This window comes from Rhodamnia argentea, chromosome 1 (assembly GCF_020921035.1).
Source record: "Rhodamnia argentea isolate NSW1041297 chromosome 1, ASM2092103v1, whole genome shotgun sequence".
NCBI lineage: Eukaryota > Viridiplantae > Streptophyta > Magnoliopsida > Myrtales > Myrtaceae > Rhodamnia > Rhodamnia argentea.
In genome coordinates this window covers 11,238,697-11,293,823 of record NC_063150.1, presented here as the reverse complement: position 1 = coordinate 11,293,823, position 55,127 = coordinate 11,238,697, and the positions used below count along the sequence as shown (strand labels likewise).

At 40.5% G+C, this 55,127-nt stretch overlaps 5 protein-coding genes across 8 annotated transcripts in view; 3 read left to right on the top strand and 2 right to left on the bottom strand.

The window, feature by feature from the left end:
- The first annotated feature begins 15,174 nt into the window (after positions 1-15,174).
- Positions 15,175-17,299, top strand: LOC115747029 (scarecrow-like protein 32). Its single transcript, XM_030683061.2, has 2 exons — positions 15,175-15,332; positions 15,448-17,299. Exon 2 carries the CDS (start codon positions 15,690-15,692, stop codon positions 17,106-17,108), a length of 1,419 nt encoding a protein of 472 aa, XP_030538921.1. The 5' UTR covers positions 15,175-15,332; positions 15,448-15,689; the 3' UTR covers positions 17,109-17,299.
- A 7,767-nt stretch (positions 17,300-25,066) lies between these two features.
- On the top strand, positions 25,067-26,800 carry LOC115747031 (uncharacterized protein PHLOEM PROTEIN 2-LIKE A4-like). 3 transcript variants are annotated; one of them, XM_048273245.1, is made up of 4 exons: positions 25,067-25,121; positions 25,167-25,443; positions 25,579-25,697; positions 26,237-26,800. In XM_048273245.1, exons 2-4 carry the CDS (start codon positions 25,276-25,278, stop codon positions 26,610-26,612), a joined length of 663 nt encoding a protein of 220 aa, XP_048129202.1. In that variant the 5' UTR covers positions 25,067-25,121; positions 25,167-25,275; the 3' UTR covers positions 26,613-26,800. The 3 variants fall into 3 exon arrangements, with proteins under 3 accessions (XP_048129202.1, XP_030538922.1, XP_048129209.1); XM_030683062.2 differs by having other exon boundaries at positions 25,576-25,697; XM_048273252.1 differs by lacking the exon at positions 25,067-25,121 and having other exon boundaries at positions 25,281-25,443; positions 26,188-26,800.
- A 2,480-nt stretch (positions 26,801-29,280) lies between these two features.
- On the bottom strand, positions 29,281-32,060 carry LOC115747043. Of its 2 annotated transcripts, none has more exons than XM_030683077.2 (2): positions 31,928-32,060; positions 29,281-31,546 (listed from the first exon to the last, which is right to left on the bottom strand). In XM_030683077.2, the coding sequence occupies exons 1-2, from the start codon at positions 31,944-31,946 to the stop codon at positions 29,301-29,303; spliced, it is 2,265 nt and encodes a 754-aa protein (XP_030538937.1). In that variant the 5' UTR covers positions 31,947-32,060; the 3' UTR covers positions 29,281-29,300. The 2 variants fall into 2 exon arrangements, with proteins under 2 accessions (XP_030538937.1, XP_048129142.1); XM_048273185.1 differs by having other exon boundaries at positions 31,728-32,041.
- A 3,379-nt stretch (positions 32,061-35,439) lies between these two features.
- Positions 35,440-38,804, bottom strand: LOC115747044 (putative disease resistance RPP13-like protein 2). The gene has a single exon (XM_048273124.1). The coding sequence runs from the start codon at positions 38,712-38,714 to the stop codon at positions 35,760-35,762; it is 2,955 nt and encodes a 984-aa protein (XP_048129081.1). The 5' UTR covers positions 38,715-38,804; the 3' UTR covers positions 35,440-35,759.
- Positions 38,805-52,101: 13,297 nt separating this feature from the next.
- LOC125313572 (uncharacterized protein PHLOEM PROTEIN 2-LIKE A4-like) overlaps positions 52,102-55,127 on the top strand; it is a 9,532-nt gene continuing 6,506 nt past the window's right edge. Inside the window, exon 1 of the transcript XR_007197242.1 lies at positions 52,102-52,124. The gene's annotated coding sequence lies outside the window, so the exon portion shown is untranslated. The remainder of the gene's footprint in view (positions 52,125-55,127) is intronic.

The following is a 55,127-nucleotide window of genomic DNA, read 5'->3' as shown; positions in this document are numbered from 1 at the left end:
CTCTATTTTAATGCACCCACCATCCATATTTAATGTCATTCCTACCTTATGATATACCCTACTACCCACCCCCCCAAAAAAAATACAGAATAACTTGCAATTCTTGTCTCATGGCTGTGGAGATTAAAGAAGGGGCAGAGAGCAAAAGCCGAGTCGTCGTCTACTTTGTGAAGCTTTTTCTTGGCTGTTCTTGTTAGGGTTTTTGTATGGTGCTACGGCTAGAATATGCAAATTGGCCAGGTCGTTGGTGGAGATTAAACATTGGTTTTTGTTGGATAGGCATGAATGCGTAGATTCCTTCAGCTAGTTGCTTTTGGATTAGATGAATATTCCACTGAGACTTTATCGGCTGTCACAAGACAATTGCAGCTTTATATTTAGCTTCTTTCAATGGCAATTTTGGGAAAATAAGGGCACGCACGGTAATACTTCTACTCTAGAAATTAACTTCTAGCTAGAAATTAATTTTTCTACTTTTGTTTCTGAGCGGAAGTTAATTTTTCTACTTCTGGAGAGAAATAATTTTTTTTACTCCTTCAAGTAGCTCCAAAACTACTCATGAAGCAAAAAAATGCTCCGTAAGTAGAAAAATGACGATGCGTAATCAAACGAACTTCTGCTCCAGAACTACTTCTAGAGCAGAACATAATTTCTACTCTAGAAGTGTTGTCTTGCGCGCTCAAGAGGTCATGAAATTCTAGGTTATACAGTTATTAGTGCGGCCAAGATACAACATATGGATGTAATGTAGAAATATGGGTTAATAATGTCTTTGAATTAAACTGCATCGTGGAAAACTGAGATCTGGAGACATTAGGATTGGAGTGAAGCGTCCAGATTTATTTCTCTCCTTACATTTCTTAAAAAAGCCAAATCTTGAGGTCAATATAAGCAACGTAGGAGTATTTGTGCTCTCTCTTTCTAAGGCAGAAGAATACCGTAAGGGTCAAAGTTTATATACGACGCTCACTTTAGTATCAAAGTTTTTCGCCGACTCACCGAAGTGCCAAATCGGATTAAAAAAGTATCACTTAAGTGCCGAAGGTAAGAAATTCCGACCAACTTATTACGTGTTATTTATTTTTTATTTTTTAATATTACGTGGAAACTTTTTTTTTAAAATCAGTCCATGAGGCGTCTACGTGGACTTTTAAATTTAAAAATAAGCTAAAAAATAAAAAAAAAAATTACAAAAGACTTTGGGTTGTTTGTAGTGGCAAGGGCTTGCACATCTCTCATTGTCGCCGAGCCTCGACCAATGTTGGCGACACCCGTCGATCACAAGCGAGGGATTGACCACGTAAATCTGGGCAAGGTCGACCTCGCCCAATAACGGCGGGGTCGGCGAAGCTTGGCCATCGCCGGGCTAGGTCGAACTTCGTCGGCCACGGCCAAGCCCCTTTGACCCTAGCGAGGCTTTGCCTGCGGTCGCGGGGGAGGGAGGGGGGGGAAGGGGGAGGGGTGCTGGCCCGGGCTCGGCAACCCCTGCCAGCCATCCCCCACCCTCCCCGGCCGTTACCGGTGATGATGGGGCAGTAGCAACGAGGGCTGTGCAAGTCCTTGCTGCTACAATCCTTCTATTATCTTGTTTTTCATTTTTTTTCATTTTTCTATTTTTTAAATTTTTAAATTTTCTTTGGTTGACTAGTATCTTCCGGCGAGCCATATAGATGCCATGTAAGATTTCCGACAAAGCTCACCAAAGTTGGCACTCATACAATCATTTTAAAAAACTTGGCATTTAAGTTATCAAAAAAAAAATTTGACACCAAATTTTGGCACTTTTGGTGTCCTTCCGCCCCCTTTCTCACTTTAAGGGGGAAAAATACATTAAAAGTGTCATAACTTTTATACGGCGTACACTTAAGTGCCATAACTTTCAAAACGTTCACTTAAATGCCATAACTTTCAAAAATCATTCACTTGAGTGCCATGTTGACATGAACGCCGGAAAAGCCAACATGGCAACCGAAAAGATGATGTGGCTCGCCGGAAAGATGACATGGCATGCCGGAAAGCTGACGTGGCACGCCGGAAAAGTTACTGTAGCACTTAAGTGAACGATTTTGCTCTGACGTGGCACTCAAGTGAACGATTTTTAAAATTTATGGCACCTAAGTGAACGTTTTGAAAGTTATGACACTCAAGTGAATGCCGTATACAAATTATGGCACTCATGGTGTACTTATCCCCACTTTAAGGAAAATGTATCATTTGAAAAGATATTTCTAAATATAATCATTGGCATCGCTTACGAAAATGAACAAACACAAAAAATTTCCTCGTCCGTGACAATATTTATACATAAGTTGTTGTCCTTGATGAAGCGTCTTTCATTGAATAGTTATTTGAAGTTATATAAGCGATTATTTGTAGAAAAGTATTTTTTAGATCATTTATTTTTTGCGAAACAAACGGAGTCTACGTTGAACTCTATATTTTTTTTTTGCCAATTGTTTTGATTCAGTTGTATATTTTTTTTTATTAATCGAGTCCTAAATCTTTTGTATTTGTGGTAATTTAGTCCATTCGGCCAACTGTGATTGGCCGTAGCCGACATGACAATTTTTAATTGAATTTTAATAATTGTAAAATTATTTATTTATTTTTCTTTTTATTATTTCTCCTTCTCCTTCCTTCTACAACTGGCCGCCGATCCGGCGACCGACTAGAGATGAGGGCCGGCACAATCGATATTTACATCACGCCGACGGCTAAAATTGATCGGATGAACTGAATTGGCACAAATGTAAATGGTTTAAGATTTAATTTGCAAAAAAAAAAAATTTTAAGACCAAGGCGGCATAATTATAATAGATTTAACATTTTTTTGGTAGATTTCTCAAAAATCATGTGTCTGAAAACTTCAATTAACCGAAGGAATGCTAGTTACCATTTCCAATAGTTGGGTCCATTAGCAACATGACAAAGCTTACCAACTGTACAACCCCCGGTCATGTTAGTCAAAATCACTTGAAAAGCCTTTGAATTCCTCAATGTAAGCGCAAACACCCCTCTTGAATTCCTTCATCCAAAAACTCGCACATCGTTTTTTTTTTTTTTTTCACTCATTCTTGAACGTACGAAATATTCACAGTATATAATTAGTGACACATAGATTCGCAATTAAAATTTTTCCATAATTGTCGAAAATCAGAGAAACATGCGCAATTCCAATGAAAAAGTAAATCGAACCAATTGATTCGCGATATCATGCAAAACAAATAAACAACAACCGTCTCGCTTTCGAGCGGAGATCGGATCTCCAGTAGCCGACAAGTGGAGGCGAGACTCGAAAACTCGATAGGGCCAAGGGATTAATAAACTTTTTTTTTTTCATGGATAAGTTGCAGAGCAAGTGGGCAACTCTTGGGTCTACCTGGAAGTGGATTCAGCTGACGTTTGAGTGGAATTCAAGTTCTCTTTTATTTGTACATCCTTTTGATTCCGATATTGGCTTTTAGAGATTCGGGATTGCTGGGAAACGATTGATCAGTTGTCATTCAAATGGCGATTCATTCCTTTTTGCTTTAAGTATGCAAACCGACCCTCGTTTCGAAAGGGGGTACGGCTTGGCTTCACAAGGAGACGTCTGGCCCTTGGCCGGATTTTAAAGTTGCTCCACTTTCTAACATATTGTTATGGAAATTTCCCAATTTTTCCAAATTGGAAAAGCTTTCCCCAGGTCCAGGATTCCCAACATTCCAGATCATCCATGCATGCCCAAGAGTTTTTTTTTGCTTCATCCGATCTATCACTTGAAAAATTTCCAACAATTTGAAATACTTCTTGATATGTTTCACATTTCGATTCCGAAAGTGTCCGAAAAAATTATGCAAAAAGTCTTAAATCTTTTGACGATTGTCAATTTAGTTTTAAACCTTTTGACGATTTGCCAATTTAATTCTAAACGTGACGATCTGTTAATTTAATCCTACACCTTTTAAGAATTTGTCATTATAAGCCCTTTTGGCCTATTTTTCAAATAATAGGTATATGACTAAATTGACAAAATATCAAAAGATTTATGACTAAATTGACATAATTGAAATGTTTAAGACTAAATTGGCATAATTACCGCAAAAGTGGCCAAACCAGGTTGATGGTAGCTGATAAGAATCTTTCACTTTGCTTTTACGAGCCTAATGTGAGATCCTCGTACATGGCACCAAAGAACGGGACAAAAATCTCATTTAATCAATCGTTTATTTAACTCGCGTTTTTGCCTAGCTGCTTCCGCGCAGCATGAGATTGCATTATGTGTGTGAGCAAAATGATAATACACTTTCGTGTCAGTTTTAGGGATTTGCACGACATGGGTTTCAAGTAAACCATGTTTTTTCTCGCGACCGGACTAAATTCAACCTATTTAATCTGATCGAAGGCGAAATCAAGAGATTCGTATAGAACTATTCTGTCGTCGGCATGGCTCGAGATCTTAATCATTTTACCACTCAGATCATCGATCGAGTTGGTTCGAATGCACCATGTATTCCCGAGTTCATTCAAAAGCCGGGTTTCCGCGCGGCTTAGTGCATATCGTCATAACATCCACATCATGTCTGTTTCTCGCTGATTCTCTCCCAGATTCGTTTCCAAGCTGGTCTTCGAACGATCAAGATCTACCTCCTCATGGTCTGGATCTGCAGGGACCACTTCAATAAACGAGGGGGAAAAAATTGGAGAAGTTTCCAGGCCAACGTAGCTCATGAGCTTCCATTTTCGGATGCATGTGACGATGGACCCCGAGGATCGATAATGGTCGCCAGCGACGCCCCGCCATCAGATACATTGCTGGGTTGGGAGCGTAATGCTTTCATGGTGATCGATTCTTCTGTCGAGGACGAGATCTGATGCAAAGTCTCATGAGCTCCAAGGATTTTGTGGCTTTGGGTACAAACGTTGCCGGGTCGTGGACAGAAATAGATGGTTAAACTTCAGGAGATAAAAGATGTCTGAACCGAGTTGAGGTGATCATAGACATTTAGATGGAAAGGTGGAATAATAAAGGGATAAGTGCATAGTAGCAATAAGTCCTAAATTTTATTACAAAAGGTGTAACAAATTCCTAAAACTTGTCATAAGTTAGAAAGTTTTAGGACTCAATTGCACTTTCGTGATAAGTTTTAAAACTTGATTGCACCTTTTGTGATAAATTTTATGACTCAATTACACTTTCGTGACAAGTTTTAAGACTTACGGTTACATTGCATTTATCGCAATAATAAATGACTGGATAATGCGCAAATTGATTCATCTAAGAAGTAAGTTAACCATTTGACTTGTTCCTTAGCCGTCATGGTTTAGTGCTAATATCAATCCGACGAGAATCGTGAGTACAAAGATCACTCGCTTATGCGATAAATCTGTCTATGGCCTCTATCATTTTACAATCTGAAACTCACGCTAAATGCTAACATGGAGTGCTTATTTGTCGAGTTTTATCTTTTCAAAAATTTTCTAAAAAATGATCGCGTTTATCTCTTATAAATACAAATAAACCGAAAATATTTTCATCATCCATGAATCTCTAGAGATAAATTATTGTCGGTAATAAAAATATTTTTTGCCAATTGATTATTTCAAGCGACACAAGCTAATATTTTTAGGAAAACGTTCTTCACGTTGTTCATTTTCTGATAAATAAACGGAGCCTTCCGACCCTAAAAAAAAAAAAAACAGAGCCCGACTGTTTTTTTCTTTTATAAGCAGCATAATGTTTTAGAATTGAGGAAAACAGAGAACGGAGAGAGAGAGAGAGAGAGAGAGAGAGGGAGGGAGGGAGAGAGTGGATCAAGGGTAAATTTTCAACCTCGTCGGGCATGTCTATCTTCAATTGAGGTGGGCCGACATGACGTGGGGAAGAGCACGGCGGATTCACGTGAAGAGTCAGGGCCAGAATCTCCGCGCCTGATATTGTTGACTTTGACCCCCTCTTGTCCCGCCCGACACGACGGTGCATCCATCGTGCGCGTAACTCGCGTCTTTGGTTCGATGACCCAGCATCCCCCATGGCGGCCACTCTGCGATCCGACCAAGTACTAGGATTCTGTGTCGAGCTAGCGGCGCAGCTCCATTCTCCCGTCTTTTGCGACTAATTTTTCGGCACTTTGGACGATATCGGAGCTGAAATTAGTGATTACGGAATGGAGATGCGGTGCGTGGATTGGGCGCCCGGTGGAGGTTTGATTTTGCACCTCGCAAAAGTAGCGTCGGCCATTTCTATCTTTTGGGCTACTTGTTCGGAAGTTCTGACCCGCGCGTTGCCCTAGACTAGTTAGGTATTTCATGCAACGGAGATCTACCGACTTAGTATTAAAATTGCTGAGCCCGTGTTGCGCACAAAAACCACTCCCCGAATCTCTCGGCTAAGCGCGCACCGGATTTGGCAACTCAAATCATCTCCTTTTCTACTAGGATTTGGTCCTCTTTTTTTTTTTTTTTTTTTTGCCCAAAAGAAGTTTCCCAAGGTGGCTAATGGGTTCGTTTCGCGTTCTTATAGAATACCCGCATGGGGAGGTACATGGAAACGAGTTGGGCTGACAACAACCCCTCATTTCCAAGCCCACCTACAGGGCCGGGTTGATTGGGCCTCAAGACGGTTCTTCAGCCCGACCCAAGGTTCGAAACACTGGGGCTAGTTTGGTCATCATTTAATATATTAGGTGGGAAAAATGAGTTTAGTCTTACTTTTCAGACTTTCCAAAACTACCCAAGGATGAATTAACATGAAAAATACTTTGTCAGCCTGAATGCTGCGTAGGATAGATGAAAGCTGATCAGCCTTGGAAATAAATAAAAAAACATTCTTGCAGCCCACTTGGATATGTCCATTTTCTTGGGGACTGGTAAGATCATGCAACAAGGAATTGAGGATGAGAATCTAGGGGATCACGTCTTTTTTTTTAGCTTCCACTAAGTTTTCCAGTCTTACGTTTGTTTTCTTTTAGTGACAAGAAGATGCTCGCTACATGGAGAAGATAGAAGTCGTACCATTTGCCTGTAGAAATCGACCTGCCATTTGCGTCTTTTGACCATTTACGGATCACGAGCAAATTCCAAACTTTTGCACAAAGTCAAGCGAAAGAAAGCTTAGGATTAGGCACGTGACCATTTAGTGCAAGGACAGGACGTGCCTAAGATTCCCCATTTTCAATGACTCCTATTCAGTTTAGTACATATGCTACACCCATGTAATAATTTCTCTACACGAGTATGAGTGACCATACAATGCACCCTCTCTCTCTCTCTCTCTCTCTCTCTCTCTCTCTCTCTCTCTCTCGATCTCGAAAAAATATTCAGTAGTTAGCAACCACCACGTCATCAGCCTACATGGTGTGCGTGCTCCACTTAAAATGCGACACTTGGCTTCTAACATATCCGGCTGGAAAATAAAAAAGGGAAACAAGCTTTCTTTTCTCTCTCCATTGACAGCGGACTGAAAAAGGAGCATGCTCACGTTGAATAACTTAGTAACGTGGTCCTCCCGGTTAATAATAACGTGCATATATTTATGGTTAAAATCTTTGGTTAACTTGAGATTCATATATTTCACATTTTTTAAGCTTTACATACATTTGATATGTTTAACAGTCGGACCCATTTCACGCGAACCAAGTCTTCAAGTGAATCATCCGGATGGCGACTATTTATGATACGCATCAATTTTAGAATCTCTTTCATCTAATGTTGGGTTTGGGAGGTTACAGTCTTTATACTTTGAGTATTGGCTTTCTCCTAAGTGGTGGTCGACATCGAAACCTAGAATCAGACTAGATATGCAGGACTCTCAACATGTAGCAATTTATGCCAAATAGACTCAATAGGCGTATTCGCTTGGCGTGTCGCCGCTCTCGCGTGGAACTTAATCCTAAGACTTTTGGTTGGCGATTCATTGTACGTGTCCTTTGAAAAGTCCAAACCTATTCTACGTAGACAAGCTCCTAAAAGGAGTAATTAGGTGGTGGCCCTTTGAGACTAGTCTTCTGATAAATTATTTCACAAGCTCTATCGACGTCCAATACTTGGCTTCAGATCTTAAATTAAGATAAGTAAGGACATCATTGAAATGCTACGACTCCCATGTCCTCATCCACCTAGCAGCAAGCTAAGCCCATGGGCCTCTTTATTACTATCAAGCCCATGGGCCTTTCCACCGGTCTTAGGTTGGCCTAAGTTGCATTTTGTAGCTGTTCATTATGTCTCACGAAGTGAGTAGATCCAGAGAATAAGTCAGTGCATTTTAGTCAAGTAGGGATGAAATTCTTTTGTAATGCAACCGAAATCGCATCCATGGGGTGGCTAGCGAGGGAGAATCAATACTCAAAGTTTAGCCACGGCCACAGCCACCGCCACCGCCACCGCCACCGCCACCGCCCACGGGGCTAAAAAAAGACCTTAGTAAAGCAAGGTAGACTGAATATAAAAAGAATCGACTAACACTTCACAAAAACGCCTTTCCGTGACCTGTGTGGATATTCAATTTGCTGTGCTCATGTGGCGTACACTCTTTATAAATACTCTCACTTATGTTCTTGTTCATCAGTCTTTAATTAGGAGTAGGTAGTGCAGTAGAGTCTTGTGTGAGGGAATTAAGTTCATTTTGTAACGACATCGAGATATTAAAGTACTTAAACCAATTACTCAGCACTTCTCTTTCCCCCCTGAAGTTTGTGCATCTTTTCTTGGTCATGGTCTCGTATCGTTTGCATAGTCAAGGCGTCATAATGAATGTTGATTTTCTCTACAGCGATATGATCCGGATCCAGCAACTAAGGCAGCTGCTGCAACTGTCCTGGCATCGAAATTGGGTGGCTTAAGGTTTTTGTAGGAGACGAATCTCAGTATGTTGCTTCAACGGGGAAGAGCAATGACGTTGAGCTCGTGCAGTCCAGTGGGCAACAGAATAGAAAAGAGTTGCACAATAGATGGAGGAACACCCCCTTCAGCAGCTGAGCATGAGCAATTGGTCGTTGACCACTACCATCCGGATGGATCGTCGATGCAGAACAATGGACGGATGGCTCGACTTGCAGCATTGCTTGTGGGCGAGGATCCGACGCAGTCTTAGGCGCTCATTTGTGGTGACTGTCACATGCACAATTGGGGTGGTTGGGGGGGGGGGGGGACAAGCTAAGGCGGAGGCGGAGGCGGCGGCGACAGTGGGCGGGCGTACGGCAGCGGACAGGCGGGGGTGGTGGCAGAGAAGGGCAGGAGGTGACAATATGGGTTGGGTTGAGTATTAGTTGGGTGTGGGTCGGATTAGGTATAGGTCATTGAATTTTTATTGCATGAATATGGGTCAAAAAGGGTTATATGGGTCAATATGGTTCGGACCATATTCAACCCGACCCAAATCCACCCATTTGACACCTCTAGTCTAGCGAGGTAGTGACATTAATTTAGCACTCAATATAGTTGACCTCGACTCACCTCAATTCAATTACCAAAATGAACTAAAATTTGACAATCCATGACATGCATGCCGAGTGTAAACAGGGACGTTCAAAGTAAAAGGCAAAATAAGGTTTAGTTAATGACGAAATTATGCAATAGAAGCCATTATTCTAGGTGAGCACGAGGACATCAATTGACGTGTATCTAGTATGAACGAGCCTGTGCGATGATACCCGAGTATATCAAAACCAAACTCCAACATGAGGAACAACAATTTTAAGAATTTTTGGACAATTTTTCCGCTACTAACTGGATGAGCATAGTTGTCATATGTGCTAAGCTTTGTCTCTTTAACTCCTGATATCTCATACTCTCCTATTTGCAGGATCACTCAACTCAACTTTGCAACCATCAATCATAACTAATGACTTCGACCAATTAAATCAAAGCATGACTTAGACCCCAAAAAAAAAAAATCATAACTAATGACACGTGAGCGTGAACAGACGTATTAAAATGCAGAAAAGTCAGTGCTTGGCCAAAGAAAAACCACTCATCAGTGCTGTCACCATCTCTCATCAATCCCATCTACACGTCTACAAGCTGTGTTCGACAGATCATTAAGTGCTAGCGCCAAAAAATGAAACCCTAATGTTCATGTGACTTAGCAACTATACGAGCTGTTTATCTTATTTTGAAAGTCCGCCACTCGTGGAGGAGAGAAGAGAGGTCCTAGTAATGATTGAGTTGGCGTTTTGGCCTAAAAAGCACAAACTCATCACGCATCCTTACGATGCATTCACAAATAAAAACTTGTCGTTTTGCTCTTAGCTGAACATCAATCAGAGTCCTTGTCCGTATATGTTTGGCTTCCATATGTTCTGGGCATAATCGTTCTTCTTCCCCAAATAAACAACAATTCAATGCCAGTGTGCTCATCAAGCATAATCCGTAAAGTACAAGACCTATGTTTTTGTATTAAAATGGGGGGGGTATCCGAGCCACATGGGTTTACATTCCTTGCTTTCCTGGTTGCACCTTTTTGTTCCATTTGCTGTCTTAATGGGAGAAATGCCAAAAGACCATGGATGCAAGAGAATTCCCTTTTCGAACGATTCCAATGCATGTTGTGTGAACTCTTTCGCTCTAGCCAATGTGTCATCTAGCTCTCTGGAATCATTTCCCCTCCTGAAAAGCTCTCAAAAGTTTACTCTTTTTATACCTTTTCGATGCCCTACTTTTTTCTTGTTCTTTTTTTTTATTAACTTATGTAGTTCTCCTTATATGCTGCCCACGGATTCTTCTCATGCTCTTCTGAAAAAAACGTTTTTTTGAAAAGATTGACGTTCATTTTGGGGGGTTCGAAAGGGAGGGAAGTAATAGTTTTATGGGTTGGGGAAGAGTGAAGCAGCTTTTCTACGTCAGCGGTCTAATTTTGACTCGATAAAGAAAGATTTGTAACGTGAAACGACCTGCGGCCAAAAACAGCGTGGTGCAGCTTTTAGCGTCTGTTTGGGTGCTTTGCTCTGCGGGAGGTGACTAGTTGGATGCCTGACCTGTAAAATTATCGGAGAGATTTTTTTTTTCCCCCTAAGTTCACTCTAACAAGGGCTGTGTCGAACTCTTTGAGTACTACTCTGCTTATCCCTAAAAGTTGTGGTAATCCTTGCATTATGATCATGGTCAGTAACATCATCGGAGCCCTATTCGTCCACACTCGTCCATGCTCGTGGGGTGGCTTTAAAATATTGCACTAGTAAGGTGATTGGAAGGCAAACACACTTGCTATTGACCAACCTCATAGGGTTTTAGGCAAACAAATTTTGCAAACCTGCATTTTTCTAATTCCTAAGTTAGTCCTAAGTGGTGTTTCATAGTACAAGGAGGTAAATTGATAAATCAATCTACCCTAGAAGAAGCATATCCTCTATGTATGCACACGGGAGATGTGTATTTGTCATGGACTCTTTCTTCCCTTGCTCTTCTCCGGGTCCAAGGAACTAACTTGTTCTAGTTTGAGGAAGAAAATGAATCCTAATTGAGAAACTTTAGGATAATGGAATGTAATGACATTTCGCAGTTGTTGTGAACATTTTACTCCTTTAGAACTCTCATGTCGGGGGGTCATCAAGACACGACAAGCCTTTACAATACTACTTTTGTGATTTTCTTGATGGTTATCTCGAATATGAATTATTTTTCGGGTGTAATTAAATTCTGCAATAAATCTAGTGCTTGGATGGTTGAGGCCAAACAATTGAGATGAAAGGAACATAATATTGACCCCATGAAATAGGTGGCGTGGTCGAGTAGTCAATTTTGCTGGGCGGGTAGGGTACGCTATTTTGTGGGGGAGAGGGAAGCAGAGTCGAGTCCTTTTTGGTGAGGGAACAAAAGGAGTGTCATCACGTGTTTGCCTGACAACATTCTCATCTTCACTCACGTACTAAGATGGAAAATTCGACATCAGGAATATCGAGAGAGACTCCTCATCGGATAAGGTCCTATGTTTTATGGATGTGAACAATTCAATTTTCCTCATTCTCACACACAGAGAGAGAATGAGAAAATTGCTCATGTGGTGGGATGCTCTCTTAAAATCGCTTGGAGAGATGGATCGATTTAAATGCACGAAAGCTGTCTCGGACACGACCTAACCGCTTTACAAATAAAAGGGTCATGCCTTTCTTGATCCCTTATTGGAGGAAACTTCCTCCAATTGTGCCTCTGATTGGTACGTTGCGAGTCATTGACGTCGCCTAATTAGGAACACAATTAAATTTAAGTATGGATGACGTTCGTGCTTGTAACTCACCAATCAGATGGAGAGAGGGTTTCCTCTAATAAGAGATGGAGGAAAACGTCGCCCATGTAAAAGTGCCAAGAAATATCTCAAAGAAAATTATATTTTACAAGCTTATAGAGAAGCTCAATTTCGCGTAATCTACCTCAATTTCAAACCATCGATCTATGTTTTGTGGGTGCTTGAAAAATCGTATTTTTTAAAGCAGCACTCATGTTAGGTGTTTTGTTTCTCCGGCGAATTTGTTTCGCCAAAAACAAATGATTTGAAAAATGTTTTACGAAGAATGATCGTTTATGCCACTTACAAAAATGAATTATTATTGTCGATAATGAATATAGTTTGCATTAACTAATATTCAAGCGGAACAAACAATTATTTTATGAGAAAATATTTTTCAAATCATTCATTTCCAAAAAAAAAAAAAAAAAAAAAAAAAAACACGTAACAAACTTTTCTTCTTCATTAGTTCATCGACTCTAGTATAGTCGCCATAAAATAGACAACTATGAAACGAAGTGCTGTTTCTAGTCAAAGGCATATTGCGTAAGCGGATCTTTCTACACGTGTGGATAATTTAACCATAATCTTTCCCAAAATTCTTAATCTTTTCTCCTATAGTTTTTATACATGCAATCATTGAGATGTCCTTAAACAAAGTTGCAATAGTTTATGAACGTCTGAATGTGATAGCTCCTTTACGTAACTAAAACTTGGGACCGGCTTCCATTTTCTAGTGGATGTCGAAAAATGATATAAAGAATACCCGGAAACACATTTACAAACACTGCGAATAGGAAAAATGCAATTGAAGATCTTCTCTTCCATTCGCAGATTATCAAACAGAATATGACCATATGGATAAGCTTTTTCCCGATTTTCTCTAATCTATCTGTGGATGACATAAGTATATACTAAGAAGCGATTCATTTGGTTTACGAAATTGAACAGAATAAGAATAAAATAATGGTACGAATAGGTACTTCATTAGAAATAGTTCTATAGTCGGTAAAAAAAATTTAAGTTGTTCTACATGATTCATCACTATTTATTCAAAAATGTATTTTTTCTTTTTGTAAACATAAGGTACAAACCAAGTAAATTACAATCTAAAGTCTACAGTTCCAACTTTATCACTAAACAAAACATGGGACAGTTCCCTAGGAGGCCGCAAGTAGAATTTAGTATCCAATCGCTTCAATATGTCAATATCGACAAATTAGATACTAGCTCTTGTTTTGCAATTCTTTTTCTCTTAGCGAGTTATTAATGGATTAGTCCATCGATTCATTGTAAGTGCAAGACATTGCATGACTTGGGTCGTTGATGGGGGAATTTTTTTTTGTAGAAAGGGGACATATGGAGTGAACATATATGCTTAAGAAGCAGAAATAATTGCTTAATTGGGAACAAAACGAGGCATATGTCGACTTGCACAATCTCCTCTTATTGAAAAGAGAGAGAGAGAGAGAGAGAGAGAGAGAGAGAGAGAGAGAGAAGCTCAAATATCCTCGTTGGCTTGGAAAATGACTAATCCCGTTGTCCTTTTGGAGTGATGTGGAGATTTTGGCTGCAGCGAGATGGTGAAGGGTTTGGCACGAAACGAGGCATGCGCATCATGTTCTTCTGGCCAATTGGAAGGAAATAGGGCAGATATGGCCATTTGCCCCCTATTCAACTTCTCAATGATGAAGTTGTAGAGAATTGATAAGAGGGCTTGTGTTTTGTGGAGTAGTAATGTTGAGAAATTCTACGGATTTGTAGTGAATTTTTCTCGCTAAATACGTGGTTTGGCAAGATTAAATTGAATGAACAAACAAGTGGGACTCATACTAAAAAATCACAGCTCATTAGAGCTCAAAGTTTCGGAAAAAGTTAACTATTTTTAGCATCGACCACTGTTTTGTCCATTGTTGATGGAAAATTAATTTCCATCGGCTGCTCTAATGTGCGTTATCATGCAATAATCCGTGGAGAACTTTTTTTTTTGGTCGGTTTGAGAGCCTTCAAATGCGTGCATAACCTACATTGCTTACGAAATTTGATGTTACTTTCATGCAATACATATAGAGTTTAGAATGCTTTCATTGTTTTGTATGTTCATAGACAATTATGTGTACTAAATATCCTCGTATCTCCACATATTTCCTTTAGATCTCGACGTTGTAGATACCATTTAAGCTAAAACACACATACATACTATGGTTGACCTTTAAATTAAAGGCTAGTTGTTATAACCAGTTAAACTGTGTACCGTTCATTTGTCCGGCTTGGTGTGTGCTACGATTTTCAAAACATTGCCCGGGAGAGGAGATAAATACGGCGATGGAGATTTGGCGGTTGAACGGTGAGAAGGTAATGGCAAGTTGCCAGCAACAATGGCAACTACGGCAGCGACGTGGTGGTTGGTCATGTAGGACAGATAGGGTCTTGTGAAAAGTGTGTAATTTTGTGATGCATAAAAAGATGGGATACAACTCTACTACTCAGTATTTTCTAATAGAGGAGCCACCTAAAGTTGAGTAAACTCAGACTTATTCAATTTTTCGCAACCGAATACGATTCATATGCCATCCGTCACATCATTTAATATACCGACTTTGCATACCATCATCAGTATACTTATCAGTGCTCACTAAAAACATGCACATTTGAAAAGGTATCATGGCATGCTGGGCTAGAATTGTCCCCACAAATGAAAGTGAGAACCTGCTGAAAGGAGGACTGGAAAATCAAAGAATAGATGAGGGAACTGCCATTAAAATGATTTGTTCATGATATGGTATGGTGGCCCGAGAGTGAGCCAAAGCTTAACTCCCTCCCAATCGGTCCCCGCTACGTGCCAAGACCAGACCCTCCCCAGCTCCTGCATGGAGACAACTCCTTGGCCGGCTACTTCACATGCCACCAAAAAAATCCAACTCTCTTCTTAGCCCCCCCCTTCTCTCTCTCTCTCTCTCTCTCTCGTCTATGAACTTCATTACCTGATTATACACAGCAACAGAAAAAGGAGTATAAGAACAGGGTTTTACAGTTACTATTAGGAGGAGCCTTCTTCTTTTGTGAAGGTCTGTTGAATTCCCGCTGGCGCTGCTGCTGCTGCTTCTCTGGCCTTGTTTTAATGGTGTACCAGGTATTAGCATCGTTTCTTTTTGCCCCTTCAGGGAAGTGTCTCTTTTGCCTATTCTTGACTGGCGACCAAGTTTTCTCTCCTTGATTCTTGACCCTTTTTCCTCCTGACCGATCAGTCCTTTTTTCACCCCCTTTCTGCAAGAATCAAAACTACCCAGAAAGAAAAGTTGAACTGTCCATTTCTCAGCAGATTCAAATCCGAGCGTTTTTTAATTTCCTTTACTCTTTTCCATATTCTGGGTCGCTTCCCAATGTCAGGGTACCACTATTAGTCTAGTCTCTTTCTCTCTTTCTGCTCCCCTCTTCCAGAAAATTTCTTATATTCAATCTCTCCCTCTCACCGTGTGACCACCAACCCATGATGCAATTCACTGAAACACCACCTCCACCACCACCACCTCAACCCCCATCCTTCCACCAATCACCACCACCGTTGTTTTCTAGCGTCTCCATGAACAAGAACCAAGTGCACCACCGAACCCGCCCTTGGCCTGGCTTCCCGACGCCCAAGTCCTTGGGGAGCTTCGGCGACTCGAACTGCATGGAGCAGTTGCTGGTGCACTGCGCGAATGCCATCGAGACCAACGACGCGACCCTCGCCCAGCAGATCCTCTGGGTCCTCAACAACATCGCCCCGGCCGATGGCGACTCAAATCAGCGGCTGACGTGTGGCTTCCTCCGTGCCCTCGTCGCTCGGGCTGCCAACAACGGCACGTGCAAGATGCTGGCGGCGGTGGCAGCGAATGCCCAGAACTACGACAACCTGCGCAATGAGACGCGTAAGTTCTCCATCATTGAGCTCGCGAATTTCGTGGACCTGACCCCGTGGCATCGGTTCGGATTCACTGCAGCGAATGCTGCCATAATCGAAGCAGTCGAAGGGTACTCAGTGGTTCACATAGTCGACTTGAGCACGACGCATTGCATGCAGATTCCTACTCTTATTGATGCGATTGCCAATCGTCTTGAAAGGCCCCCATTGGTGAAGCTCACGATTGCCGGTGCCGTGGAGGATGCCCCGCCCATGCTTGATCTTTCATATGAAGAGTTGGGATCCAAGTTGGTGAGTTTTGCAAGGTCTCGAAACATACACATGGAATTTCGGGTCATTTCTTCAAGTCACACCGACGGATTCACGTCCTTGATTGAACAACTCAGGATGCAGAAACTAATGTACTCGGGAGGAATTGGAGAACCAGAAGCACTTGTTATAAATTGTCACATGAAACTTCACTTTGTGCCGGACGAGACCGTACCGTTAATATCGGATTCCGAAGCAAACCCTAATTACTCTTTTGAGTCTTCTTCGGTATATTCTCCTCGGTCAACGCTTCTCAAGGCGCTTCGGTGCTTAGACCCGAATGTTGTCATCTTAGTAGATGAGGACGCAGACTTCACATCGAGCGATGTTGCCTCAAGATTGTGGTCGGCGTTCAATTATCTTTGGATTCCTTACGACACGGTTGACACTTTCCTCCCGAGGGGAAGCAAGCAGAGGCAGTGGTACGAGTCTTACATATATTGGAAGATACAGAACGTCATCGCGCAAGAGGGTCTTCGGAGAATCGAGAGGCTCGAGCCAAAGAGTCGGTGGGTGCAGCGGATGAGGAACGCGGACTTTCGGGCTGTCCCGTTCGGGGAGGATGCGGCCTCTGAAGTCAAGGCCATGCTCGACGAGCATGCAGCTGGGTGGGGATTGAAGAAGGAAGACGATGATCTTGTATTGACATGGAAGGGACATAATGTGGTTTTTGCTACTGCATGGTTGCCTGCTTGATTACCATTTTGTTTTTTTGGGATTTAGGCTTTAGTGCTATTTCGCAGTTTATTAAGTAGTTCATTAGTCATAAATTTATTCAAGTCTATGTTAACTAGCTAGTACTTTGAACTTCTTCCAGAATCGGAAGAACGAGAGACCTGAGGGCTCATTCAGCTGATACTCAGTTTGCTCGATCATATATATATTGACCATCTCTCTCTCTCTCTCTCTCTCTCTCTCTCTCTCTCTCTCTCTCCTTGTTTACATGTTTGTGACTAGACGACGATTGCATTAAATGCTTGTGGACAAAACCTAATGCTTGGTGCGCTTTTTCTTTGACGAAGAGAAACCAGGATGTTAGGGTGGTTTAGGTTCTAGGTGAAACCTGAAATCTACTTTTCAGAAATGAATTTTGAAAATCTGATATCTACTTGCATACTCTGAAATCTGAAACCCACTTGTCACAGGTTTTAGGGTCTACTCAAGTTTCGTCCGTATTCTTAATTGAATGATTGTAATGAACCCTCACCTCTAATGATCACCATTTGTTATTATAATTCACTGATTACAATTCATATTTTTAGACACAAGGAGAATATGAATCATTAACAAAGTAAAAGTCTAAGTTATGGATCACTGAAAATTGAAGCTCGGACTAGTGATTCTACATTATAGACTCATCAACGAACGCCATGAAATACTGCGGGATCGTACAAAAACATATTAAAAAAAATACAAAAGACTTGTTCCACGTGTAACCTGGAACCTGCCCTGGGAACTGGTTCCCTAATTTTTGAAACGTGTAACATACCCTGCATATACTAGAACCTTAATTGAAATCGGACTGGTTGTCATCGGTCCGATTTTCAATTCTATCCAGAAATCATGCTCACCTCTACTTCCAATCAATGCATGACAATTTGTAAATCGAGTAAATCTTGATATTCATTGTCGTGGAGGCACATCTCCAATATAGAAGTGTCATCTCCGATGTACACATGCTAAGCTTGAATTTTGACTTCGGATCGCTACTTCTAAAGATGTTTGGCAGTAAATATCAAAAACTAATGAATGTCTTAATCAGTTTACAGTTGCTTGAATCTTATATATCCATTTCATATATAGTTGATGCTGAATTGTTTTAGTCTAAAAGCTCACCTTTCCTTGGCTGAAATCTACGTCGACAAGCATGTGATTAGTATGAAGTTTATCTGCTCTTATAGTTCTTGATTGAAATGACTAAGGGTAAGTTTGGTTCGATTTCAGAAATGCGCTTCGAGCAAATGTAAATGTCTTTAGCCAAAGTGGCTTTGGGAAAATGTAAATAGTGTTTGGTAAAAAATCCTTTGAAATGCAACTTTAGGTTAAGTAGTGTTGGCACAAAAAAAAATTGCAAAGGGGTTTTGGTTGCATAATTCCTTTTTTTAAAAAAAAAAATCAAAACCTTTCGCCGGCCCAATGAAGGGCGTTGGAAGCCAACAAATCGGATCCGGGTGGTCATCGGCCGAGGCCACCTGGGGTCGCATGTGTTAGAGTAATTAAATATAAAACCATGCATTCATCTAATAAGTTAAGCTTTTAAAATAGTTGGCAATTGTCTCACCGAATCTCACATGGTATCGTAGCCGGTTATCAATACTAAGCAAAAAAAGACCAAACTAAGCGTGAGGGAGATGTTAGAGTAATTAGATATAAAACTACACATTCATCTAGCAGTTTAAACTTTTTGAACAGTTGGTAATGATCCCATGAACGTGGAAACTAGGCGGCGGCGGGGAGGGCTACAAAGCCCTCAGCCACTTGGTTCCCCATTTCTGTGTTTTTTTATTATTTTAAATTTAGCTTGTTTTAAATTTAATTTAAAAAAGTTTGTATAAAAATTCAAATTTGAATCAAAACGACTCGTTTTAGCCATGGCATCGCCACGTAGTAAAGAGAAAATGTTAAAAGAAAAAGCCACGTAAGCATTTTTCATCAACTAAGTTAGAAGGAGTTAACGGAATGACTTGATTGCGTCAATTTCTCATCTCGCGAGCGTCAACAATTTCAAGCACTCGATTAGAAAAACAGGGGAGAAGAGAGGCACGGCCAATGAGATTTGGAAGTAACGGACGAAGTCAATCAAACGGTGGCGTGATTTGCGTGTATACTCTATTGTGCTCTGTTTTAGCTACAATGAGAACGAGATGGCCGACGAAGGAGATTTTTTTTTTTTTTTTGGTCAAAGGCGAAGGAGATTTGACGGTGGCTGACGGCAATAGGAGATGGTGGCTGATGGAAATTGTATACACTATTCTTCGATGAACATGCCTGCTCCATCCTTTTTGGCTCAAGATAGGATCAATCTTTTCACATCGTCTTCTTCGCAAACCAATTCCCCTAGTTTCACAGTGGACCATATTTCCTTAGTAAATTCGTTCTCCTCTGCTTCAATTCCATAAAAAGAACTCACACCCAGAGAAATCCATGGATCCAGATAGGAACTATCCGCTTCTTGCCTTCGCTCTCTACCAAATCGACCCCAACTCTTGCCCTTGCCCCACGCCTGACGACGCCAGCAACCTGTTCAGCCAAATGCCTCACTTGACCAACCTAAAGGTTGCGTCTTCTCTCGCCCAGTCCGTCCCCGCCAACGTCCTCTAGTCCCCGAACCCTCCTCCATGCCCTCGAGCGTAATGAGAGGACCTCAAGTAATTGGTGACTTTTGAGAATTAGGGTTTACATTTGGAGAAATTGGGAAATGTTTGATTGTCCAATTTATGATTTATATTTTGGGGCAAAATGTTGTAAACTACGTCATTTAGGGCTCAGTACGTTGACTGGGGAAATTAATCAGATTTCCGGCGATTCGGATCGGAGTAGACAATTAAGTGATCATTTTTTTAAAATAGTGTCACCTAAGTGATCTGAAAATTATTTTTGACACTAAAGTGAACATCGTACAATACTTTTGGCCCTTTTAGTGTCTTTTTATCTAACAATGTAAAGATTTCTATTAATGTAGATCTTGATAAAATGATGAGTATGTGCACTATTTGTAACATTAGACGAGGATCGAGAGACAGTCTATCCTTTTATGCTCTGGAAGATGTCTAGGACTTACCTTGGATGAGTGTTTGCTTGTCCATGGTTGTCGTCGGCATTGTTCAGGTATGCTATTGACCTCCTTGTTAAAAGACACCTCACTCATATTCGTACGCAATAGAGCTATTTGCATATCCATCTTTCCTATCCATCATGGATGAAGGAGGGATTCTTTCAAAAGATCTCGTGATCATTCCATTATTATCATTTTCGATTGTGTTGCAATTGGCCAAGACGGGCGGCCCACAAGGGACGCTGGCGCTAATCCAAGGTTGTCGTCGTTTTGCCAGTTATGGTCGGCTTGGACAACGCTAGCGACTCCACCGGTGGCGATGATTGGGGAGGCGCAGAGGTCAGGCTCAAGTGAACTTTTGGCGAATGATGTGGTCGAGACCTCGTGCAAGTGAGGGAGAGGGCTGGAGGCAAAAAAGTGAGAGGGGGCTAAAGGCGGAGGGAGATTAAAAAGAAAAAAAATCTGACAAGTAGGGCTCATTATGAACATGTGGCGAGCAATGAGTGGAGTTGATGGACGGCTTACGTGGCATGGCAGGACTCTTCGATATTGTCTCATTGGACAAGGGCCGAGAGACAGTCTATCCTTTTCTGCTTCGGGAAGATCTCTAGTCTAGGTCCTACCTTGGATCCAATCCGGCCCAACCATTTGGGCCTAGAAGTACCACAAGGCTCAAGCCGTGAATCGTGGGCCTATTCGAAAATGTACAAATCAGGTTGATGATCGCATCTGGTTCCAATTACGGCAAGCCACACACACCCAATGTAATTTTGATTAAATAAGTAAAGCATATGAGAAATCGCCAGGAGCAAAATCCTAAGATCCAGATTTGCGGAGCCCACTGGTAGAAGCTTCTTATCTTAATGCGTTTTCAACCGATTGATCAAGAAAACAGGAAAAAAAAAAATCAAGGCAAAAGCTGTCAAAGTACGTGGGTGTGTGTGAATGATACTCGACAGCCTGGAGTCTGCGGTCAAAGTCGAACCTTAGCCTAACCGTTAGTTATTATCCGCTACAGAAAAAAATTAAATCCATTTAATAATGTTTTTAACTATGATATTTTGTTTCGTCATTAATTAATTATGGTTATGTTTGGTGTTTCGGTTTCGTTGACTTCCAGCCTGGTGCCGGTTTGAAGCTACTGTGTGGGGGAAGTTTCTCAAGAGGGATTGTACGACACGCGCGCGCGTGGAGCGTGTCGCGCACTCGCCGCACCTTTCACCGAAGGACAAACCGTGTGTGACCGGATGAGGCGGTTTTGGTCGTACTCGGGATGGGTGGGCGGGGGCATGGGTTACGGGCAGGTGTCGGTGGGAGGTCGGGGAGGAAAAGGGCCGTTGCGTTACGGTGGCAGGTGTACAGGCTGGACCTGACAGGGAGGCATTTCCACTTCGCCCTCCGAATCGGCGACCACTCTTGTCGTTTTCCGCCAGCTCAGCAGTTCTGTGCTGCCGTTGACTTCTCATTTTTTTATTATATTTTATCTTTTCCTTTTCGAAATCGCATTTAAGTTGGGTTTCGGACAAGAAGGAAAAAAAATTCACACGACAACAGCGGGACAGCGATGATGCTCGACAGCCTGGAGTCTCCGGTCAAAGTCGAACCTTAGCCTAACCGTTAGTTATTATCCGCTGCAGGAAAAAAATAAAATCCATTTAATAATGTTTTTAATTATGATATTTTGTTTCGTCATTAATTAATTATGGTTATGTTAGGTGTTTCGGTTTCGTTAACTTCCAGCCCGGTGTCTGTATTGGTTGTCAAAATTCCTGGTGTTTCGGTTTCGTTAACTTCCGGCCCTTTGCTTTACGACAAATAATGATATGAAATTTTATATCTAAACATTTTTGTATAGGAATAAGTGATTTCAAAGTTAATTCAGGTTCTACTTAAAACTTAAAAAATACCCGTTAAAATCAGTTCTTTAATTTTTAGAATATGAAATCTACCATCATACCTTGAAGTCTATAACCTATCATGCCTACTCGGGTTCCACCTAAATTTTTTATTGAAAGGTTGCAATGAATCATCACCTCTAGTGACTAATATTTACTGCTAGAATCCACTGACCATAACTCATATTTAGACACATAAAGAATATGAAACATTAGCAAAGTAAAAATCTTAGTCATAGATATCGTTGGAAACCGAAGTTCAGAGTAGTGATTATAGATTACACACTTATCATCGAACGCCATGAAATACCGCAGGATCGCGCGAAGATATAAATAAAAAAAATAAAAAGAACAAAAAGTCACGAGCGCTTAATTATAAGCTGTAGTATGCTAATCGCATTACTAAAAATCGTTTGTTAACTATAGTGTCTTGAGATGCGCATGTTAAGCGACCTCTTAAGCAACAATTCGGTGGGTTTCGACGCGTGGCGCGACGGTTATGCTCTTTCCAACGATATCTATGACTAAGATTTTTATAAAAAGCATTGAAAAGCTTCTCGCATTTTGTCTTATCATCGACTCCATCACCGGAGATCTTGCCTCCAACTGTCCTTCCTATGGGGGAGATAATTAAGAGTGTGAATGATAATCATTTTCGAAGAAAAATAAAATTACGATTAGATGGATTTCTTCGAAAATAGATTTAGAAGAGAAATAGAGAAATATAACGGTGATTATGCCCGCCCTAAGAGCCACAATCGAAAGTGTCTTGAAAAGATGCTCAATCAAAAAATAAAAAGGACAAAAAGTCACGAGTTTCTGCTTTAGTTCTGAACTCTGTTTTACCATTTATAAAAAAGAAGAATTTTGATCGCTTATTCGCATGTATCCGGAGTAACATTCAAGTAACGCCACTTGATTTCACCTCTTTCAGTCCGTGTTTCTTTGGCACACAATATTTGCATTTTCAAAAGTCTGGAAAAATCTCTTTTTATCGAGAAGAAAATAAAGAAAGAGAGAATGAGAAAAAAAAAATGATATGTGGAGCACACAGTGTGACGTGAGAGGAACTTCGTAGTCTTGACCGGACCAATCCTTATAGAGAGCCTAAATTATCAATTTATTTCTTTATTTAATTTAGTTGATTTGGTGCTGTCTATGGTAGGAGTATATGTTTTCACTACAATTCCTTATTTAGAGTTGTTTTCCTATGTGTCTTATTGGGGTTAGCTTTTAAATATGATATAAATGCATCAAAAGTCTTAAAATTTGCCACGAAAGTGCAATTGACCCATAACAAATTCAAGAAGTGTAGTCAAGTTTTGAAAACTTGTCGGATTAGTGCAATTCAGTCACAAAATGTTGATATGATATTTAGAATTGTCGGGGTTAACAATACCATATAGGGAGGGGTGAACAGGTTGTGTTGGAACAATGAAGAACTTTTGCATAATATAACAAGTTAAATTGCAAACAGCAGCAGAAACTGATTGTAGAAATCAGGTGGACGTGCTGCTGATGAACATATAGTGATGATGAGGAACAAGTAATGCCAATAGTGATGAGATAGAAGATTTTGCAAATAAATATATAGTGGTTCATTTTCATCCACAAGCCTATTCTACTCTCAACACTCACAGTACTAGCAAGGCGGAATTCACTAATATTTTTTAAGAACAATCAAAGCCCCGGACTCGTTTTATTCATTTTTACCCAACCCAACACAGATGATTGTTCCCAATTGAAACCCTCAAGTAGCCATTTGTTCTAGTGTTGCCAGCAACAGAACATCATCGAAAATCGTCAGAATGGCTCTTGGACACCGGCAACGTTTATCTGCCGGTGGCGATTTCCTAAAACAGTGTCAGTGTTCTTTTGTCAGGGTCTGTCTCTTACTCATTAATGCCAAAATTGCTCCTGATTTACTCTGGTACCCTTTTTCGAATTCGAAGACCTAAAGATGACTGTTCGACACCAAATTGAGGTTGGAAAAAGGTTGTCTACATTCTGCACAGGCATCAGGATTTTACATAACTCATTCCCGCATGCGTTCCCTCAAGTAAAACTTCATGACGATGGAACTGATGGAACCTTTTATCCATCAAGAATTAATTTTCATTTGTTTAGTGGTGTGCCGAAAAAGAGTGATTGAAAAAGTTTTCGGGCTTGAATGAAAAATTAATGTTCATATATGCATTTTTTCAACATATGTTAGTGTCTTTCAACAGTGATGGTGATGAGGACGATGAACTCGGACACACACTGCAAGTCCTTGCAATGCAATGAGAAATATTGGCATGTGCTCATCACCGAATTCGGTGATTGACCGCCAAAATTTTACAATGAAAAATTTGTTCTTGAGTGATGAAAGTGTGTTTCTAACTGACTGTGCTTTGTTATTTCCTTTTTGGTTTTGCTTTGTTATGCAGTTATTTGGAATTTACTAGACTTTGAGGATGTAACTCTCGAGTATTATTCTAATATATTAATGAATGGCGTCTTTATTTCGACCATGTTTTTTTAAAGTGTTTGGATTCATTTGGAATAATGGGTGTTGAATTAGGTGTGTTATGCTTGTGAAAATGACATTTGTTTGTTTCGTGAAAAGTAAGTGATTTGGAAAATATTTTTGAAAAAATAATCTCTCATATTGCCTACAAAAAATGAATGAACACAAAATATTTCCATCATCTACACAAATATTTAGACAAAATTTGTTGTCGGTAATGAAAATATTTTTTATTGATTAATATTTCAAGCGATACATGTGATTAATCGTTTTCCTCGGAACAAATGAAGCCTTTCATTTTCAACAAACCAAAATAAAAAGGTTTTCCTAATTTCGGAAATGGGAAAATGATTTCTAATTTTAAGCGAGGGTCTTTTTTTCATATTGTACATGTTTTTCGGTTAGCTAATTATTTTCATCAAACCAAATACATGTGAAAGTCCAGAAAATGAATTCGCGGAAAGTTCTTTCATTGAAACAACGGCACTCAAGTTTAAAAATAAATACCCTCTGAATATTAGTCAAGACCGAAAAATCAACTACCACAAGAAAAGACCGAAAAGTCTACTATCGACAAGCATCCTTTCTCTTCCCATTCTTTATCACAAAGTGTGGAGACATCTTCTTGAATTGAAACAGGTTTAGTCGGTTGCGAGAAAACAAAGGGAGGAAGTCCCAGATTCAATGGAGCCAGATGAAGAAAACACCCAAGTAGAGAAAACAAGAGAGAGAAGACCTCCTCTCCTCGCCCTGACGTTTGTTAGAAAAGCTACGAATGCGGATTCCTCGACCAGTGTCAAAAAGCTGTGCGATCGGATCTACGGTGGAGTGCTCATGAATGATAACAAACTGGTAATTCAACTCGATGAATGATTTATTTTATCAGGAAAAAAAAAAAAGATTGTAGAAACTATGTTGCTCTTGTAATTATTTAGTTTAGACATGAGAAATGAGCGGCGAACTTGTTATGGTGTGCAACTGTAGAAGTTCTGGGTCGACGAAGTTCACGACAAGAATTGCTTCTTGTTGCTTGCTAAAGAGTTGTCCATCATTTGGATCGATACTGCGAAGTATTGGGGTTGGAAAAATGACGAGAAGGAGAAATGGTAACTATTACTCACTCTTCAATTTTGAACACAGGAACATTTCCATGGTAGAAAATGTGTGGGTGCTTGTTTGATTTTTACTGTATCTGTCGTGGAAAAATGAAACGCGTGTTTGTCTAGCGTGAGTACCGCAAGAAAAAAATGACCGATGTCACTTCATAGCTGCTTGATATACTCGGAATTTACCGACTTGTTTTAAGGTTTTCGATTGATATGGAAGTTTTTGACCAAAAAGACGAAGATGTAATATGGATGATCAATGAACTATACTCTCCAGTTAAAGGTAAATAACAGTATCAACTTTGTCTTTAAAGTCTGGGATAGACTTGATCTATGTAGATAGAACTTGCAGAAAACATTACTTCTTGTAGAACGTAATCATGAACTAAATTGGATCCAGATTTAGAAATCCTACTTGCACTCCATCCACTATGACTGATTTTTGTCTCAGACTTTTTCTGAGAATAAAAGGGAAAAAATTTGTCTACAGATTTCATCTCGTCATTAACTAGCAAATTGTTTCGAATGTGGACTCTCAGTTACGGCGGCGAAGTAGTTGTACCCATGGCGGAGCTGAGGGAAGTAAGCTGGCTACAAATTTCGGGAAAGTTTAAGACGATCCAACTCTCTCCGAAGACCACGTATGAGGTTGCATTTGTGGTGAAGAGGATTGCAAATAGCAGAGGGTGGTACCTTCCGGTGAACTTAAACCTCACTCTGCCAGATAAAACCACGCAGGGACGCATGGAAAATTTGGAGAAGACGCCGGAGGGAGAATGGAAACACATCCTTGTCGGCACATTCGTGACGACTCCGGAGAACGTTGGCGAGATAAGCTTTTCCTTCTCCGAAACAGGTGGTCATTGGAAGTCCGGACTCCTCATCAAAGGTGTTGCCCTTCGACCAAAAGATTAAGCATCAAGTCTGTTAAAAAAAGTTTGAATATGCAACATCAGTTGGAAAAAAAGATGAAGCGAAAGGTGTTGTCCAGTGAATTGATTAACAGTTAATATGTTTCTGTTGTTCGATCAAGGTGAAAGTGATTGGCAGATGTGATTTATCTGATGAATGAATTTGCTGGTTTGTCTTATCTAGATTGTTGACAATATGTCTCGAGTTTGACCCCGAAAAAGAAAGTTTTCTAATTCAAATAGATTTCCTATTTTAAATAGTTTTCCTAGTTGTTAGTTTCCTAATTCATGAATGTTTCCTGGTTTGGATCCAATTCTTGTCTATGTATACAAGACGTGGATGTTTTTGGTGAAGAATATCAAAGAGATTTCCTCGTGAATTACACCCCGAGAGTTTTAAGTGTTGAAGCACATTATATCTTGCGTTTAAGATTTACTAATTCCTTCATGAGATTGAAAAATTATTTCGTGAGGAATTACGGGGCTAAACACTTATGGGTTAATAAATGTAATAGGGGTTGTGAAATACTGAGAGTATTTGCATGACTCGGGTGTGGTTTACAATCTGCATTGTATCGCTTGATCTATAGTGGAATTCTTTTATGTCTACCACCACCACAACATGGTGTTGTTCGCACCAACATTACACCGTAGGTCGTGGGACGAGCGTCCATCGTTGTCCTTGTAGTCGTCAGACGATCCACGTCCAGGAGAGGAACCCTAACTTGGGTTGTGGGTTCTCTCGAAGGTTGATCTAACGACTGAGGAAGACTAAAGTACACTGCGAAGACATAAACTACAAAAATGATTGATTGGAATTGGGAGAGAACAGATATTTTTTTAATGACTTGCATCCGTGAAAGTCCACCAATTTGTCTAGACTATAATACATCTAAAGGGTGAAGTTTAAAGAAATATAGAAACAGTGTTTTAAACAAAAAATCTTGGCATCAAATTAGATAATGTTCTCGTTCTATTAAGTAAGCTCTTTTTTGTTTTTTTTCCTTTTTCAGAGTTCTGCCAATTTCATTATCATAAGAGAAAAGAACAAACCAATTCACAATTTACTTTCCAAAATGCCAAGCCATATCGAACTTCAAGGGAAAATGCTTTAAAAACAATGCCTTTGGAATGATTGGCACAGATCCTTTTTCTCAAAAGGTTTGATTCTAATTTTCTTTTGAATCATTGTTAGGGTTGATGAATGTCTTCTGTGCTCAATTGTGCTGGACTTGGTGGAACACGAAAAGCAAAAATCATATCATCGTTCATAGTTACTGTTATAGAGGGTAGATGTGTCACTACGATAGAAGTTTGGAGTTTTTATTGTCACAAAAAAAGTTTACGGTAAATGTGTTACAATGGGCATAGTTCAGGATTTTTTGTGGCATTTGCCCGGAAAGTAAATTATAGTGTCCTTATCTCTTGCAGTACCGTATATATCCTTTTAGGGGATTTACTTGATTTAGAACGTCCACAAAAAATTCTAACTTCGACTTTAATCTTGCGGATAAGTCTTATCCGTAATTTTATATTTTCGCTTTGGGTTCAAAATCGAGATATATTTTCAATAGTTTTGATCCATTGCCATGGTTCGGTGATAATCATCCCACATACGGAACCCTTTGAGCACTCTATGGAAAAAAGCATAAAAAAAGTCATAAATTTATTTTACTGATGCTAATTCCTAAACTATTTTGCATTTTTGTAATTAAGTCCATCCGACTAATTTTAGGTAGATGCCCGTCGTCCTACGTGGTACTCTCGCGTTGACGTAGATATTTTTATAATTTTCTTTTATATCTTTACCAATTTTTTTTTGTTTTTCCTCTTTTTTATTTTATTTTATTGAGGGCCAGCGAGATCACCCACCAACCCCTGCTGGCCCCAGGCGAGGGCATCGTGCTGGCAAGAATTCTTTTCTAGAATTCTTGCCAGATATGTTGATGGAAGAGGTGATCTTCGCACCTTTGCGTCCTAAAGTTAAAGCTCGCTAGAGTTTTTCTTGCGGATGAAATCCAGACATCCAGTGAGAGCAGTTCTTCGACCTTGAATGAGACCATGCCTGTCTTCCAACTATCAAAACTCATTAAATTAACCATTGGCTTAAGACAACCGTACTGGGATCCCCGAAAGTGGTCTAGTATCATACGAACTTTGGCAGCGTTTCTTGGCTCCGATGACATCTTTTAGTCGCCCCATGTAGGGCCAAAAAAGTGTTGTACAAAGACGTCCCTACGTGACACGAGTACGATTAGAGAAGATGAGGTGTTCAAATAATTTCCATATATAATTGCACATTTTCGGACATGCCGTGCCATGCGGAAGATCGGCATCTCTATCAACGATTTCCGATCAAAATTAATTAGATATAATCAATTGACATATATGCAAAAGGTTCGGGATCAAATCGCCACTAATAAAAGATTCGGGAGTGAATTGATATCAATACAGTAAATTTATGGCTTTTTGGACACTTTTTCCGGTACTCTTGACTGATTATGAGTTGCACCAAGCGCTATTGTCCTCTCTGTCTTATTTGGACATTCCTACGCGCATTAGTACGCTCATAACAGTTACGCAACTTAATATTTAGTCATCATTATTGAGTCACATTGTCACTGTTCCACAAAGGAACTCCCATTTAATTAGGCACCTCCGATACAGAACAACAGCATGCTAAAGTGTTGTGCTACTGCCTAATCAGCTCAGCTATAGCGGGGGCATGTGGAATCTGGAAGTGATCAGTCAAGCCATAATGAGCCATCATGAGCCAGACATGAGTCTGAAGCTCTCCTCCTCTCCTCAGTTGCTGTGCGTGATAACTCCCTTTGCACTTACTCGCTGCATAACACAACATCTCCACCCAAACGCCACTTATTATCGTCCACTTATCCTGCTCATTCTTGATCTCGTCGAGCTGCGACGCGAGCCGACACCCGTGGAATAGCACGTACTTGCTCCGGTCTCCCTTTCCGACCGTCAAATTCAAATTTGTTTTCACCTGCTTCCGCAGCTCATTGTAGGCACTAGTTAAGTCGGGTTTGCCCTTCACCAAGTTGTTGATATGTTGCCAAGCACTCGAGCAGAATGCTGCACATTTCATCACGTAATTACTATAACCTTGACTGTCTCCGTCGTTGTGGGAAGCAGCTGCATTGGGCTTGTCTGGCTTGTGGAACTCGTTGAAGAATTTCATGGCCTCGACATAGGTTTCCCGAAACTTGATGCGTCCGATCCCGGTTGGCAGCATCATGGGGTACATGACAAGGATGTACAACATGTATCGAGATAAGCACTTGCTGATCTCGGATGTCGGTTTGATGCTCTCATTGATGTTGCCTTCGGACTGAGGAGGGTTTGTCAAACTGTCTCCTTTTCCCAGGTGGCACAGCAATTCGGTGGCAATATGCCAAATGAGAATGCTTTGGTCGAACTCCAACTCGATGCTCCATCTGAAAACATCCAACTTTTCAAATTTTTTGAGCACCCGGCTTCCTCTGGTGATCTGTGGGGGCTGCGTTTCTTCTTTTAGGTCTCTCAAATGCGACATTATATGCTGTTTTAGATCGTCGGTCACTTTCTCGTGATACTTGTAAAAGAGCTTCTCGACCTTCTCATCAATGTGGAGAAATTCGAGGATTTGATGGCAAGGAAGGTGCTTCTCTTTGATCGCAAAGCTCAATAGGCTGAATTGAGCCATGTGACGCGACCATCGGCGCCGTTTAGTAAGCGGTTGCACCCGATTGATGAAATCCAAGACCGCAAATTTCTTTTCCTTAATCAACCAACGAGCCGTCTTATCGGAGAAAAGAAGAACAACCAAAGCATAAATCTCCAGGAATATGGCCACTGCTAGCAGTATAAAGGTCAAATAAAGATCAGCTACTGAGTAATGCTGATCCTTGATCAGGATGAAGAGTACCAATACGATGCAGATAAGAAAAAATCCAGTTATGCGACGAGCGAAGCCCCAACTAGTATGGATTGCCTTGGCCTTCGTGTAGAGCAAATCGTACATGATTCCCAATTCAATCTCGATGATATTGAAGGCTGCAAGGAAATTCATATCCTTGAGCACCGACCGACTTGTGTCGCGATCCTCTTCCCTCAGCAGGAGATCCGCGAAAAGGCGTTGGAATATGTTGACCAAGCCTCTGGCTGCAAGCAATTCTCGTTGCTTACGCTTATAAAGTTGCTCCGGATTAAGGCTTTTCTCTTCACGGGAAAAATCAGCAGCACCATCCACATTGTATTCCAAAATCACATCACGGACCTCGATCACTTCGTGCAGTATGACATCGTAGCCCTCGGCCTCCATCAACTTTTGTTGCTCCAATATCTTGGAATAATTAGGAGGAGGGTCAGGGATGGAGTCCCTGAACTGCTCACTGCTGGCAGTCCAGAGCACATAAACCCTTTCGCCATACTTGACGAGCCCGGCAAAAATCATCACAGCAGAGAGGGTGGACATATTCAGCTCGGTCCACGCCATCAGGAAGATATAAAATGTAACTCCAGTTTGGGTGACTAGTGACAACAAGTGCCGCAACCAGAGCTCATTGTCTTCTAGGGCATATGCAGTTATGGTGTCGGGGCCTCCTAAATGTAACAAGAGGAATGGCGCCCAGAAGGCATTCAGCCGGGTCTTCGCGTCCACACTTTGGCTGTTCAACTTCGTGAGCTTGTTCGTGATTATGCCGAGCGCGTAGATTGCGACCGCATCGGCCATTAGGTAGGCCAGCCAAACGACCCCCCTGAACCAGGCAAAGTGGATGTATTTGCGGCGATTGCCCATACAAATGAGCAGGATTTGGAGGGTGAGGCTGACGAAGACGACACCGCGGAGCTCCCATTCTTCCCACAGGTCTTTGAAATGCGGAGAGAAGACCTGCGTCACCTCCATCTTCTTCATGACGACGCCGCTGCTCAGAGCAGCTGAAATGCAACGCTTGTATTAGAAAAAAGAACGATGGAATTACATTGCTCATATCATGAGAATGATGCGAGAATAACATTAATGATTGCGCATTAAGCTATATAGATATATTCTGCTGGTAAGGCTATTTTGTCTTTCCTTGCTGCTTTAGAAAATTTGCCTCCCTCACAAGTTACTTACACGGTTTCTTAAGCGGATACATTTGAGAACAACAGTAAATTCTCGCTTTCCTTCCATTCTCAGCTTCTTGAAGTCATCTGCTTTTGCTCAGAGTACAAGCCTACTATACCCAAGAAAAACTTGGACTTCCATAACCAAAACAAACTATAAGAAGCTCAAAGTTCACTGAAGCAGAGATGAAATGAATGTCTTTCACCTACCGATAACTGGCAATATCATGACTCCAATGGTGAAGATGTTGCTTAACCGGTTCACAGGAACATCGGTCCTCTGCTGAACAACAATCTGTTGTGTGTGTGTGTGTGTGTAAGAGAGAGAGAGAGAGAGAGAGAGAGAGAGAGAGAGAAGAGGTTATGGAGGAGAGAAAAAGAGGACTGACATTGAGGCATGTGACAAGGTAGTTAGATTACAGCTAAGCGGGCTCCATAAAGAGACAGTACAATTATGTCTTAAGTCTTAAGATGTTGGATTCTATCCTTTCACAATCTTTCGTTTCTGTATTTTTCTCATACTTAACAAAGTCAACACGGACTCAAGAGGGCCCTCTTTAATGCCTAGGCCATACGATAGACAAATCTTTCGCTAATGCTTTGCCCACTAACTTCATTGTAGATTGCGATTAAAAAAGTAACGAGTGAAATCTTTTTTAATGTTTTGCATATTTCAACTGCCTTTTCTAGTTGCAGCCCCTAATTGGAAGCAACGATAAAAACAAGCACATGTGCTTGATCCTGAATCACGAATCGCGGTTGAGGATGGTTGTCTTTTCTTTTCATTTCTTTTTTTGTTTTTTTTATTGAAGTATTCCCTTTTATGTTATTATAAGGGTCCCGAGTTTGAGCAATGGCTACTCCGTGCCACCAGTGGCATAAAAGTCCAAGGTTGGTCGACTCTGTTGGCACCTAATTTTTAACGGACCATTCATTAACAGTAAAAATTTGAGATTAGAGTTGTTGATAGCCACATGGGCAGTTTCTTAGCCAAAAAGTGTCATCTTTGTGTTTTTAAAGTTAATTTTAGTCCGACCAAAAGAAAAAAAAACAGTTAATTTCAGTTCCAGAGTGTTCTATGGTGTTTTGTCTAAGTCAAGTCATCAATTTCACAGAAAAAGCATTTCCCTTTTACCCAAAATTTTCTCTCCCCCTCCCCATCCCCAACTCTCAAGCTACGTTTGGTTATCGGGATTTCCGGTCAAGATAGGATTGGATAGAATATGATAAGAAATCTAGGGATTTGGCCATATCCTATCCATTGTTTGGTAAATCATGGATTTAAAGTCGGATATTCTCATATCCTATCCTATCCCGCATTTGGTAGAAACCGTACATCAATATAAAGATCATATATGCCCCTACGTGATGCTCATGAAATATTCCGATCTTATTACTATAAAAATAACGTTCTCCTACATAAAAAAACTTGAAAATATACACATTTTATTATATTTTCAAACCTCTTTGCAAAAATAAATAAATAAAATGAAAATAGAAACAAATGAGACAAGAAAGTTGTAATCATTCTAAAAGTTAGCTTTTATATGACGGACAAGAAAAATCCTATCCGACCTTATCTTACCCCCTCCCCTCGATTTTTTTTATCCAGGTTTATATCCCCTCTATATCCAACATTATACTATCTGGGACACCTACCAAACATGGGATAGGATAAAATATATCCCATCCCAAATTTTATACGGACGACCAAACGCAGCCTTATTGTTTCCAGCCGTCGCCCCAAACCCTAAGGGAGAGAGAGGGACCTCTCCCACCCCCATCACTCTCCCTCTCATTTTCCCCACCCTTTCTATCTTTGTACCTCTTTGTCTCCCATTTATAAGTTTTCTACTTGATTTCAAGCGAATTCAAGTGCCGAACATTTAGAAATCTTCCGTTAGAGTTCAAATCTTTTTCCTTTGCGTGGATTGTCTTTCATTCTTTTTCCCACTCTGTTTTGGAAGTTTGTGAGTAATGAATAAATTTCTACAGCTAATCTTGAATGAATATGGAGATCAATTCAGTCATTCATCCAATTGACAACCACATGTTTGTGATATAGCTCCATAAACTCTCCTTATTAGGTCACTCTTCTCTCCCAATTTAGATTTAGGTATAGATTCATAGATTTTACTTTCTCGAACAAGATATAGGTATAAATTTAGGAGTTACTTACAGGTACTTGGTCTAGATGCGTACTGCAAGCCGTTGCAAATGGTGTGGTAGTTCTCGGTGTGTATTCATCACTAAATCGGGTGATTGCCGCCTATTTTTTAAGATGACATATCTATTCTTGAAGGATGAGAGTGTGCTTTTTACTACGTAATATGCTTTGTTATTTATTTTTTTCTCAAGTTTAGGAATTTTTATCCTCTCTGTTTGTCATAGGTGTATCAATTTGAGATTTTTTGTGGTATTAACTCAATATAATGTAGGGAAAAATTATCACATGTGTATTAATTTAAAATTTTTTGTGATCAAAAAATTTATTTAGGATAAATTTGTCATAGGTATATCAGTTTAGGATTTTTTATGATCAAAAGAATAGATTTTGTCATAAGTATATCACCAGTTTGAGATTTTTTGTGATAAAAAAATAATTTAAAATAAATTTATCGTAAATATATCAATTTGAAGGTTTTTCATGGAATTAACCCTTAAATCAGCTGTGCCAACTTATTGTTGAATTGGAAAGTGGCTTTTCAGCCGGGTTTGATGCGACAGATGCCTTCGCTCTTCGGCGAAGGTGCCACTTTATCGTTTGTTTTTTCATCTCGGTGGTGAATGTCCCCCCAAAACTTAGGAAAGCAGTACTTGACTTGACGGCGAAATTGCATAGTAAGGGAGGTTAAAATTAGGACAGTGATACTACCTTGGAGATTCTAGGAGCCCCAACGCAGTTTGGAACCAATTTAAAATTTTTTGTGTTATTAGCCTTGCAATTTAAAAAAGACTACATATGATATACATCACAATTGTAGAAAAGGAATTTGAACAAATGACGTTATTTATCGGTAGTTTGATAGTAGTGAGTCTAGTGACTAAGTCAAAACCCTTGTGTCAATAATAGAGAGGACAGCTTTTGTCAAAATATGTTTACATTGAGTGTATATGTTTTCCTTAAAAAAAAAAAAAAAAATGGCGGGATAATAATTTCTGCCTATTGTGGCTTCTTGATGGAATGTGAGAGCACGCATGATAACACTTTTGCTCTAAAAATTAATTTCTAACCAAATATTGATTTTATTAGTTCTGCTGCTAAGCAGAAATTGATTTTTCTACATTTAGAGAGAAGTAATTTTTTTTATTTCTTCAAAGGGTTCCAAAATTACTTCTAGAACAAAAAAAAAAATGCTTCAGAAATAGATAAATGGAGTTACGTAACCAAACGAATTTTTACTCTAAAAGTCTTTTGGAGCAGAAATTCTACTCCAGAAGTGTTGTCTTGAGCCTCATAAGTTTTGCGGTGTTAATTGCTCATGGAAGTGACTTAAAGTGACATCAACCTAACTTGCTAGATAGGCGGTCTAGATTTGTGTTTGTGACGAGGAAGGCACCAAGATAGGCAAAAATCGAACCTATGAAGTTCCTTACTAACATTGTATAAGCAGGACATGAGTCGAAATCAAAAGAGCTGTGAAATTATTTGCTTTCGATAGTGCGGGTTCTTAGGAAACATTTGAAACAGAATCAGGTAGAATGCAAATTCACAAATAGCATGCACTTGAATAGCTCTGTCTGGATGAAAATATTACATAGAATATGTCTACGACAGAATTTAGTTCAAGATGAGAATCTAACTTCAATGTCTCCTGGGGAAAACACTTGGAATATCAAATTTAATTTGCAATACACGATGAAAATCAAGAAAATAAAATGACAGTGGCCGGAAAACATGATTCACACCCGTTGCTCGTCACTGTGCTCGTCGCTGCACCTGCATTTTTGCATAGGAGGAAAAGAACTTACTGTCATTTGAAGTTGAAGAAGAAAGTATAGGCACCTGAATATCGAATTTGCAACAATTTATGTGGCGAAATTACCTCTTGATAAGCTTGATCAAGGTGCTAAAAAACGGAGCATGTAAATGAGGAAATGCACGGAAAAAGAACGCATAAAGGCGATGAAACATTACCGGCGCAGAAGAAGAAGAGGAGGAGGTCACCAATTGCTTCTCTTTGATGAATACTTCTCGGGAAGAAGAAGAAGAAGTCACCAGTTGCTTCCCGTTGATGAATAGTTTTTGGTTCAGTCCTCGTTTGATGTTCGTTGCCAGTTCTTCCTTCACTTCGATCAAACTAATTTGTTTCAGGGACTCAATGTGATACAATGAATCAAAAGACGTTAGGTGTCCACACTTCTTGATCTCCAGCTCTTCCAGGCAACGAAGAGCGGTTTCTTCTACAGAAGCATTTTCCAATCCCTCCAACTTCCACAGTTTGAGGACGCGAAGCCTTGGGAATGAATTTGCGGGCCAATACAATTTCGACCCAGCATAAGAGTCTGCGAATAAGTTGAGAATTTCCAAGCTCTCGAGCTTTCCTAGGACCCGCGTCAGATCATTGCCTAGTCCTGACATGGACAAGGTAAGGATTTTCAGGTTCCTAGGAAGGCAGCTCAAGCCGGCTCTAGACAAGCCCCCGAGCAAGCACAAGTGCGAAACGGACTCGAGTCCAGTCATGTCACTCAAGTTGAGATCCGAGGGCTGACCGAAGAGATCCCTGGATCTCAACTTGAGGGATCGAAGCCTCGTGAGATTCGAAATGCACTTGGTCGCTTTCTCCACCACCTGAGAATTGCACGTCAGCCCCAATTTCTCGAGCCTAGTCAAGTTACTAAGCACATCGAACATGGGACTCTTAGCAGCTCCAATGTACAATCCCCATAAGGTTTGGAGATTGCTCTGGTGCTTCCCCGTAGACGACGGTTTACGAGGAATGCTGGACTCATCGAAACATACCTCGTTCATGTACAGGTGCTGGAGGGACTTCACCTCCCAAATCCAACTCGGCAAATTCCTGACGTTAGTGTGCTTCAGATCCAACGTCTCAAGGCGGGACATGTTCACGACCGATTCTGGGATTGAGTCGAGGACCGTCCATCGCAATCCCAAGTACCTCAAGTTCGGCAGCACATTGCCAAGTCTGTCGGGGAGCAACGGCTTGTAAACCCCCTCCAGATCGAGCACCCTGAGCAGACCAGTGTCTCCCTTTGCAGTCAATTGCCGGATCAACTCTTCGATGTCCCTCGAGCGTGTCCCCCGCTTCTGCGTGTTTAAGGATACGTAGGAGCGGAGGTGTTGGAGTTGGATGCCGCTGTGCTGATTATCCTCTGTCTCAGCAACCTGCTGAGATTTTTGGCCATAATTATCATCTTGATACTTGACAATCCATGATGAGCAGCCATTGACAACCTTAGATTCCTCGCTGTGAATGTCGGAATGGATCTGAAGGAGTCTCAGTCGCGTTGCCGTCTCGTACAAGAAATCGTGTAGGAAACTAGGCACGCGGCACGATGTGGGCCATCCACTGAGCTTCCTACGCCTCACCACGTGAACCAAGTTTCGACCGACTAATTCATTGAAGCACTCCATGGCTGTGGATCCGAGCAATTGCTCTCTATCACCTCGGGCTGTAGTATGTTCCAAGGGTAGGACCAATCCTTCGGCAAGCCATAGCTGAAAGAGCCTCCTTGTGGAGATCTCGCAATCTTTGGGAAAGAGGCACAAGTAAAGCAAACAGGGCTTGAGCAGGGAAGGCAATTTCCGGTAGCTCAAGCAAACGATATCGCGGAGCGTGGAATTATCAGTGTGCTGATCCACGTTGACAGGAGAAGAATCACCGCTCGCCGCCACAAGTCCTCCAAGCAGCAAAATCTTCGGAGGAGAGCCACTGCACTTGTTCAGAATCCGTGCTTTGAGCTCCGGATCTTGCCGCTCTGGATCTTCGGCAACGGAGCCCCATTCGCTCAACAAGCGCTCGCTTTGGTTTGCACCTAATTTGTGCAGCTCCAGAGGAGAAGCCCAAGGGTCTATACGTGATGGAATTTGAGGAACCCGAGTGGTAACGATGACTCTGCTTCCACTCCTTGCATCTGCAAGGAGGATCATAAGCTCGTCCATGTCCTCGGCCCTACGTAGATTGTCAAACACGATGAGATACCTCAATTTCATCAAGGACTTGTGAAGGATCTCTTTGAGTTCTTCTTCTCCCTTGTGCTCTATATCCTTCAGTTCTTTCTGAGGTGTTTGCTTCAGTATCTTCACCAAGAGATCTTCCAGGGTGAACCTTTCAGGAACATGAACCCAGACGCGACAATGGAAGCTATGATCAATCTTGAGGCTGCTGTACACGCTTCTCACGAGAGCTGTCTTGCCGATGGCTTCTTCTCCCACAACTGAAATGACGCGAAGTCTCAACGCGTCCTGATTGCCATCTTTCACGATCAACTGATCTAGGAGCCTGCGCTCTTCATGTTCACGGCCCACAATGTCCGACTCCACCTTCCCATTCCAACGAACCTTCCCATGATGCGCATTCCTCGATGAACCATTACGAGACAGAACTTGCATTAGGGACGGGTGTTCGGACAACTCCTTGACTCTGGTGATGAAATCGCTGGCCGTCCTTTTGGTGGCGCGTACGCGTATCCAGAGAGTCATGAAGTGGGCTAATGCTCGAATCTTCGCAAGGCGGCCCTTGTGGGACTTCAAGTGTTGTGATGCTTCCAGGAGGAACCTATCGGCCAAGTCCACAGCACCTCGAGCCAGATCCAGGAGGCCAGATTCGTCGGTGCCGGATTCCGGTAACTCCAAGGTGATGAATTTATTCTGGAGTTCATCAAGAGCCATGTTGATCTGGTTGCGTAATCCGCTGGAGAGGATTTTTCCCTCTGAGAGCACATGTAGCGAATTGCGGATCACGAGTGAGATGGCCACCTCGGCGGCCATCGCCGTTGTATGCGGGGTGGGACTTACACTCAACCCATCCTCCATGCTACGCAATTGAATAAGGTTTCTGCTTGTGTGCGTGTATATGTGAAGGATACAGAGAAGAGAAGAAGCGGAGGAGGAGGGAGATGACAACGGAAAATGGTTAAGAGCTTTTGACACTGACGGCTACGATCTCGCTATCAGGGTCTTCAGTACTATTCTTTTTGAGTCCTGCTAGGAGGACGGTACTGTTACGGTGAATTTCTAACGGTGGAATATTGACCGCAAGTTTCAATTTCGGAGAGGTGGGCAAAAGCGGATGTAAGAGAGTGTGCCATAAAGATTTTAACTTTTTATTTTATTAAAGAATAATATGACGTGTATTTTTTTGTCCGAAAATCAAAATCATCCCTCTTATCTTATTTATGTTAAAAATTGCACTACGTTAGCCCAGCTTTTTCCTCTCTTTTTTTTTTTTTTCCAATTTAGATTATTCAATTTAAGAAAGTAAGGGCTCATTTGAAAAAATTGAAAAAAAAAAGTGCTGAAAATAGAAACGAGAAAGTTGTTCGATAGTAACTGAAAAATTACCACTAGATAATATTAGTTTCTCGCCGTACATCATTAGTGGAAGGATTTAGCAAAATAATAATTGGCAAGATTCGAATTAGTGTCAATTTTTCTTCTACTTTTATTTTTTTGGTTGGCCAGGTGGATTCCTAGACTTTCCGAGGAGCTTGGCGCCTATCGGGTTTAGAAGTCCCCGCCTCCCTATTCCTCATTTCCACATGGGAATAACGATCTAATTAATTTTTTACTTAATTAATTAATTAACCCCTTTCTTTCTTTCTCCGTTAAGAGGGGGGGGTGTTTGACGTAATTGAATCTTTTAAGGCAAATTTCGTTATAGTTATCATATAGACTACATCTCATTGAGTGCAAATTTTTTTTTTTTTTTTGAGTTAACACTTTGAAAAATCCCAAACTGATATAGTTGTGATAAATTTATCAAAAATTACAATGGTCATTGCATGCCACATTTACCCTCGTTAATTTCCGTCAAATTCGCCATGAATTGTTAAGTTAAATGACACAAGACAAAAACTCAATTACTCTAACAAGTAAAAAGGTAAATCTATATGGTCATACGTGCTTTTGATGAAGGAATGGTAATAGTCTTTCGATCATTATGCTCTATGAACCAAACTTCACCACCTATGAAGTTCTACTCAGATATACACGGAAATCTATATATTTGATTCTCGGATTTGGACGTGGACTTATTAGGTTAGCTTAATTATTGCCATGTGTTACCTAGCTGAAAGTAAATGTGTCACTCGTGTACCAATTTGAAATTTTTGATGATCTAAAACTTAGTTTGAAGTAAAGTGTCATAAATTTTTTTTATATTCAACACTTAATTGGATCATCAAACAGGCCTTAAGTATTCGAGTTGACCCGCCTACCTAGCCGGGTTGTTTTATTGAGTCAAGGTCGGCTATCGCCTTCATCTAGCTTCAATTCCTAGCCGTTTCCATGGTGTGCTTAGCTCTTACGTAGCAATTCCCTGCCTAGCTCCTACTTTTACTTAAGAATTTACAAGTTTAAAATAAAAGAAGACTGATCCAAAGTCTACAATAGTAAAAAGTAATCTTTGAGACTTTAAGGTTACCCCAATAAATCCTAAAATAAAATACACCCACATTCCCTATAAAGCAGCAGAGATTACTATTTTGTTATGTTTTTCTATGAAAAAATATCAGAGGTAATGCCTTTTCTAGCCTGAAGGGGATAATAGACACTTTTGTTTTTGGTCGAAGGGCTAATAGACAATAGATAAGGGTGTTATGGACATTTTAGAGGGTGAAACTGGATTATGTGTAATAGGGTAAAAGGACACTAGGAGTACTGATATTCGTGTACGACGCTCACTTTAATGTCAATATTTTTTTTTAATCACTTAAGTGCTATTTTTTTTTTAAACGGTTATTTCAGTGTCAACTCCGGTGAGCTCCGTCGAAAATCCGACGTGACATCTACCCGGCTTGCCGGAGCTTCCAAACAAGCAAAAAAAAATAAATTAAAAATAATAAAAAAAACCACGTAGTATTAAAAAATTTAAAAATAAACTAAAAAAAAAAGTGAGGCAGTTTTAGCAGATGATCGTTACTTTTGCTCGGTAAAGTAATTTGGATGTAAATTTATAAAAGTCATGATCCTACAGGCGAACGATCGACATGGATTTACATCCCAACTACTTTGTTAGTTGCCTTTCCCATCACGAGTTCGCGATCCTACAGCTTTCTTCGTATGTTGAAATTATCGAAGCCACTTATCGACCAGGAGGAACATTTGCGACATGGATCATCAAATGCGTGCTCGTAGGACACTTAATTTCTATTAGGGGTGTCAACGGTTCGGTTTGGTTCGATTTTTTAGGAAAATCGAACCGAACAGTAGCGATAGGTCAAGTAATTAAATCGAACCAAATTGTTATTCGAATCGAATACAAACCTAACCTAAAATTCAGTTTGGTACGGTATGGTTCGGTTCGGATTTTCAGTTTTATTCTTCTTTTGGATCCGACGCAAAGACCGAATTCAACAGTGATTGCAATGGGGTTCAAGTTCAACCAGAACGTACTATGTCGTTCCACGATGACGCACGGCTCTTCTTTCGCATGCTCGATGCTGGAAATCGCGTCTATTGGGATGACGAGGAGCTTTGTGTCGGCAAGGAGATCAGCGGCGAGGTCATATAGGCGCTTGACGTGTCCAAGATCTAGGTGCCCATCTTCTCTAGGGACTACGCATCGAGCTCATGGTACATCCGCGAGGTCACGTGCATGGTGGACTGTGCGGCGAGGTCGAAGGGGGAATAAGGAGATCTTGCCGGTGTTCTACGACGCGTCGCCTTTGGATGTGAAGCTTTGGATAGGGCTGTAAAGGCGAAGTCTGAAATTTTTAAAGATAATAGGACAGCAAAGAGAGGAGAGAGAAGATTAAATGTCAGAGTGATATATGTCAAAGTGAGAAGAAAATGTGTAGGACAGCAGAGAGAGGAGAGAGAAGATTAAATGTCAAAGTGAGAAGAAAACGTGCGGGACAACAGAGAGAGGAGAGAGAAGATTAAATGTCAAAGTGAGAAGAGAAGAAAACGTGCAGGACAACAGAGAGAGGAGAGAGAGAGGAGAGAGAAGATTAAATGTCAGAGTGATATATGTCAAAGTGAGAAGAGAAGAAAACGTACGGGATAACAGAGAGAGGAGAGAGAGAGGAGAGAGAAGATTAAATGTCAGAGTGATATATGTCAAAGTGAGAAGAGAAGAAAACGTGCGGGATAACAGAGAGAGGAGAGAGAGAGGAGAGCGAAGATTAAATGTCCGAGTGATATATGTCAAAGTGAGAAGAAAACGTGCGGGACAATAGAGAGAGGAGAGAGAGAGGAGAGAGAAGATTAAATGTCAAAGTGATATATGTCAAAGTGAGAAGAGAAGAAAACGTGCGGGACAAGAGAGAGAGGAGAGAGAGAGGAGAGAGAAGATTAAATGTCAGAGTGATATATGTCAGAGTGAGAAGAAAATGTGCGGGACATCAGAGAGAGGAGAGAGAAGATTAAATGTCAGAATGATATATGTCAAAGTGAGAAGAGAAGAAAACGTGCGGGATAGCAGAGAGAGGAGAGAGAAGATTAAATGTCAAAGTGTTATATGTCAAAGGGAGAAGAAAACGTGCGGGACAAAAAAGAGAGGAGAGAGAAGATTAAATTTCAGAGTGATATATGTCAAAGTGAGAAGAGAAGAAAACGTGCGGGATATCGGAGAGAGGAGAGAGAAGATTAAATGTCAGAGTGATATACGTCAAAATGAGAAGCAAACGTGCGGGATAATAGAGAGAGGAGAGAGAAGATTAAATGTCAGAGTGGTATATGTCAAAGTGAGAAGAAAACATGCGGGATAACAGAGAGAGGAGAGAGAGAGAGGAGAGAGAAGTTAAACGTTTGAATGAGAAGAAAACATTGAGGACGTGGGAAGATCAAATTTCGGGTGAAATGTTATAGTTCGGTTACCGAACCGAACCGAAGTAAAATAAACCGAACCAAAAGAAAAAATCGGTTATTTTTTCATTATCCGAATCAAAAACCGAACCGAACAAAAAATGCATGAAATTTCGGTTCGGTTCAGTTTCGATTTCGATTTGGTTCGATTTTTTGGTTCGGTTCTGACACCCCTAATTTCTATGGTGTAGGATGAAATGCGATTCTCATGGTGGTTGAACCATTTAATACTATAGAATTGTGACTACTTTGCGGTACTTTTGTTGGAGTATCACATCCTGTGAGTGCACCTATCAAACTTAAGTTAAGGTTTCGTTTGTTGTAAGTGTGCCGCATGTCAACGTGTTATTTGATGTTTATTTTTGTGGCCATATTGAATCGTATTTGATCTCCTTTTGCTATAAATGTAACCATGTTCGAGTAAATCCGCAGATTGAATAAATGACTCCCATGTAGTATAATCTACATGTCACTGTCATTTCATATCATATTGCGTGTGATTATTGTCATGTCATGTCATTTCATCATCATGTCATCATGTTTTGTACCTGATTTGCTATGTCATGTTGTATATGATTATTGTCATGTCATGGTTCTCATTATTATGTTTTGCATTAAATTTGTCATGTCATGCTACGAGTGGTTATTTCCATGTCATATCATTTTATTATTATGTCTTGCATTTGATTTGCCATATCATGCTACATGTAATTACTGCCATGTCATGTAATTTCATTATGAAGTTTTGCATTCGATTCATCATGTCCTTTTGCATGTGATTATTGTCATGTTCTACCACTCTCGTACGTCATAATCGAATTTTGTATTGCATTGACATTTGCATGCACACTTTCCCTTGGGCCTAGTCCATTCACGCGAGCCCGGCCGTCCGGTTCGTTCAACATTATTCGATCCAATTCGCCCAAAGCAAGCCTATCAATTATGCCCACTGTTCGGATTTAAAGCAACTCACATAACCCAAGACCATTAGATTCAGCCCTCCTATCAAGCATAATAAGTTGCTCAACTAACGGTGCCCAATTCGTGTTGCCCGAATTTTGATGAAAAGAAAGCTATTTTAGAAGTCCCAATCGGGGGAAAGAAAAGGCCCAACTTCATATCCTTCCAGGTTACACGTGATAAGAAGGGCACGAACAAATGAGGGTGAAGGAGTATAAATGAGATCCATGGTGCCGCTTTTGATGTGTGATCAGAATCATCAATTTCATAGTGCTAGAGTGCTTCAGATTCTCTACTTGTTCTCGAGAGCTACATATTATAATATTTAAGAAATTTTGTAAGAATGGGAGACTACAAACACTTGTAACTCTTAATTAGTTCTTCTAGTGGAATCCAACTAATCGGCTGTCGGCGTGGGAGAGTGAACGTAAATTTGCTCTAAGCGGAATCACTTAAATCATTGTGTGTAATTTTCTCTATCTCTAAACTCTTTCTATTGTGTCCGACAGAATATTGCATAACTATGTTCAGAATCACATACCGCATAATATTCAAGTTCCGTTTCGGAGACAAATTTGACTAGTTTCTTTTAATTCAACAATTTAGAGTTAAATTTGTTCAAAATCACTTATTCACCCCCTTCTAAGTGATATTGTTAGATGCAACAATTGGTATCGAACCGGGTTGCTCAATATTTTGAAGTGTTTTTACTTCTGCGTTAACGATCTATCATATGTAGCAATAATTTTTCAAGATCAAGTGACGCTCAATTCAACAACAAGCCTCCTTACTTTAGTGGAAAGGACTACAACATTTGGTGTAACAAAATGAAATCGTTCTTCAAGGCACTAGACAATTTGTTGTGGGATGTTTTGACAAAAAGGAGTAAATCCTACTACCGCATCAAAAATAATACTCCTTCCGCAACTCTCCTAGAGACCGAAAGGAGAAAAAAAGAAGGACATGATTCTAAAGCTGTTCACTCTTTTTCTTGTGCTTTATCCACTCCTATTTATAATTGTGTTACAGAAAAAGAATTATCAAAAGCCATATGTGATAGACTTTATGTCACATAACAAGGAACTGACGGAATCAAGGAGACCAAACTTAGTGTTCTCCTGAGTGATTATGAAGTGTTCAAGATGAAACTTGATGAAACAATTGCTGAAATGATTGATAGGTTTTAAGTTTTAATCAGTGGTCTTGCTCATCAAAATGGTCTTGTCTCTGAATTTACACGAGTTCGAAAGATTCTTTGAGAAATGGAACTACATCAAGCCTTCCATCCAAGAATACCAAACAATTAGATCCCTATCCATTGATGAACTTGTTAGAACTCTATAATTGAACAAAACAAAACGAGCCAACAAAGAAAAGAATACAAAGGGTAAGAAATTAATTGCCTTAAAGACTAACATTGAATTTGAGTTGATAGATTCTGAAGATGAAGAAGGAAACGATGAAGAACTTGCGTTGATGATAAAGAAATTTAGAAAGATGGCCAGAAAGGGTAGAAACTTCAAAGGTAAGAAACCATTCAAACAGAATGACAAAAAACAATCAAACAACGACAAGGGCAAGGACATCGTCTATGTTCATTGCAAAAAACAAGTGCACATCAACCCTAATTGCCCCATACTGAAAAAGAATAAAGGCAAATATGAGGTAAATCTCATAATTGAGGGAAATAGCTTCAATTAAAAATATATATATCGATATTATGTAAATAGGTCCGGTCCGATTGGTCTGGTTGGATGGTTTTCACCTGAAATTGAGAATCGAACCGATACCCACTGTTCCAACAATTGAAATCGGGAATCAGACCGGTACTTGTTGGGAACCATCCATAATCAGCTGTTTGGGTACGGTGTAGTTCGATTTGGGTGGATCTCGATTTCTTTGCTTAACCCTATGGAGCAACACTCACATTTGATTTTGGTTTTGGTTAAGTTTGCAATCGAACCGAAATTTCCTTTGCCGTGCTTTCGTATATGAACTTGGGAAATTTTGGGTGTAAAGATTACCGCTTAGTCAGATTTTATGTAATTCGTGAGTTAATCGCCACAAAATTCTTTTTCACAAAAACGAAATTCTCCTTCATATTTGAAAGTAAAATAGCGACCTCAAAGGGAGCCCTTGGTTAAGATGGACTCGCTTGTGAGAACGCCAAGCTAGATGGGCCTCCAAGTGAGTTGACTGGTAAAAGTGGTGTACATTGAAGAGCCCGAGGCCGACTCGGGTTCGCCCGGCATTGATTTCGCTCAAGAAAGGAACAATATACAAAATTAGGAGCTCTATTTATTACTGATTTTGGCCCTAAGCATGACCTTAAAAGGTTTCGTCCGAACTTTGAAATGTTAAATACGAGGGTATTTCCTTCTTGGCAAGGGAAGAAAAAATAAATTGTTAGAAATTAGGGGTGCAAGGCCTGCGGGTACCGGCATGTTAAAATGAAGAATGCATCTAGGTTGGGCGCCGGGTTCTTGGGCTACTTCTGAAGGCCTCTGTAGGAGAGAAATCTTCAACTCGTTGGCACTGTGCATCGCATGGCTTGAAGTGGGTTGACTAGTAAAAGTGATGCATATTGAAGAGCCCATACCGACTCAAGTTAGCCTGGCATTGAGTACGCTCAAGAAAGGGACATATACAAAATTAGGAGCCACCGGGCACAACATGGGCCTCGAAGCTCAAAATGCAACGAGGGACATAGGATAGACCTAGCTTGGATTTTGCAATATTCCCGGTCAAAGCATTGAAGGAGCCCATTCCAATTCCTGAAATTGGTAACTCTTCAAGCATGGAACAACACCGACATTTGATTTTCGTTATGTTTGCAATTAAGCTCCCGCCTGAAATTTCCTTTCGTGAAGCCTTTTTTTATATGAACTCGAGCAATTTTGGGTGCAAAGATTACCACTTTGACAGATCTTATGTAATCCATGAGTTAAATTGCCATAAATAATCTCAATCGCTCTTGCATTGATCCTCTATTTCCGCTTTTCAAATGTTTCTTGCCTAATCTTTGGATGTGGGTCAGCTTTTATATAACCTCTAAAACAGCATAATAGGCTGAAGGGATGCTAACGTGCCAAAGATTACCCTACGATATACAAGTGCAGATGCCTTCCTAGGCCAATCAAAGCTGATATTGATGAACATTATGAATGGAACATGAGCTCTTTGATTGCTTCAGTCAAATTAGAAGTTAAATACAAGTCCTACCACTAGGGCTCACTTAAGCAATCGGAGTTTATACTGGCGGGTTTAGAATATGAGGTATTCGGTTGCTGGAGTTGATCAAATGGATTGGATCTAATAGCATCCGGTGTTATTATTATTATTTTTTTTTTTTGAAAGAATGATTTTCATTTTATATCAAAGAGATATACATCAATTTAAAATAAAAATGAAAATCTCACAAAGCAAGTAAATCCGAAAAGTGAACCAACTTAGTACAGACCGAAGAAACTCGATCATTCTTCAATGCGGATATGTCATAATATCCAAGTACAATCGGTGGCCAGATTATTGAATCTCACATTGTCATTAGTGATGAGCATGGATCGAGAAATCCGCCCGACTTTGCCAAAAGATAGTGCGCACCTAGGTTCAAGATTCCCAGCACTATCACCCTACAAAGCTAACAATAGCACAAATAGGTTGAGAAAGTACAGAAAACGCCTTGTAAATCTTAAATCTATATTTAGATGGGATAAAAGAGCACCAAAATCTAATTTTAACTCTAGATCATGAGAAAATAACTGCAAAAAAAAAAAAAAAAAAAAAACTTGTTGATCCCAAAATCACTTTAAGATAAGCCGATTGACAAGAAAAAAATTTCAAAAATTTGCGGAACGCTCGACAATTTGGAGCAAGCACTGGAACCAGAGCGAGTGAGTATAAATAGAGAGAGAGAGAGAGAGAGAGAGAGAGAGAGAGAGAGAGAGAGAGAGAGAGAGAGAGAGTAAATTCTTCCGAGACACTCGTGCTTCGATCTTCAGAATTCACTATCGTAGAGGATGTTGATCGTTCGTCCATGAAATTAACGTAAAGAGAAATTGGGAGATTTAAAAGAATATGAAGGAGAGGGAGAGAGGGGAACAAAGCTGCAGGGAGAAAAGGAGGCGGCGTTTGGGAGAAGAAGCCCGAGGGGAGAAGGGAGAAGATTTTTTAGGGGAGTAGATGAATTTGGTTGAATCGGCCGGCTCGGTATTTTTTTCCAAAACATCGTTTGCAATGTCTTATGACATCACCTCGTCATTACCAATCATCTAGTGGTTGAAGATGGGCATTGGACTTTCAATTTCATTACCTGCATGATTGCGCCGAGATATGACTGTCATCATCGTCACTTGCGTTTACCACGGCAATTTAATCATTAAGTGTTCGAATGACATTGTATTTGACGAGCAGATGACTAAACATGTGTGCGGCAGCGTATTCTGAATTGTACCATTCGAGTTGTGTGTCACATCTCTAAATTAAGAAGCAGATATTTTTTTAAGGCTCACCGTTCGAGAAAATTACCAAAAAAGTCCTATACCTTTTGCACTTTTATCAATTCAATCATAAACCTTTTAAGTTTGTCGATTCAATTTTAAACATTTTGACCTTTTGCTAACTTAGTCATATTGGCCAGAAAATGCTGACTTGGATATTGGCCGTTCTACGTGATGTCGTTGGCGCTGACATTGATAATTTTTAATTATAGATTAACATTTTTTTTCAAATATTTTTATTTATATTTTTTATTTTTTCCTTTTTTTTTTCCTCTTTTGCCTTTTCTTGTTTCATTTACGCCATCACCCGGCCTCCCTCCCCCGAGACTGGCCGGGGCTGCCCTTTCTAGAGGCCGACGACGGTTGAGGCCCGGTGAGGGAGCGAGAAAAAAATAGAAAAAAGAAAAACATTAAAAAGAATGTTAACTATTAAAAATCGTCTATATCAACACTAGTGAAACCATGTAGGAAGTCCGACGTCTATGTCACCAATTTCCAAGCAATAGGACAAAATTGACAAAAGTTGAAAAGGTTTAGGACTGAATTGGCAAACTTAAAGGTTCATAACTAAATCGGTAAAAGTGCAAAAGGTTTAGGGGCTTTTGACAATTTTCTACGCTTCCATGATCTAGCATTAGAAATAGTTCATCTTCCACTTGCTCGAGTTTGAGCTTGATAAAAGATGTTTAGATATTTGTGGAGAAAAGTATCAAAAAGGTCTTAAACTTATTGCATTGTTACTATCTTAAGTCTTCAACTATTTTAATTGGACAAATAATTTTTGTACCTATTGCATTAGTACTAATTTAATCCATTGCCGAAAATTATTGACGTGAACACCCACCATCCTAAGTAACTGTCGACGCTCATGTTGATTTTTTTAAATAATATTTTAATAGTTTACAAACTTATTATTATTTTTTTCTTTTTAATTTTCTTTTCAAATCTTTATTTTTTAGGGCCGACAAGGACTGCTAGACGACCCTCGTCGAATTGGGGCGAGGGCTAGCTGCAAAGCCCTCAACTTATCCGGGTTTCACAATCTCGCTTCGCCCAAATCCGATGAGAGCATCGCGGTCCTCGCTTTGGCTAGTAAGGGTGTGGTGGACCTCACAAGGCTTTCACCGGCCATAGTTAGGGCGTCATGGCCCTCGCTAGGTTGGCCTTGCTTGGTTATAGGTTGCCTTCGTCGACCATAGGAGAGGGTCGGCCTCATTAGGCCATGCTTGGGCGAGGGTTAGCATTGGCGAGGCCTCCCTCACCAGATCTAGCAAGGTTGACTTTGCCCGGGTAGGGCAGCCTCACTAGGTGAGGGAGAGGCCTCACAAGCCTCGCCCCACCTCGCCTGCTCGAGGGCAAGGCGAGGTTGGGCGTGCATCACCCTAGCCCGGGCGAGGGTCAGCATCGCATTGCCGAACCTTGCCTAGGTGAGACCAACCCTTGCTCAAGCGACACTCGGTGAGGCCACCTTGGCTTGGGCGAAGGTCGATCTCGCCACATCCGGGGAGAGGGACCTCACCTACCGGCCACCAACAAAAAGAAAAGGGGGAGGAAAAAAAGAAAGAGACAAATAAAAATTATAAAAAATATTTTGAAAAGTTTAAAAATGTTCACGTCAGTGCTAGCCATGTCAAGTAAGACGATTGGTGCCCACATCAATAATTTTTTGTCTAAATTGGCCGAATGAACTAATATAGTATCAAAGTGAAAAGGTATAGGATTAAATTATTTCAATTGAAAGGTTTATGATTGAATTTGCACAAATGCAGTAGGTTTAGGAGATATTTGAGCATTATTTATAGAGTTTTCAGCTATAGACCTTTCATCATAGGTCGAGGTCCCAGTTCATAGGCATTAAGGCAATAGGCACTAGCGGGTCCTGTTAACTTTGAGTAGTAAGGAAGCCAATGGGGTAGGTGCTGTCAAGCGTGCAACCTCTAGCAGTCTCATATTAGACTAACTAAATATTTTTAAATCTTACCTGTAAAGAAAGGACAAATAAAGTGGGGAAATAAAAAGAAAGAAAAGAGGGAACAAGGAAGCATGAGTGCATGTGTAGTTCAGTGGCGTGGAGAAATAGGACAAAGAAAGTGGAGCAGAGCTTTTGACCGTTGACTAGAGGAATCATGAAGATGGAGGGAGAGTTGTTCTTCTCACAATTAATGAGAAACAAAAGGAAAAGGCAGAGGTATGGGCTATGGAGAAACAAAAAAAAAAGGCATGGGCAGGGGCATAGAGAAGAAGGCGTGGCCATGGGAAGTTAGGCGACGAGGTAGTGATAAAAGAGGGGAACGCTTCTCTTAAGGAGATAAACCGTAAGCGCACACACTCTCCCGTGCATTCTCTCCTCTCATCTCACGAGTACTTCGCCACACTTGATCAGCCGCTCACGCTTCTACAGCTAGTTGTCCAATTGTCATCCGGTGCCACCAATCCGTCGGCTCTAGCCCCTGCAACCATCCAGAACCCGCCATCCCTCGCTGCTTCTCGGCTACACAAGGTGGGTTTCCCCACTCATTCCTTACTCATTCCCGGTGATCTCGAGTGGGTGGTGGTGAAAGATGGGCGTTCATCGTCACTTAGTGTATCGTCGTATCTCATGACATTCATGTAGATTCATTCTTCGTCCTCACGCATCACATCTAATGGTCATTTGGGCGGTCGGTTTTTTTCTTCTGGTTTTTCACTTGACATCATCCCGTTCTGTGAGTTGATTGCAAATCTTTTATATTGCTTTTTCCGTGTTGTGATTTGTTCGTTTTTGTTGAATGGCTAAGTTACATTTTTGGATAATAGTAAACACAAAGACTGCATGTGACACCTAGTTGACCTAGTTGGCAGTCAATCGGCGCCTATTGAAGACTAACGATCCCCAACTCGACATTACCTCTAAATCCGTCTTCCCCGGACCATGCTCTGGGAATGTCGCAACAGTGATAACTCCTCTACAAACTATTAAGCATTTTCAAAATTATCAACTGATCCAATAAGTTAGCGAAATTTATTCGTGGAGTTCAATGTGTCAACTTTACGTGAAATTATCAGTTGTTATTTCGGTTAGCTATCAATATTTGTTTGACTGTTTGAAAACTGTCAGCTTTGTCAATAGTTTACAGACATTTATGACAACTTACCAAAATGGTCCCATATGAAATTATCAAAAGTACCAATTGTTCCAATATTTTTTAGGATGGAACTGTGCAGGAACCAGAGGGAATCACAGCTTCAATGAGGCCGGATGAAAAAACCCCGCAAGAAGAGAAGACGAGAAAGAGACGACCTCCTCTCCTTGCCGTAATGTTTGTCAAAAAAGCGACCAAGGTGGATTCCTCCATCAGCGTTGAAGAGTTATGCGGGAAGAGTACACTAGAAGTGCTATAACTTTTGTATGGCGTTCACTTGAGTGTTATAACTTTCAAAACGTTCATTTAAGTACCATACTTTCAAAAAAACGTTCACTTGAGTGCCATGTTGACGTGGATGTCGGAAAAGCCGACGTGGCCGCCGAAAAGCTGACGTGGCACGCCGGAAAGCTGACCTGGCTCGGCGGAAAAATGACGTGACACGCCGGAAAGTTGACGATTTTACTCCGATGTGGTACTCAAGTAAACAATTTTTGAAAGTTATGGCACCTAAGTGAACATTTTGAAAGTTATGGCACCTAAGTGAACGTTTTGAAAGTTATGGCACTCATGATATACTTATCCCGAGTTATGCAATCGGATCTATGGTGCAGTGCTCATGAATGATAATAAACTAGTAACTTAACTCTATGAATGATTTTTGCTTTATCAAGAAAAGGAAGACTATACAAACTACTACAAAATTCCATTCACATTTGTTGTAAAATTTAGAAGTTAAGGGCCGACGAAGATCTCCGGAAGAATTGCTTCCCGTTGCTTGCTAAAAGGTTATCCGGGACGGAGCACCGGCGTTGGACAAACGAGAAGGAAAAATGGTAACTATACTCACTCTGCAATTGTGAACACAGTTACATGCTAGAAAACGTGGCTGTACTCGTTTGATTGAGCTGTACCATTTGTGGATCTCACTATTATTAACCAGCCAATTGTTTCAAATGTGGACTTTCGGTTTTAGTGGCGAAGTAGATGTACCCGTGGCGTAACTCTTAGAGATATGTTGGCTAGAAATTGTGGGCACGTTCAAGACGATCAACCTCTCTTCGAAGACTACTTATGAGATCGCATTCGTGGTGAAACCGAGCGAATATAGCTACGGGATGAACAAAGGGGGTGAACCTAAGTCTCGCTCTCTTGGATGGAACCAAGCAGGGACGCATTGAGAAAAGTGATGTGAAAAAGATCGGCTGAGCAAATGTTTCGATAAAAAGTATCCGGGTGTTTGCAAGTAGAGATATAAGCTGGAAAAGATGAGCACACCGGATATATAGTGGTTCGGCTTATATCAAGCTTACATCCATTCCACACAATTAACAGCCACAACATAAGCTGGAATGCACTAGTAAACCGCCTTACAAGTTACAAACAATAAGTAAGATGATTTTTCATATAATAGATCACACTATCTCAATTCATGCTTCGATTCCTTAGATGAAATGCAACTTACACTACAACAAGATGACCCGACAATCATAGGATATCACATGCCTCACACGCACACCAGAATGAGACCATAAATCATCATTCGCACTTTCCACACATTATACGTTTACACAACCGAACCCTCCTTGAGTCGGGCGGCACAAAATCAAGCTCAATCCACCAAAATTCTCTCAATCAAACTATGCAATCATCATACCCATGACTCATAGTCGAAATTCAAGCAACAGATCGTCGGGTCCCCCTCATTTACTAACTCATGCAAGACAAATCTCAGTTTCAGGGACCCATTTCTAAAATAACATATCGCCGCCAATCAAGGATAAATCGGCAAGTAAGTAGAAGAGTTAGAAGTTTCACTTGCCTTAGGATGGTAACCCAGCGAAAAAAAGCCAAATCGTGGCCAATTGAAGCTCGGGTCTTCCCGGGTTTACGCAGGGCCGAGAGATCAAGAGGGAGAAGAGGGGCTTTGAAGCTTGAGGGGACTTGCTACGATTGTCGAGGGTGAGCTGAGTTTGTGGCGGCCGCCACCGTGGTTGTCGAAGTGCTCGAATGGTAGACAAAGGAACGGCGTGGGCGTGGGTCTCTCGGATGGAAATCATGAAGGGATAGGGGATGGGTCGCATGAGAGAGAAAGGGGACGAAATGAGAGTGGAGAGAGAGAGAGACATATTCTATTTATATATGGGGCTTAAAGTGGTTTTCGAACTCGGTTCAATTTGTGCCAAAATCGAGCCTCAATTTCATTCAATTTTCGAACCAAACTCTCAAGTCATCATCCATAACTTGTAACATCTCACATGACATAACCTCAATCCCCAAAATCAAACTTCATTAGCTTCAAAAATGGCCTTATTAAACACATAATCTTCATTACCACACTTGATTACTCACTAATTAAATGGACAGAAAAATTCGGGTCATCACACCGGACCTTAATTCAACATTTCCCATAACAAACAGCGTCGTCTCGCCCAATCAAGCAACAAATAGCTAGCCTAGTAGGAAGGGTAGAGACTCCCACTTACCCGAGTTCCTTTGCTCGAGAAGGCTGAGCTTGAATCATGCTAGAATAGGTTCTGTCCATTCCTTCTTCCTTTGATTCACGCCCATATGTCCACTCATCATCTAACTCCAACTAACCTTAAATTAACAATGAACATGACAATCAGATTTCAGAATCAACTTAACCAAGACCTAAGGGTGTCACATCAAGCAACGGATCATCCAAATAAACTCGTCTTCCTTGACATGCAACCCGATTTCCTCCTCAAGAGACCCATTTACAAATTTGACAATTCATGGTAAAACGAACGGCGATTGGATAGAATAGAGGTGAGGGTTGGTGGATACTTACCTTGAGGTTGGCCATGAAGAAGACAGGAGTTGAATTGATACAAGAATGAGCCAGGCTAACTCATCCTTCTTTGGGGTCATGCGGGTCAAGCCGATAGGAAAAGAAAGAGAGAGAGTGTCGTGACCTTAAAATTCAGAAAATTTCCAGGCTAATGGATTATCGGGTTAATTATTTAACTAACCTAACTCGGACTCTCCCAAGTCTATACCAAATCGTAACTTGAGATTCAATTGATTAATATGCAATATATTTTAATTTTGGAGCTGCCACTAATCATTTATGGTAGGTCGATTAGAAACCTAAATAAAATAGCGGGAGAACTATTTTATTCCTACAAACCAGAGATTAAGAGTTTGGGGACTTGATTACGCCAAATTACCCTAACGCCCTTTCGGTACCATTTTATTTCATGAAAAATCATTTGAGAAGGCAACATTAATTGATTTTAACCTAAGTCACTAACAAAGGTTATCATGCGGGTGCACAATCAATTAATGAACATTCGGAAGTCAATATAATCAAGGGAGCATGCGCCACACAAGATAGTTCTTTTATTTTCGATTTTTTTTTATATGAATGCGTGAAAAACTATGCTATATGCAATGCAATGTTATGAATTAAATGCAAGACTAGACAAGATGGCATGCAAATTAAATTAAATTAATATACAAGTAAGACTATGGTTTAATTAAATTAACTATGTGACATATTAATTAAAACCTAGACATGCAATTCTAATACGCAATATAAGCTAAAATGTAACCTAATATGACATGGCAAGAAATAATGACATGGCAAAGATGGCGTGGCATGGATGACATGGCATGTATGACGTGGCAAGGATGATGTGGCATGGATGATATGGCAAGGATGAATGATTTTTTTTTATATATTTTCGGATGAATTAATTTCCTAAAATAGAACTATGTCAAAACAATTTTTATCTTGTATTTTTTAGAGTTTACATTGACCTAAACCCTAATATATTGAAGATACATTATTTTAAACATAAGATATTATTTAA

What these genes read in the sequence shown, in the direction of transcription:
- LOC115747031 (XM_030683062.2), top strand. Translation starts at nt 25,276, where the DNA reads ATGGAGCCAGATGAAGAAAACACCCAAGTAGAGAAAACAAGAGAGAGA. An exon ending in TCATGAATGATAACAAACTG is followed by an intron (nt 25,444 to 25,575) that starts GTAATTCAACTC and finishes GTGCAACTGTAG; the next exon opens with AAGTTCTGGGTCGACGAAGT. An exon ending in AATGACGAGAAGGAGAAATG is followed by an intron (nt 25,698 to 26,236) that starts GTAACTATTACT and finishes GTGGACTCTCAG; the next exon opens with TTACGGCGGCGAAGTAGTTG.
- LOC115747044 (XM_048273124.1), bottom strand. Translation starts at nt 38,714, where the DNA reads ATGGAGGATGGGTTGAGTGTAAGTCCCACCCCGCATACAACGGCGATG.
- LOC115747029 (XM_030683061.2), top strand. Translation starts at nt 15,690, where the DNA reads ATGATGCAATTCACTGAAACACCACCTCCACCACCACCACCTCAACCC.
- LOC115747043 (XM_048273185.1), bottom strand. Translation starts at nt 31,749, where the DNA reads ATGTATCCGCTTAAGAAACCGT. An exon ending in GTATCCGCTTAAGAAACCGT is followed by an intron (nt 31,547 to 31,727) that starts GTAAGTAACTTG and finishes GTTGCATTTCAG; the next exon opens with CTGCTCTGAGCAGCGGCGTC.